This window comes from Eucalyptus grandis, chromosome 5 (genome assembly GCF_016545825.1).
Source record: "Eucalyptus grandis isolate ANBG69807.140 chromosome 5, ASM1654582v1, whole genome shotgun sequence".
NCBI lineage: Eukaryota > Viridiplantae > Streptophyta > Magnoliopsida > Myrtales > Myrtaceae > Eucalyptus > Eucalyptus grandis.
In genome coordinates this window covers 45976220-46047772 of record NC_052616.1, presented here as the reverse complement: position 1 = coordinate 46047772, position 71553 = coordinate 45976220, and the positions used below count along the sequence as shown (strand labels likewise).

The 71553-nt window shown below is 39.3% G+C and overlaps 4 protein-coding genes and 1 long non-coding RNA gene across 6 annotated transcripts in view; all 5 read right to left on the bottom strand.

Moving 5' to 3' along the window:
* The window catches only part of LOC104445245, a 976-nt gene extending 231 nt beyond the window's left edge, over window positions 1-745 (bottom strand). The window contains exons 1-2 of the long non-coding RNA XR_725896.3: window positions 376-745; window positions 1-184 (exon numbers count right to left, since the gene is read on the bottom strand). The exon at window positions 1-184 is cut by the window's left edge and continues 231 nt beyond it. This is a non-coding gene — a long non-coding RNA (uncharacterized LOC104445245). The remainder of the gene's footprint in view (window positions 185-375) is intronic.
* Window positions 746-3594: 2849 nt separating this feature from the next.
* On the bottom strand, window positions 3595-5351 carry LOC104445244. Of its 2 annotated transcripts, none has more exons than XM_010059067.3 (3): window positions 5038-5286; window positions 4247-4405; window positions 3595-3945 (listed from the first exon to the last, which is right to left on the bottom strand). In XM_010059067.3, the coding sequence occupies exons 1-3, from the start codon at window positions 5047-5049 to the stop codon at window positions 3811-3813; spliced, it is 306 nt and encodes a 101-aa protein (XP_010057369.2). In that variant the 5' UTR covers window positions 5050-5286; the 3' UTR covers window positions 3595-3810. The 2 variants fall into 2 exon arrangements, with proteins under 2 accessions (XP_010057369.2, XP_010057368.2); XM_010059066.3 differs by having other exon boundaries at window positions 3596-3954; window positions 5038-5351.
* A 7359-nt stretch (window positions 5352-12710) lies between these two features.
* LOC104445242 (protein E6) lies at window positions 12711-14286 on the bottom strand. The gene is made up of 2 exons (XM_010059065.3): window positions 13578-14286; window positions 12711-13274 (listed from the first exon to the last, which is right to left on the bottom strand). Exons 1-2 carry the CDS (start codon window positions 14192-14194, stop codon window positions 12983-12985), a joined length of 909 nt encoding a protein of 302 aa, XP_010057367.2. The 5' UTR covers window positions 14195-14286; the 3' UTR covers window positions 12711-12982.
* Window positions 14287-19518: 5232 nt separating this feature from the next.
* LOC104445241 lies at window positions 19519-24677 on the bottom strand. Its single transcript, XM_010059064.3, has 9 exons — window positions 24401-24677; window positions 23311-23438; window positions 23032-23079; window positions 22770-22883; window positions 21013-21081; window positions 20856-20912; window positions 20566-20721; window positions 20078-20158; window positions 19519-19971 (listed from the first exon to the last, which is right to left on the bottom strand). Exons 1-9 carry the CDS (start codon window positions 24582-24584, stop codon window positions 19909-19911), a joined length of 900 nt encoding a protein of 299 aa, XP_010057366.2. The 5' UTR covers window positions 24585-24677; the 3' UTR covers window positions 19519-19908.
* A 2517-nt stretch (window positions 24678-27194) lies between these two features.
* On the bottom strand, window positions 27195-31252 carry LOC104445240 (triose phosphate/phosphate translocator, chloroplastic). The gene is made up of 12 exons (XM_039311823.1): window positions 30920-31252; window positions 30756-30830; window positions 30455-30520; window positions 30261-30339; window positions 29173-29293; window positions 28954-29049; window positions 28546-28658; window positions 28350-28427; window positions 28133-28249; window positions 27880-27979; window positions 27667-27767; window positions 27195-27452 (listed from the first exon to the last, which is right to left on the bottom strand). Exons 1-12 carry the CDS (start codon window positions 31189-31191, stop codon window positions 27435-27437), a joined length of 1236 nt encoding a protein of 411 aa, XP_039167757.1. The 5' UTR covers window positions 31192-31252; the 3' UTR covers window positions 27195-27434.
* Between the last annotated feature and the right edge of the window lie 40301 nt (window positions 31253-71553).

The window sequence follows — 71553 nt, the reverse complement described above, 5'->3', positions numbered from 1 at the left end:
GACTTATTTATAAGCTATATATAATCCCTCCAAGATCAATCAAAATGAGGTTATCTACAAATTGGTTACATCAGCAGAGGCCAAGCCCCATCTTCCCGCTTGCCGTCGAAGCAACTCTGCTCCAACGTCCGTTCTCTCCATCCTCCTCCTGATCGGATCCTACCAGCCAACAAAACCCAGGAAGCTGCAGCCACAAGAAAGGAAACAAAAGAGGAAAGAAAATTCCATCAAGAAAGGTAGAGAATTTCCAGGACATTACAGAAACCGAACCGAACCCGTTTCTCCATTTCCCCCCCTCTAATTCAAGCTGGAAAATTCAAGAGAATGGGACGAGCCAAGATCAGGATCGGGAGGCGGGGGAACGGAAGAGCGAACCTGAGGGACCGGATGGCCAGCTGATGGGAGAGGATGTGGAAGAAGAAGTTGGCCCCGTGGAGGAACACCACGATCCCCGTGCACCCCAGCACGAACAGCTCCACCATCATCTCTTCTTCTCCCTTCCTTCCTTCCTTCCTTCTTCTTGTCGGAGGAGCAGACAGAAAGGCAAAGAAAGCAGGAAGAATCTCCGAAAGTTCAAGACCAAATTCTACAGTCCTGCGGTCTCTTTGTAACGATTACTGGCCTTTTTGGCTTCGGCGGTGGGCGCGAAATTACCTCCGTGGGCTCGTGCGGCGCGATTCGTGCTCGGTGACGTCAGCGGCGAGGCATGGGTGAGAGGGTAAATTCGCCGCCACCTGCAAGTCCCACCGCCCCTCGGCTGTTGCAAGTGGCTCATGGGAAACGAGGATGTTTATTGGGCGAGGTTTGGGTGGTGAGAAGGAGATCGATAAACTTTTGCATCACAAAATTAATAATAATAATAATAATAATAAAATAATAATTTGATTAATAACTATTTGATTAATTATGGAATATTTATGTTTTTTTTAGGGAAGAATTACAATATGTGAGTCTAATTTCCATATGTTATGAGTGAGATCGATTTGGTCAATACCATTGAAAAATCTCAAATCAATATGTCGGTAATAAATTTATTCAATACTAAATTTTTGACCAAAAAAAGTAAAAGAACTGATATATATAATTATTTTTATCTTTTACCAAAATTCTAAACTGACATATATGTGATAAATTTATTATTTGTTAATTTCTATAAAATTTGATCAATACTACAAAAATTAAAAATTGATATATATATATATATATATATAAATAAAATATAAATATATGTGACAAACAGAAAATAAAACTCTAAACTGGTATTAAACTCAACAAGTTAATGGTAAAATTTCATAAAAACTAATGGAGGGTAGAATTGTAAGAAGTTTACTGATTTGAGGTTTTAAAATTAATTCGATCTAAATTTGTCATAAATATACAAATTTAAGATTTTTGTGGTGTTAACCATTTCTTAAAAGAGTGTGAAAATTCTCGAAAATACTCGTTTATAGTCTCCTGTTGGACTTTCTATAAATTTAGGTAATTGTTTTCTCTCACATTTGATGGCGGTGAATTCATGTGTCACGAAAAGAAAGACACTTTTGAAATGACGATGACAGCATCATTCAATATTAACATGCATGGTATGCATCCTCTATTGTCATCTTCATGAGAGTTTCCGCATGAGTTATGGAATGTCCGGCTCGAGTCATGATCACTCCATTCCGCCAAAATCCAAAAGAATCCAAGGCCGACGATGCCGTCACCATAACCGTACCAAAATACTACTGCCAATAAAAGCAAAAAAATAAAAAAAATCTCTTTCCATGAGTAGCTTGGGAGGTTGAAGTTGAAAGGTGGGTTCTGGTCATGTGAAGAAATGACGTTAAGATGCGCACCTCCCACCCACCTTCCATTCTTTTTTTCTATATTTCCTGCGCCGACGGACCAACCGCCACGGCCTCCGGGCCCTCCTCCTCCTCTTCCTCTTCTGTTCTTTTGGACATGTCAAAGGTCGAATTTGATCGGTCGCTTACGTTTGATCTTTCTTTTAATAGTTTCTGCAGATTGATTCTCTTTCTCATCCCGGCATGATTTCGTTAATCTTTTCCCCTCCCCTTTTTGGGTATTTGTCACTTGTGTTTGGCTGCTTCTTGTGAGTTCTATTACCCACGAGGATTCCCCATCGTGCGCACTCTTCTTGGTTCTTTCTTGATGCAACTTGTGGTGTCCATGCTTATGGCGACGCATCTGCTCGTGCACGATGCTATGTGATTAGGCTCGGTCGCTAAGGGGCGTTTGAAGTTTGCAAAGAAACGAGGATCTAGGGTTTCGCTTCCGTTTTTGTGTTGGAAATATATCCCCGTAGCTTGACTATGAAATTATCGGGCACTGAACGTTTGTGTAGTTTCCCCTGCTTCCGCCAGACAATTTTTTTTTTTAGTGGAATCTGGTGTCCGGTTTTATGAACCTATGTCCAGCCCTGGACTGATTCGGCTCCTGGTTCCAAGGTTGGAACTGCCAGATTTATCCAACAACCGGTTTAACCTATCTAGTTTCTAAGTTAACCTGGTACTAAATTGGTTTTGAAGCCTCTTTTAGAGAAAGGAATTGAACCGGAGTTTTGAATATGAACAAAAAACAAATAGCTAATTGACCATAAATTGTTTTTCTAGGAATTGGTGTAACTTTTATATTTTATATTATAAGAAAATTGTTTTTTTATCCAAATCATAAAATGGCACAAATTAGACTCAAAATCAACCGATTTGATTTGGAACGAGAGGTTACATAGTTAGTTTCCAATTCTACTGGTTCACTTTGAAATCGATTACTCCTTGTTCATTGATGATTTCTAAAGACTAAATTTTATAACACTTACATCAATTGTTTGATGAACTTATCTTAATTTTCACTTGGACAAATCTTGGAAAAAAAAAAAACTATTGGGGAAAATTATCCAAAAAGTCATAAACATATTATATAGTAACCAATCTATTCATAATTGTTAAATTTGACAAATGTAATCATAAACCTTTTAAAAATTTATCAATGTAATCATTCTAACTAATATTAATCGAAAATCACTAACATTCTTTGCTTTGGTCATCCTATTGGCATGACTATGAAGGATGTTCGGTGTTAATGTGGATGATTTTTATAATATCTTATAATAATTTAAATTCTTTTTATCAATTTCTTGTCTTTTCATTTCTTTTTTCACTATTCATCTCTTGAAAGGGCTATGGCCCTCGCCCTTGTTTGTGGTAAGATCTAATCGGTGAGGGTCGTTAGTCCTTTCGAGAAGTGAATAGTGAAGAAAAAAAGAAAGAAAAAGAGAAAGAAATAGAAAAATTCATAAAAGATATATAAAATTTAAAAAATTGCAAAAATCGTCATTGTTAGCATTGGGCGTGCTATATGGGATGACTAGCAGCCGCTTTAGTGATATTCTAATTAATTTCGGCTAAAAGGCTTATTTAGATAAATTGTCAAAATATTTATGACTAAATTAATTAAATTTAAAAGTTTAGAATTGAATTAGCCGTCGTACGATATGTTTAGAACTTTTTAGATAATTATCCCGAAAAATTGTAATGTCGTCCAAGTGTTAAAGCAGAAATTCTCTGACCAGGCCTGGGCCATCGCAAGAACAGCAACGAAAAAGGCATATTTCTTTTGTGCATACCATCTGCGATGGATCCAATCGCGTTCAAATGTAGTTTGACAACATCACGAACACACGAAACAATCATTTTGGTTTGCTCTTACTTGGGCTCATTCTTACAAGGATGCTAAGTAGCAATGGAACGCAGATTCCTTGGGCTGCATCAGCTTGGCGCCCTTCAGTTTTCTCTGAGTGAGATCCCCTTACAAGTCTCGTATCCGGTTCTTCATGCCGAATCGAACTCGAGCTGGGAAGTATAAGCGCCCGCTGTTGCCAGGTCTGATCCCGATCAGGCGACCGAGCGACACGCTGCTGTCTTGGAAGAAGGACGCCGACGACTGATCGGTCTCGCAAGAGAAAGAGGCAACATTCCACTCGTTATACACAGAGCAGGCAGAATGCTAATTTTAAGAAGCATGTGCTAGGTTTGAGCCAAATGTACCGAGCGACAGAAAGGTCTGAAAACATTGAAATCGTCATTCAAGGTTTGGCAATTTCAGTTGGTGATTGAATGAATGGTTAGAAAAATTATCAGACCATAACTGAAGTGAGGAAGTCTTTGGTTTAATGCACCAGTTAGAAAGCATGTTCTTAAATAGCAAGAGAAAGGGCCTATAATATTTTTGAAGGTAGAATTACCTCTGTGTCTAGGCCAGAGGATGAAATTGAGGACAAGCGGGTCGAGGGCGCGCGAAAAGACTGGGGATCGATGGTTGCAGATTGTAAGCTCTCAAACAGTCTGAGTCTCAAGTTCATGATCTCGAGCCCGAGCGGCCATCCAATTCGCTCCTCTAAGTCCTTGTACAATAGAGATAAACTTCAGTCTCTTTCAAATATTCATATAAAGTACACTGATCTCACAACAACCACAGAATTCCAACTCCATAAAATTTGCAGAGGAACAGAAGGCAAGAAGGATCAGTTAAATTCACATGAAACATTACTAAGAAGAATGACAGTCCGAGCATCAAGTGTACTGGTTGGAGAAACTGATTTGACTATGACAAATTGAAGTCGAAAGTCGAAAAATGGTTCCTATTCAACAGCATTGCTATCACGTGAGGGGTATCAAGTCTATGCATGTCTTGAAAATTGCAGTTCAAGGACTGATGAAACTGTTCCAAACTTCTTGAACTGCTGAACTAAGCGGAGGACTGTCTGATATACTTCGATCAGAAGAGGAATTGCCAGATCAAGAAGCATCATGATACCAACTCTCTCTCCCTCTCTCTCATATCCAGAAAAGATCACTCTCTGAACTGATAGCATCTCCAGAAAGATAGATGAAACATGGGCATATCAATGGTCGAAAGAAGATTCATAAATATAGATCATGAACAGTGCTAGTTACAGTCCTACCGAACCAGCAGAATTTGGCTAGAATAAAGAACAAAACGAAGCGGAAATCGCATAACTGCTAAGCCCGTTACCTCTCTATCCATCTGGCGTGGAGAGCCTCGTGCAGGGAGAAGTCAGCGATAAAACCGATCACAGATAAATCGAAACGCATTCAAAGATTGGCTTCTTCTGGATGGGCCGTCCGACGACTCAGCGCAAGTCTTCCCCCCTCCAAGAAAATTCTATCTTAAGCATTGGTATTTAGTGCATTATGGCCCCACTGATCTTGGTTTTCAGCCTTCAAGTCACAGTTGGTGCATCTCCCTCACTCCACTTCCCCAATGGACATTTGAAAGTTACAGTAATCCTACCCTAAAACAACAGACTAACCGCCCCACCCTTTTTACAGCCCAATTGCCAACTATTTACTGTTGGGAAATCTCGCTAATTTCATGATTAAAGTCGATGGACTGTCTCCGAACATTCGTCCAATTGACAGAAATGTAGATCTTACAAGAGACGTTTGATTCATCTTTCGATGGAATAAGCAATACGGGGTTTCGATGACCTCGTGATCCCGACCCTCGTGCGTTCTCAAACGAATTTCACCTACCCTTTGAGCCATTGATGGAGAGAGTACGCCAAAAAAAAGTAATGTTTCTAAGCTACTCCTGGCGTCTAGGTTGAGAGAAATAGAAGGAAAGTAGAGAAAGAGAAGCGCTGTGAATGTCACCTGTCAGTTCTTGATGGGCGAGACTGAACGTTCAGTCTTTGGTGCATTTGATGTCCTCGACTTATCAATCCTTGTTGATTGAAGACAAAATTGAATGCAAGCATTGATGGATGACCACCAACGTGCGTTAGACGTAACGTAACATCTCTAGAGAACTCCGCAGCCGACAGCCCGATTTCAGGAAAAAAGAAAGAAGCAAATGAATAAATAATTAAAAGGGTATTGTGAGAGAGTCTCTAGGCATTGAAATTTTCGGCGAGGAAATTACTGCAAGTAGTGCCAATTGGCTGATTCCAAAATTACTCAATTAAGAAATGGACATATGACAACTTCATGGTATCTTTAGCATTCATGTAGATTGGCCCCTTGAAAATTATTGTGTCATTGTATTAGTGGTTGGCCTCTCCTACCATAGCTCTCAAGCTAGACCATCATATCAAAGAGGACCATAACTTCATTAGTTTTGCTATGAAGGCATCTTGTAAGATTCCACAGTAGTTTTCAAGTATCTGGAAACTTCTTAACCATTGATTTCTATATGTCCAAGTTGCAAAGTCCGTCTGACCAAAAAAAATAAAAATAAAATGCAAAGGTCGAAGTTGCTTATCATAGTTTTACTGAACTCACCTAAGTCTACCTCTTCAGTCTGATCAAAGGCACCATCCATGCATATTTTTTTGGTTAGAAATGGTCTCTTTTCATTACTTCAAGTGAAATCTATAATACAAATACTTGGGCCTCCAAACAAATAAGGTCCCAAAGAACTAAAGGAAAATAGTCAAATTAAAATGGAGATTCTTCATTGTGTGGGCTTTAGCAATCCAATCTGCCACTTGATTTGCTTTTCTTTCGCAGTGGGTTATTTGAAGTTACTTAAATGGCCCATCATTTTTTTGCATTTGGTCACAAGAGGGGCCAACTGTCCTGAGCACAGGTCGTGATTTTTAAGTGCGCTTATTATTTTAAACAATCTAACTCCAAAGTGAAAGAGAGTTCAGATCTAGCTTTAAAAAAAAAAATGAAAGGCTTCTAGACTAGCAAGGGTGTCAAACATGCATAACTGAACTTGCTCGGACTTCCTTCGTGAAACCACCCACTACTCTCCTAGCTTAGAATTTGCAAAACCCGGCGAAGCTTCCCACGGTTTGTCCATCAATAAAAGACCCATCAACGTTGATCTTCGGCCAACCCCTTCTCTGTGGATTCCAGATTCGGGTAAGAGTTCCTGGTGCTGCTTACGATGGATAATACTTTTCCAATAATAAAAAGGGGACATGAGCTAGGAATGGAGTCCTCCTAAAGTTCTTGTAGAGAATATATTCTCGATTCACATCGGGTACTTTTTCGGCATTGGTAATTAGTAGAAAGAAAAAGTAAATCAGGAATAAGTGAAATGAGATTGTTGTCGAATTAATTTGTACTGAGGTGCACACGTTGGGAGCGGTATTAGAAAAGTACCATGTCGGGGCTTTCATGTGGAGCCGAGCCGTTGACATGTCTTACTCGACCTATAATTCATCAGCTTAGGTTTTTCGAGTGAGGCAGATTCGATTGGATATCTTGGGTGAGCTCGCCCCCTGAGTTCGCTCCTGCTGATCCCCGGGAAGAACTTTTCAACAATTTGAACGGATCTTGTGTGGTGATGAGATGAGAGCTACCCAATGGGCTCTGGTTCTACTTCTTGCTCCATTGGGCTTCAAATAAAAGAACTCACCCGTGGATGGGCTTGGGTAGGCCCAAATAGAAAGACGCTTACCAAGGTTTAACGAACTTGGAGCAGCCCAATCATTGTTCTGAGCCCATCCAGACAATGGATGGATGCAAGACTCAACTTATTTATGCTCATGTGATTCTAGGATTATTTTTTTTTTTTTAATTCCGTTTCTTCGTAGAAGCACCCGATTTGGAGTTTCAAATTTGAGTAATTAGTTTCAAAATGGGGAGGTTCAAGATAAAGAACCTATAAAGTACCATGTTAAAGTCGGTTCTCTAATTTTGGATTCGATCCGAGAATCGAATTGATTTCATTAAGAACCTATTTAAGAAAAACATATAGTGTAAATAATTTGTGGTCAAGTGGTTAAGGCATCGATAGATTTCCTAATTTCCTCGGTTTGAAACCCATGTCCAACATATTTATCCTCTCTCTCTCTCTTTCTCTCAAAGCAAAGAAAAAAAGAAGCTAAAAACCGGTTCAACCCAAGAATCGGCCTTGAAAATCGTTTCAAAACCAATTCATGGTTTAAAATCGGGAATTGAATGGGTCAAGACCGGTTCCCCAAATTTAACCTAGTAATCTACCTGGTTCTTGCGGGAACCGGCCTATAACTAATTGCGTAAGGCCAATTTGGTTTAGATCTTGGATTGAACTAGCCTGATTTCTTTTTTCTTTTTTGTCAAAAAATAGGTCCGATTGCTTTCCCCTAGTTTAGACATGCTCATTGAACATGGACTGCAAATTACGTTTCCTTTAAACCATAACGATGGATATATCAAGTATTCTTTTGCTAAATCTATCCTTTCCCATTTGGCCCATTATCCAAAAGGGCAAAAGAAACCTTATCCGTTCATGTATGAGCCCGTTGGTGCCACTATCATGGTTGGACTGGTGACCACATTGCTCTTTTCCGGTGAAGAATATGTATATTTTAGCACTTGTGTAAATTAGGCTTGCACGTGCAAGTGACTAGTGACTCAATTAACAGTCAAATTCATATATACAAGACAACATCGCACATTTTTTTTTTATGAGTTCTTCATGCATACAAATAACTCCTTACCACATTCAAGGGAAAAAAAAATCACGCTCTCATCAATCATCTATCAATTCATCTCTTGCCTATGCATCGTCCGAATATAGAAGATTCATCTCTAAGTGCGGTTTTACTTTGTGGTAGCTAATGGCAATTTGGTATGAGCCCAAGAATATATTCTCTATGGGAAAAGTGTTAAAAAAGTGCTAAGTGAAAAGATTTAGGCCAAAATTAATCAGAAAGAACTGAATTTGCATTAAGTGAAAAGATTTATGACTAAATTGGCATAAAAAAAATGTTTAAGATTAAATTGACATAAATACTAAAGGTTTATAACTTTTTTTTAACACTTTCCCCTATCCTTTATAAATTAGGATAAATTCATTAAATTGGGCACATGCACATACACCCACCATCATCCACAACACGAACAGAGATCGGAACCTGGATCTTGGGCAATCCGAATATTGAGGACCATTTGAGCAGACCACCGAGGAGGGTCCAACCAATTTATTATAGTTGATCAACTTGTGATGCCTCTGCATTATGAAATTCGCCACACTGATGTTATCAGAAAACGTGGTAGGTGGGTGAGGGTGATTATGTCTTCCAGAGGATTTACCTTTTCTCTTTTTCAATTCATAGTAGCCATTCCTCTTCCCAACAGCATGATTGCCGATTCAATCATAACTCCCCCGCTTTATATAATAATATCAGTGCCTTTTGTAAAGTTGGGTTCCATGAGCCCACGAAGGGATTGGCAAGTTAAAGCTGCAATCGAAATTTCACAGCTGTTAGCTATCATGGTACTTGCCTAATTCTCATGTTACCTTAGTTTTGGTGGTCAAATTGATTGGCTACCTCTGCCCCAAGGCAAGGGCAAAGAGCTGAATCAAGCACATCCACAATTGTTTTGCGGTGACTGTCCCATGTGGGAAGTCGCCCTCGTGCTAAGATGCATGAAGCGTCGGGTTTGCGTCAAATTTGTTCCTATTCGATCGAATCTCTTAAGATCAAGTTCGCGGGGAAATAGCTGGCGCCAATCCTCTGGTGTCGGAATGAATGGCGTGCTATCTATCGTGCAAAAGTCGATTTGACGGCGGTGGGATTACGCTTTCAATTCTTCCCCGAACAGTAAGCAACGAGAGGGAACCGCAAGCAGCTCCTCGTTGCAAGCATTTTAGACCCATGCTTGACCAAGACACTAGCCAAAACCCTTGAAAACGCCTCCACTTTCTGAGTCAAAAAGCTTCGCAGACCCTGAAAAGCCTCTAGATTGACAAGCCACATTTGACTCCAATTGTGGCTCCAAACAAGTCATGTGTCCGTCAATCAAGGAGATCAATACGCGGTGGGCAGGCGGCTTTCTTTTTCTTTTTTATAGCCATTCAAAGTCTTTCAGCGGCGATTTTTAAATTCATTTTGGTTATATTGTCAGGACCTTTGCTGTTCACCGTTTGGCTTCCACTAATGCAATTAAAGATACAAGGGACCTTATTACTTTACGACCTCGGAACCCAGATGATAGTTAGGTTCAACCTTCTCGATCAGCCTCTTAAAAAGTGCACGATCCTCGAAGGACACAATTGAGACAGGCAAGCTAGATGTACCTAAACTAGACATTGGAGATATCTAACCATTTGCCATGGCTTAGGTGACCAAGGACGGAGGGAGTGGTTGAGGTGAGGACCTTGGAATCTTTGCCTCCAATGGTCATATTTATTATTGTTGCTACCTATGATAACAACTAGGGTGTGACTAATGGGGAATAGCGAATTGATTAGACCAACCCTATTGGAAAGGCAAGGACGATAGACTTGAATCTACTGAAATCTGACTCTCTATATCAGTTAGGTTGGGTTGGTTATATATTGTACTTCGGAATAGAAAGGATCGTGAGTGCTTGGAATCCAATGAACGTGAAATAGAATGAGAGTGATGTTATGCGAAATTTTGAGAGCATTAGAAGATAATTTTTGTTATAAAGTTCAATCTAAAAGTTTAAATTTAAGACAACATATAAACCCATAACAACATGTGAAATTTGATGAGGGGCTCATGCACGCGGTAAACTTTGATGGTTCTTGTTAAAAATTCAAATCCGTGGACGAGTGTTGTGGGAAACTTTGACAGTTCTAGTAGGGAAATATGGTAGAGAGATATGGTGATGGGGTTTTGAGAGATGGCAGTGGGTGCAAAATTGATGTGGACATTACTGGTGAAGAGGCAATAGTGGCACAAGATGTCAAAGAGGAGAGTTCTGCAGCACTTATATTATATGGCGTACTGGCAATTTGGCAAGGGATGACATGCTGGAAGTGGATATGGAAGATTGGGTATTAGCTGGAGTTGACAAAGACCAACCCTTTTGTCCTGTTGAGGTGGGCATGCCCTGGTAAAGACTAATCAATGAGCTTCATTGAGAGCTTGTAGGTCACAGGGTGCAATGTGGCATTCAAGTTTTTATGAAATTGTGAAACTGAGGCGTGTTTGATCACTTCATTACCATAGTAATGATGCCAATTGTCTTAAAATGCCATTCAAAGACTTGGTGGTTAAGCAATGTGTGAGACCTAGAACATCATTTCAGTTTTTCGGTTCAATGTGGGGTGCGGAGGAAATAGATTGATTCGTAATTATTAGTGAAACGGCCACTAATACATTCGGGGAACCTGATAACTATATTGGAAATAACGTGATCTTAGGTTAACTTGTTCTTATACCTATATTAGAAGGGTTACACCTCGTGAGAGAACCTGGGAAATTTCCGGGTTGGCCCGCTAGAAACTGGTTCGCAAATGGGACATTACAAATGTCACTTCGATTCACATTGTTCTCTCAAATGCTTCACGAGGAATGTCTTGTCTTGTTTCTGGACATTTTTGGACTGGAATGAGGCAGGCTTAGAGTGGACCACTTTGGAGGGTCCAAGTGAACCCAAAAGCAAAATAAAAAATCGAGAGAGAGAGAGAGAGAGAGAGAGAGAGAGAGAGAGAGAGCCAAAGTAGATTTGTCATGATTAAGAATAATATCTTTCATAGTATATGACATAAATAAAATGGATTTTGCAAACCTTATTTCATTCTGCTATTTAATTGGCCAACCGCTACAGCTTTGATTCGAAAACAAGCAACGAATCATCATAATACATGCGTTTGTATTTATAGAAAATATTTCCATATATGAGTAGCCTTTAAGTCATATGTCCATATATGCAGGACAATTTGAATAATAGGCCTTTTCAAAACAAAAATTTATGCAAGCAAATTGGAAAGGAAAACTCTTTCAATGAAAGAAAAATACAATTTTTCGCACAAGACATTGTGTAAATATACTAGGCGTGACATGAAAGAAAAATTTTATGTAAGGAATTTCTCAAATCTGAGATAGTCACCAACCGTCGATTTTATTTTGATAAATTTGGATCCTCAGTCGGAACTCTTTATTTAAGAGGATTCGGTACGGTTCTTCCGGGAACTATTATGGAAGTTTGGTACGTTGTTAGATCAGCAATAAATAGGATCTTAGCGATTAATAGAAAGTACTTTTTTAACATTTGTGCATTGCAACATTTTGTACAGAAACTCCCAGGTTTTCGAACTTCAGTGGTCCGATGCTGACAAGTGATTTGCAGGCTATAGTGGGTGCTCTTTCGGTAGTTCACGGGTGGGGGCATTATCATCTCCGACATTTCTACCCCATCTTCCTTAATCATGGATTCGTACAAAAGCATCTAAAGTTTTACAAAGACTGTTCACGGGGACACCACTAACTGAGACGGAGCAGCGTGCACGCCTTTGCATGTCGATGTAATGAGATCCTTTAATGCGTATAAGATACTTAGATTTTGCATTAGACATTGGATGAGTGCTTGCCAAAATGCAAGATGAACTAATTTGAGTGCATTGGTAGGCAATGGATATTTGGCTAGGAAGCTCAGTGAGTGTTTGATGCGTCATGTTACCTTCTAAGTCGAACTGAATGGATCTTAATTCATCAATAATCATGCAAAAGTGGTATTTCAATAATATTATTACTATGAAAATATTTCCGTGAATACTTGTCGGTGGCGATCGGTCACCTAATGAGCTAATTCTTAAGATGGGAACTCCATTACCGGTTTCATTGGTCTTTATTAGGATTTTTCAAGATTGAGTACTTAAAAATAGGGGTGCACTGAGCTTGTTTAACCGGTTCAATCGAGGACCCAATTGGATGCATAATCTTTCCTTCACGATTTTGTTGGACCCTACCGAAAAGAAAAAAGAATGCATAACCCTTTTTCCATATACATTTTTTATTAGTATTAAACCCTCAGCTTCGATCCAAATACATTTCCACACCACCAAACTTTTTCATCTTTTTAAACACGCAGTCCCAGGGAATACTGCGAAAATAAGGCCACAAATTAAAGTAAAGCTAAAGTGTATAGTTTAATTTTACGTCTCTCCTCCCACCACAAAACGCCATAATTCAAACATATCGTGAATAATTAAACCACTTCAATTTCATCCTTTCAGAATGCATCAAAGTAATAAGTCTATCTCTCTCTCATGGCACAAATTCATCGTCTTGGCTCTCCTGGAACTCCTCCTCGTTCTGGTATCCTCCCATGGAGTTGTCGTTGACGTTGTTGTACTGTTGCTCGTAGAGGTTGACGTTGTTGTTGTTGTTGTTGCGGTTTTGGTTGGTATTGACATAGTACCCCTGCGTCGAGTACTCGGGCTTCGACCTCTGATACCTGTTTTGGTAATACTTCTCCTCGTTGTCCACGTTGTAGTAGTACTTCCCGTTCTCCATAAACCTCGTGTCGCTCATCCCTTCTTGCTGCGCGGCGCCGTACCTGACGGTGAACCCAAGATGAATCCATTATGTATTTTCTTGAAGTAGTTTGAAAATTAAAACGTATATGTACATGATGAGCCAAAATACAGAAGCAGATTGTTTTCTCACTATGCTACCCTTAACACATTCTGTTCAAATTGATGCGTCAAACAATTAGGTATCCTAGAACTTTATGCTCTATCCGCTTCGAGCGTATCATTAAATTCTTCCTAAATGGTGTCAAGCTTTAGTGATGCTTTGAAATAGGTACAATGAGGTACCATGTTTAGTTTAATACTACTAGCTCGACCATAATGCTTACCTATTGCCGCCGGTAAAGTAGTTGTTGCGGTCGTTTGTGGTACGGGAGCCGGTGGTGGCGGTGGTGGTGTAGCTGCTATCCTGAAGCCGAGTGTTGCCACCAAAGTTTTGCTCCTCCGGCACGTAAGTGTCGCGGGCTTGCTCCCTCTGGTCCGCGACATAAGCATCCTTGTTGTAGTAGTTGTTGCTCCTCTTGTCGTAGCTCCTGTCATTGTAATAGTTGTTGCTGTTCTCGAAATTGCCATTCGGGTAGCTGTAGAACGAGTCGGCCGGCATCGTCGTTTTGGACGGGCGGTTGCCGGTGGAGGTGGGGGTGGCAGTGGCGGGAGTGTTTTTGACCATCTCTTCCTCATGACCGTAGAGGCCATACCCGTTCTTGGTCTGCGGAAGGAAGGTCGGCTGTTGCTCTTGGTTCTCTTGCTTCTTCAAGGTTTCTGCGGTGGTGAGAGACACTTCCTTGGTGGGGATGACTCGGGCGTTCTCTTTGTCGTCGTTGTCGTTGGCATTGGTGAACTTGCTGAAGGCTTGGCGCTCCTTGACGTCTCTTGCTTCAACACTGATGGAGACAGAGAGAAAGGCAAGGATCAAGAGCGCAACGACGTGTTTTGGAGTGGCCATTTGGGATTATCAGAGAGAGAGAGAGAGAGGAGAAGGAGATGGGGTTTTGGGAATAGTAGTGTTGAGGACTATGGTAGTGAGGAACATTTGCTCTCTTGCTTTGTTTATATATGGCCCTCGCCTGTCTCTCTCTCTCAATTTTTCCACCATTTGGCCGGGAGCCCTTTTCTTTTTGCTCCACTTTTTATTACAATTTAATTAGAGTTCAGTATTTAATGTTACTTTTTTTCAGAGATTTCGCGGCACTTGTGGTGATTCTGTCCTTGGGAGAGGTAGTCAGGTGACTTGAAGCTCACACTATCCATTTCCTCCATCAAAATCCCTCTCCCCACTCTCTTTTTCCTTCCTCCCCGTACTACTTTATCAAAAAGCTAAAGGGCAGATGAAGTCTAGGCATGAGCGCAAGGATTTGTGATAGAAAACGCAAGTATAACGAAAATTTCACACAAGCAATCTTCAAAAGACAAAAAAAATTATTTAATTAGAATACTGTGTACAAAATAAATGTCCCAGCGATTATGCTTCACTTAGGTTTTTCTCATATTATGTGCGCGGTGATATTGAAATTGGATTAAAGTGAGGATATCATTATGAAGTTAAGAAATGGAAAAGGGCAAATTGGGGATGACAATATAAGTATATATTTATATATAAATCAATAAAAATAATAATAATAAAGCCAAAAAGGGAAGGTGAGGATGGGCGGGTAATTATGCGTGAATTGAGGAGTGGGTGGGGCATGCCACATAATGGCCATTTAGTGCACGCAGCATGTGCCCCTCCTCTACTCTTTGTCCAGTGCGTACTCTTTGGGTAGCCACTATGCTCTCTCCCAGATCATCCCCCATTCACCTAACCCTTTTTCCCGCTAATTACTCGGTGCGTATGGAACGAGAGCAGCCCCATCACTTGTGGAAATTTGATCGGGTGCTCGAAGATACGCGCAATTAAATTTGCGTATAGCCGGGTGGCAAATTTCGCATTTGGATGCCAAAGTCTACTACTTGTACCAACTTCGAATGACAGGCCCGCCACCTTGCCGGCGAAATTTCGTCTCTAATGCAAGGACATGTTCGGTTGAGTCGAAATGTCCAGATATCCCGTATTATCTTGGAGGAGCAAAATGGTCCATGACAGCTAAAATAATGCACTATTCTTGTGGGGGACCCTAGGGTTATTTTGCTCTTGCTGTGAGGTACTCTTTAGGGTCAGATCATCTAGAGTGAGGTTGGTGAGCCAAAGCTCCCTAAACTTTTTGGAGGTTCTTGTATAAAAGTTGGATTAGGAGAATAATGTATATGGGGATGAGTCCATATTTATCTCCTTGAGATCTTCCCCAACTCTCTTGTCAAATCATGTTTTAGAAACCTTTTGACGGTCATTTTGTCTTTTGGTCCAAAGTTAAGTATGCTATAGTTTTTAATTATAGTTGAGTTCCAATTACACAGTCTCTCTTGAATTATAACTCCTTAGAGAATTCCGTTTTGGTTATGAAACTTTAGTTGATTTTATGATAAAATCATTGGGTTTTGATTTTGACAATCCCCCAATACACTAAATTTCTATTTGGATTTTGTTCATGAGTGCCCTAGAGTCACTTTTTAAGCAACCATTAAGGCAACTCTTAAGTTTTAGTTACATAAATTGCTTCATGATATGCACAATCAATATCTTAAAAAATGAATAATTCCCAGTGCCTCGGGACACTTGCTAGAAATCAAAATTCGCGTGACTTGATTGTGCAGTTGACTAAAGTTCGATGACCAATAACAAACTTTACCTTAATTCTTAGGGATAAACCTAAAACCAAAGCCAATTGGCACCATTAACCTCTGGAGTAAACATGTCATTAATTAATATCCGGTACATTGACTGTGTATATCATTTTTTTACACTAGTCATTCTGTGATGGTCGATATGGTTGTCTTAAGAGATAAATAAACTATCCAATTTGATTGTAATGAATTCAACTTTTGTAAAAACCCGATTGCACAGCTTGCGTATATCATGTAAAAATACATACGTCATAACCTTCATTAGTGGATCATCTAACAACAATGTGCTTATGACTGACGGTCTTCAGACTCAATTAGTAGAAATTAAACCTACTTCTGAGGAAAGGGAATAGCCAACTAACGCACGTAGGGCTTTGAATTCCAATTTTTAGGGCGTTGATTAAACGCTGGAAATCGGACCCTCCAAAATTCAAAGAGGTTAGGTAAAAGGTTACAGTTTGAGTTTGGCCATTTTTACTTTCTAATTTAATGCACGTCTGCTCGAGGAATCAAGGAATAAAAATGGTATTTAGATTATGTTCAATATAAAATGAAATTCATCTTGACCCATTTAGAATTTTCACCGATTAATTAAATGTGATTAGAGATTATTAAACGGTCCATAGTGCTCTCTCTATGTATATATGTATATATACGTACTTGTAAACTTAGTTTTCGGGGTAGGACACTGTGACTTCATATCAGAACTAGGTTTTGCCCAAGTTCCTTTCACACACACATCTTGGTTCATCAAATTATGCATTGTCATTTATTTGATTTGCATGCAAAGAGGAGTTTATAGTGTCTCGCATCGCCTATCTACAAAATTCATATGCTTTTCATGTACACATGATATTCTTTCATCTATTGGCTTAAGCTTATTTTGTTTTACACTAATAAATGGGTTTTGCTTTATCAATCCACGAACATGGTGGCCAAAAGAGAAATTCAATTATGCATCCAACAAAAAAGCTCAAAAGAAGAGTTGAAAATCGATCGACAGGGAAGGAGCAACCCCACGCCCACGAGAGCTTGCTGTCCAAAAAAGTGGAACAATGGCACTTGCTCCTTGGCTTTGGCATTCAATTTGGAAGATGAAAATGGGAGTTCACCTAATGTCCAGTCCACATCGAGGGTAGCTTTAGTCGTTAGTAATATCGATTGAAAAAAAACATATAAGTTAATTTTATCTCCAATGGTCCATGCACATAGGGCACCATATAGTATACCCTACGAAGCACAAAGCTTGCCCAAAATATAGTGGTACTTCATAAAATTAAGACAATAATAATCATAAAAAGAAGAGAGCAGGGAAGGAGCAGTTGGATTTCAGATGGCGCGAGGTCTTTTTTGTCAACTCCTGCGTTGGACGGTTGGACCAAAAAGCCTGTCCCTTCTTTGACCCCTCCCCCTCGATTGTTTTCTTCCTTGTTCTTTTCGAGCTCTCTTTCTCGGGTTCGGTGGAGTTTATTGCGCGATTAGCGGAAGAGAGACTTTTACCTTTTAACAAATGTAGGGTTGGAAAATTTCAGAAAGCGCCGCTCCACACGGCAAGATTTCAAAATGCACCCGGCCGTGGTGCTTAAGATGTGGCACGTGAAATGTATATAGGAGTGATTGATTCCCGGTCCAATTCAATGGAATCCATCATTTATTTTTTCTCACCACATTTTTCCCATTACTTTTCTTCTTACTATTTTGGAACCATACCAAGATAGTGTGAGGTTCACATTTTACCAACTTTTTTTGAAGAAATAAAAAGATAAAAAATATATTTAATCGGTCTAGTTCTTCTTTAGAATCGAGAATCGGACTGCCTTAATATTAGTTTCAATTTTAGGAAACAGAAACGGAATTGACATTTCTAGAACCGACCAAATTAGATTGGTTAAGACTGTTCCCGATTTGGTTTTGCACACCTTTAAATGCATATACTCGTCAGCCTGTAAAGATTTGAGCTATTGATGGGATGGGGGGAGAATTAGAACAAGTCGCCAATTTTAGGGTTTTTGACGAGCGCAGCTTTGATAGTTTTTTTTTTTTGGGGTGAAATCAGCGCCATTTTGGGGGGCATTTTGGAGACTTTCCTTATACTTGGGCTTTGTTTTTATGTGGGTCCTGAGATTTTAACTAGTAAAGTGAAAGTTAAAAAAAAGGGGAAAAAGGGTCAAACTGAGAAATTAGAAAAAGGAAAAGCATCCAAAGTCTCTATGCGCGTTCTCCTCTTTTCCTTGTAGTTGCTTTCTCGAGCAAAATTTCTTTCCTTCAACCTAATCTCTGTCATATAATGGAGGACTTCGTGCATTCGAGATTTTCCGTGAACATAATGCGAAATTGAAGGGGATGATAGTCTCTTAGTGACCCTCATAAAAATGCTTTCGTCCTCCTTACGCTTTGCTTATGCGTGAGTTTATTCGACCTTTCCTTAATGGCCTTATATAACTAAAAGCGTCGACATGCTTTGTAGGGTATGCTTGGAGTCGCTACCGATTGATTCGAGCATTGATTCGACTTTGCCCCGAAGTAACCGGACAACCAAAATGCCGGTTTTATACAAGAAGTTGCCATTTCTCTAACATGATCTAGCTCCAAGATTGTGAACAAAAAGATGAAGAACAGAAAAATCCAAACGATGTTTTGGAAAAGGAGCGCCTTACCCTCGACGCCACTGCTTGAAATTCCAATGTCGTTGACCATCATTGGACGGTGAAATCGATTTCCTAAACACTTGCTTATCAAGGATGTCAGGAGTCCCCCGACAACGGTGTCTTGTCGATTTGGAAGTGCTTGGCATGTTTTAAGTTTAATTCAATTTTATCCAAGTGAAAACTGAGCGTTGTCGGCTAGCCCTGATCGTTAGTCCGATGCTACGACTTGTGTACTTGATGAATCAGTCTAGGAAACAAGGGATTCGATGTTCTAAGAGGTTGTTTCCCAAATTGGAAAATGAAGAACAGCAGGTTCCATCATCTGCTGCTGGGTTTTGCATGATTCGTAAGGATATAGAAGCCATTCTAAATCGATCTCTTTAGTACCAGGATTGATCTACGGAGGTTTCCTTAGTAAAGTATAACATACAACCTCGAACAATGTTAGAAGTAGATATCTCATAGTAGAGGTTGCCACAGAGACTAGACCTGTGCAAGCACAGGTCCAGCAGTCAGTCTCGACATCGAACCTAAGAGCCTTGTCTAAGTCTGCCCACGACCGAAAAGTCGAGTGCTTCTTCACCCAATTGATTTCGACTAAAACCTCGAGCAACATCTTCACGCAATTGATCGGGCCATCCAATGGAATCTATAAAGGCAGCCACTTGGATGGACCCTCATCAACTCGTGCAAGTGTTTACCGGTGCCCAGCACATCCCGACAGGCTCGAAAACATTATCTGAGGGCCCGCTCAAACATTGATCCAGCCCATGAGAAGACACGTTGACATGTCAATCAAGAGGAAGAACCGTATTAACCAATATAATCCCGGACCCGTTTTACACATCAATCTTGAACTTGTTTTTTTCGTCGTTACTTCTGAATGGAAGGGATTGGAAAGTGAAAAACTAACCAAATAATTGATTTGTGGGATCACTAACGATTCAACTCATTACAAATTAGGTCAAAGGTAAAGGTTATAAAGGAAAAAAAGTCCAAAAGAAACGGCAGAAAATGTTATAATGGGTTTTCCCTACAAGCCAACAAGATATTTGACCAACACAAAGTGCCTTTCTCAATCAAAAAAGGTTCAAAAAGGGTGTGTACCTTTTTATGCTTGCATTGTCAAGAAGCTGCTGTAGAATGTATGTATCGAAGCAGATTGAAAATGAGTATCAGTGCTATGTACAGGTCCGATGCAGCTGTCCAATATTGTACCACCGATATCAACAATTAAGAGCAAGGCAGGAACCATCCTCTTCATACGGAACAGAAATAGAGGAAGCTTCCTCTACAGCAGTGATGAGAACCATGCCCAAATGCCCATTATAGGGAATATAACGATAGCAGATGCCTGAAATGTAGCAAGTATTGTGAAAGACATGTTGTGAAGGCTAAGTGAGCTACTGATTTTGCAGAGTTACGGAACAGAATGAACTAAGATATAGGTAGAATGATACCACAAAGAACACCACTTCATTATTCGCAAGAGGTGCCATGACCTCATTTCTTTCCATCTCTCTCTTGACAAAGCCTTGCAGCTGCAAATGAAATCAAATTGCTAAATTTTCTTTCATAAATAAAGAAGTCAAGAAAAAATGTGTATTTCATGGCTCGCTGATAAAAATTCACTAGCTTCCTGGCTCTGAACATACATATAATACTCAATAATGCACAAAATACAAGACATTTACCAATTTTTATACATGACCACAGATTTAAGTTGACACTGGTTTACTGTTATAGTTGCAGTAAGTCAAATTTTAAGCACATATCTCCATTTATATAAAAAATGTTCCCACACAATTAGAAAAAAAAAGGGTCTCCAGTACAGAGTTATGCAATGAGCTAAAACTCTGCTAGGGTATACTATACATGTCCTTATCTTTACTAAGACATATTTACACATGGTGCTTGTTTGTTAATTTAGAAAGGTTTGTGCACAAACCTCATGATGATACTTCTTCACAGCCGAGAAGGCACTCTTGCAGAGATGCAGAGCCCTGGAGAGATGGGAAGTTGATGTAGGTTCTATGACAAATGAATATTGATGTAACATCCTACGCACCATCTGAAGATGATTGCTAGTGATGTTGTCAATAAACTGTAAGCCACACAAATGAAGTACATCTCATCAGAAAACACATGCTTTGTGAATTACAAGCTTAAAAGATGGGACCAGATCATATTCAGAGCTTCGATGGCATGTGAAGTAGTACTAAATATAACTGCAATTACCTTCAAGAATGTGCATCTTGTTGGATATTTTCTCTTTCGAGCATTTAGAGTCCTCACCTGATCAGCAAAGGAAAGTGCATATTAAGCCCGGAGGAAGAAATGGTGTAGCTGAAGCAATTCAAGTTAATCACAAAAGAGGCGGCATATCATGATATACTTCTGTAATCTGGAGAGCCTGCTCAAGGTGCTGAAATTGAATCCACTGCTCTGAAACGATGTCAGCCAGCTGTCAGCAAAGTGAATGAAAGATTAATAAAGCAAGTGTGTGAAAACACGCACAATCCTAGCGTGAAAATAAGTTTTTAATGAACTTCTGGGACTCTAGATAAGCTCGAAAATCATATCCACCATCGATTACAACTCTATGCATGATTTTTGAGGAAAAATTAGCAAGAGAATCTGCAGGATTAGCAAGATAACGTGGACTCTTGAAAATTTTAGAGTATACATGGTGCACGAGACTTCGGTTTAAGAGAAATTTAGGTTCTTATGTCATAAAAGAAACACCACCAAGAAAATTACATAGAATTGGCAACTAATATTGTGAGATAAAGAACAAATATAAATAGGCCAAGGAAATAGAACAACAATGCACACAAGTATCCACTGTAGAGAAATTAAAAGCATTGGTAAGGCCCCGCACAATTCTTTGCTTTTCCTTAATTTTTTTTCTTTGTAGAAAGGCTTACAATTAATGGCATATGTTGTAACATTCATGTAGGATAATTATTGACAAGAAAGACAGCTTGTACTTGCCATCGCAAACCAACATTATGGTAACATAGTAGGAAGAATCCATGACTGGGATGGCTCATTTATTCCTCTGTGATGTCAGATATATAGGAAAAAATTATTGAACCAGTGGATTTGGTAAAACTGTACAACACCACTAAGCAAGTGAAAGACTGCTGGAGGCTTTGCTATTTGTACAGCAGATGGAATGAAGTTCATCCCTCTTCTATTTCTTATATATATGTTTCTTTTAAAACAGTTACAAGAGCTTACTGAACCATCTGGGTAAAATCGCCTTAGACATGAGGACATACCGTAAAACAGCCAAAGTTCAAACAAAGAAATGAAAAACGTGAAAGCAGCACTGCATGAAAACTTGTATAGTTTGTCAGTAAAGAGTCTGACTTCAAAAAGCTTGTTGTACACTTATATGAAGATCTTTGTTGTTTCAACACCACCTGTAATCTGTTCCATCAAAGCCTACTACTTCCTTTCATGGCCAAAAAAAAAGCTTCAACTCTCTCTGTCTGATATAAAACATAGGACAACCATTTTCCAAGCTGAAAAAATCCACTGCTGACAGAAACCCTTCCTGAAAGCCCTTGTTAACAAGAGCCAATGTGAAACCTTGAAAAGAACCTTGAATGCACCAAAACATAGTCTCTGCTATCAATTAACTGACTACCGTTATGGTTTTTATATAATACTCAAAATCCAGTCTCAGGCATGATGTAGCTGCTCTTGTAAAACCTCTTATTACATGCACAAAAAGGAAAGTATATATTCTCAGGCATGATGTTGCTGCTCTAGGCTAGAGTCAGTGTTTTGCATGTAAGAACTATGTATTCATGTGTTCTATAGGAGTTAACTCTGGTGTCTACTTAGCTCACTTTTGGGGTTCCTCTGATCATGCGAAACTGGAATACAACAGAGGACATGTAAATAATGAAGATTAGAGCATTGTCACCCATGATACCCGAAAATAAAGGAATTCAACTCTCATAAGCCAATTTAATGATAACATGATCTGTCATTTATGCATATCTAACACAAACAACTTAGAGATGATTGAAGAAAGGTCGTGACATACAAGTGTTCGAATGTATAGCTACAACAGTTCCCCTCCTTCAGCATCCTTGACCTTTATAAGTAACATATTATCCTACAAGTAGAGATTTTCACCTTTTCAACTTTTGAAGCAGTAACTTCCAGTCTAGCCTCAGCTTCCTTTGCTTTAGATTCCAAGACATAAAGATCAAAGTTGTTCTTTCTTGAGGCAGCCCACAGATCTCGTACCTAAGCATCCAAAAGCTATTCTTTAATAAAAGTCAAACTTTCAGATTCGCTCAGCAAAAAATATTATTTTGGAAACCCAAAATAAGGAAAAACAGATAAAGTGATATCAAATGAGATAACTTTAAGCAAAACCAAACAGAGACGGAACCTCTTCCTCTAGAGCTCTAAGCCTTTTATCCACATTTGACAGGTCATCCTGTAAAATTTAGAAAGAAGAACAGTCATTGAAAAGCTTCTATTCAAGAAAGCATCCCACATGGATTTGATGCTAATCAAATTCAACTAAACAAAGTAATGGTTCTACATTGTTATATGGGTCGAGATAAAGCATTTATATAAGGAAACAAGGAAATGAATAAAATTAACTGTATGGACAAAAAAATTGCACAGTTATGACTCATGTAGACCCTTAACTTCTGTTACTTACATTGGCATTGTATAGAGTCGACTGCAAGGAAATGATCTTATGTGACACTTCTTCTACTAGCTTCTCATGCTGTTCAAGAAGAAGGCTTTTAGCAGCCAGGTGTTGGGTCCTCTCTTCAAGGATGGATTCTACAATGTTCCATCAGTGACTCTCATCTAAGGTCATTCTCCAACAAACAGATGTAGTGGCAGATAAATTTCTAGAAAAAATAACCATGAGTTTAAGATTTTTTTCTCAACTGCTATGCAGGCAAACAGCCAGGACATCAACAGAGTAATACATTAGATTTCAATCATGACTGTCAATGGCATTCACATCAGTGGTTCCTTCCACCAGAAAAAAAGTTCAAAAATCTTGAAGAAGCCTAAAAGAAAAACTATGATGGAAACCAAAACTGGTTCGACACCACGAAGTCCCCAAAAGAACAGTAAAGACATCTGATGGTGTATAAAATGAGCACACATGCAGCTTCGGGCCAAACAAATGTAGCAATTCAAAGGCTATTTCACACAAAATTTCGCCAATGATATAAGCCACCAAGAATCACTATTTGAATGAGAAACACTATAGACCATAGATAAGCGAGTTTTCGTTGAATACCAATTGCAAAGAAACAAACCAGTCATGATTATAAAACCCAGTGAGATTATAAACAAGACCTTGCCACCCCCTTCCACGATCCCCCAAGCTGTATGAGAAGCCTCTCGCCAATCACTAACTACCCTTCTACCAATACCAGGTAAAGTAACCAATCTGAATTCCACATCATGCTCAGCAGATTTACAATATCGCCAGTCAACCATCCTCTTCCCTCATCACTCCTATAATTTCAGGCCCTACAAAGATAGTAAACTGAAGCACACCAAACCGACTCGAGTCCCAAAACAGAGACTTAGTACCATTCTCGAACGCTCAGCTTCCCTCCACTACCTTCCAGACGTAATCAGTAGCCCCGACCCACATGAATTCACAAGCTCATTCACGGTACGGACGTCCTCACGAACTATTTCCGGGCGAATCATTCGTTCCCTCGAACATGGGCTCGCCTGAAACTCGACGAGTTTTCAGATGACGGGAGGGGGAAGCTTACCGAGGCGGGCGACCTCGAGCTTCAAATCGCGCAATTCGCAGGCCAAGCCGTGGCGGGCTTGTCCAGCCGGGCACGTCGTCGACTGGGGGAGCTCGGCGGCGGCGCCCGGGAGACGGAGGAGGAGTGGGAGGATGGCCGGAAGCAGCAGCAGGCGGAGGAGAAGGAGGAGGAGGTTCGCCGCCATCTCCGCCGGTTCCTCGCCTCGAGGACTCGAAAACGACGGCGAGATCGGGGGAAGACTCTTGTTCTCGACTGCGACAGGGAAATGGAAACTTCGTGAAAGAAATTAAATGAAATAGTATGAAATTTGTCATTACGTGTCCTCAATTTAATTTTTGGTTAATTTGGTCCTTATATAGTTTAATTTAACCAATTCGATTATATTATTTTTTTTTATCGATTCTACTCTATTCCTATTCAAACTTTTACTATCAAACTTTTATCCTATCTTCTTCTTGTAGGAGTGAAAATTGAAATCTATACTCAAAACTAAATCATTTTTATTCATATATTGAGAATGCGAGAATTCGAATCACACCTTCCATTTAAAATTTTGGAAGGGTTACTATCGGTGGCTAGTGGTTGATTCTATTTATTTGACTTGTCAAACGTAGGGTTAACATGAGTAAAAATTAATCAAGTTGAAATTGATTTATTTAAATGCAATATAAATTTAATAACACGTATTCGACCTAATGCCTCCAACTCATATTGTTAAGACAACTCCATATTTGACCTGATGTAGAAAAATTTATATCCAAATTAAAGTGAGAGAGCAAGATTGAGTAAACACGAAAGAAAGTGAAGAGAAAATCATAAAAGTGGTTAAATTGTAAATTCATTTAACATCTATATTTGACCTTATGTAGAAAAATTTATACCCAAATTAAAGTGAAAGTGCAAGATTGACTAAAGGTGAAAGAAAGTGAAGAGAAAATCATAAATGTTGATTTTATTTAAGTAAATTGTAAACTCATTTAACATCTATACTATATTAGGCTTTATGATTCAAACCCATTACTGGATAAACTAATCTATCCAACAACTTAGCTACTAAAGGGACATGGCAAGGGCCCTCGCATGGTGACGGCACCATCGCTCACTGCCACCGAAGTCTCCGGGAGGGCGGTCGGCCCTCGCTCGACAACGGCACTAGATGACGGCGACGAGCAAGGGTCGGCTAGCGCTCGTGAACCTTAGCTCGATGGTGGCCAGTGGCTGCACCACCGTCGCTGGAGTGTGCTTGTCCTCTTTGTTAACCTCAGCTCTTGCCGAGATACTCTTGCGCACTCTCTTCCGACAAAATTTGATATCTCATTTTTTTATTCTAATCAGATTATGGTTATACTGATAATCAAAGCGTTGTACCCAAGGGAAGAAGCCCGAAGTGTGCTCGATAGCTAATACCATCTTGTTCAAGATAAATAATACCATCTTATTCTTCAAACTTTCTCTATTATATCAGATTTTTCGGAAAAGTGTTAAAAAAGTCCCAAACTTTTTTTTTGTATTTATGCCAATTTAATTATAAATTTTTTTTTGCCAATTCTTTCATTTCCGGTTAATTTCGGCCGAATTTCTCTGACTAGGCGTCGGGTGGCTTATGTGAATAATTTTTAATAATATTTAATATTTTTTGAAAATTTCTTCATCTTTTTTCTTTTTCCTTCTCCTCCTCCTTCTTCCAACGCATTGCCGGATCTCGGTGACCGGCCTAGAGGTGACGGTCGGCTAGGCTCAAGCCCTCGCCATTGGCCGCGAGGGTGCTCTCGTGCCAATCTAGTGAGGCTCGCCCTCATAAGATTTAGCGAGGGTGTGGCTGGCAAAGCCTTAGGCCCTCACTAGTGGCGCAAGGGCAAGCCTCGCCACCCACTATGAGGCCAGCTTGAGGTAGCCCAAGCCGCCTAGCACGAGGCCATCCTCGCCAACCGTCACCTTTGGTCGGTGGCTGAGGTCTTGCAATTGGCTATAGGAAGGAGGAGGAAAATGAAAAAAAATTTAAAAAGAAAATTTAAAAATTTAAAAAAATTAAAAATATATTATTAAATTTTGTTTATATCAGCACCAATCATGCCACATTAGCTGCCGGCGCCTACTCAATAAAATCGGACCAAAATTAGCTAGAAAATATTGAATTTGCACAAAGTAAAAATGTTTAAGACTAAATTGGTATAAATACAAAAGGTTTAGAACATTTTTAACACTTTTCCCAGATTTTTCTAATCCATGTGTACAATTTTCTCTACTAATTGTGAACTTTACTACATGATAGCCATTTCAGCACATTCTAATAATGCGACGTTTCATGGTGTGAATACATGAAAATAGCTTAGGTACTTAGTTTGAAACAATCGAAAAGTTGGGATACTAATGACTATTACCTTAGATCCCATTTTGATATTCAACCTAAAACGACGACCCTGCCTTCTACTGGCTATCCTCTCTCACGAGCATCATCATACCATCTCTTTCAATCTCAACATCTCCGTCATGCTAGTTTGTGCTAACTTCTTGTTCTGTTTTGTGGGCAACAACGTACCTTACTCTGTCCGAGGCAAAGAGGCGCGGACAGGGAGAAGAACTTGGGGCCACAGCGTGGAGCGACACCACCGGGAGAGCCACTCCGCCACGCCCCGGCCCGCCCCGGCCCCGAGCCATCCTCATGACTGCATCAAACCTAACTCATTCGGTCTGAAGTCCCTAGTTATTCTTTGTACTGCAGTGTCTCTTCTCAGTTCGCCTGACTGACTAGAATCCACTGGACAAACATGTCGACAGGTTTTGGGACGAGACAGACGTCAGTTTTTGTCACTCGCATAATCTCAAGAAGAGAGCAGATGATACATTATTCTGGGTACCAAGGGATGATTGTACAACGGCACTAGTTCAATGCTTCCGAATTCAAGAAAATTATCAGGAAAAAAAATAACTTAATTGTCTTATTCGGATTTTTTTTTTCCTTTTTTATCTTCTGAGGGAAAGTACACAAGCCTACAACAAGGTCTGTCGGTCCGCTTCCTTGTCTCCCTTCTTCTCAAGTCGATTTCAGTTGCTGCAATCAAATTCCAAGTGCATACAGAAGTTAGTAACACTGGCTTGAGCCTCAATTCATGCCATAAAAGATTACTCATACGCAACCCAAGCTTTCTCCAGACTCAAAAACACTCGTTTGCTAACCAGACAAGACCAAAAAGTTAAGAGACGATGAAATTGGTCTATTATTGGTGCATATAATGTCGAATGTCATGCCAGTGGTCGAGACTCACCCGTTTCTCTTCTTCCATCTTTGCCTTGATGAAGGAGTACATTGCAACTCCAGCAATTGCAATTACAGTGCCAATACCAGTTTGAGTTGAGATCTTGTTACCTGTAAGGAAAGCACTTAATCAGTATCCCAATGTTGCTAGGATTTCTAATCGAATGGTAAAGAGAGAAAAGGAAGCAAAAACTAATTAAACAGAACTTAGATGCATACTCACCAAAAGCTAAGATTGAGAAGCCGATCACAAAGACACGTTTGAGGACATTTCCAACTGCGTGTGTTAGAGGTGCAACTCGTTCCAAGGTATTGGTGGCCAACTAAGAAAAATAAAATGAAAATGTTTGTCATTTATTAGTACCATTTGACTTGATACAAAGTAACTTGCAAATTTGTTATTTTGTCCACAAAAGTCAGTTGACAAAAGATATTCTCGAGTCATAGAAGTCAGATAGACATTAGAGGAATAGTACCTGATTATAGAGGTGGTAAAACATTCCCACCCAAAAGAGATCAGTAACAAACTTGGTCGTACCCACTTTTGCAAGTGCATCATTGAAGCCATACTTCATCAGTTGAGGTCCTTCAATCTTCACATAACAAAACACTAGTATGAATTTTGAGGCTTCGACTTTAAGTTATCACTCATAATTACACCAATCAGGATAAAATAACACAAGCATTACTCACAATAATAGCCGGTGGAATGCAGACAAAGAGGGCGATGATGGAAATGTAGGCATAGATATTTGTACTATCCATATCAGTCTGCAGAGAAGATAGCAAATATACACCAAAGATACTTTTGAGTTAGACATTAAAAAAAAAAAAAATTGACAACTTCAAATATAAAAAGAAGAATGATAATGGTATAACTGAACCTCACCATGGCTTTCTTGGAGTATATGCTTCTGTAAGTGAATGAAATGTTGGAAATCATAGCACTAATAAATCCAGTCCAATTGAAAGAGAGTTCAGTCAATGATGCCATGGACACACCTGGATGATAAATCAAGCCCCGGCATTTACAAGTTACAATTCCAAATACTCACAAAATCCACCATGCGGCTGACTCCAACACATCTAAATACATAAACCAGCCTAACTACCTACGTGAGTGCACGCATGCCTGTCTGTGTTAAGTAAGCTACATGACATGAATAGCAGTCATCAAGGAGCTAAATCCATGTAAGTGGAGACCTCCCAGACTAGAGATTTGAAGTCGAATGATGTGACTCAAACATGGTTGTCTGCCATTGATTCCAAAACAACAGTCAGAGAAGGAAGAACTGACCAATGACGACGGGAGCCAGAGATAGCCACAAGGTAAAGGGGATCGGTTGTCCAAGTATAAATTGAGAAGCAGCAGCATTGAAGAATGGCTCAAGAGCTGAAAACAATATGGCAGGAATTCAGGAAGTAGAATATTATAAAACTAACAGGAAGAAGATGTAGAAAAGAGGGCATAATCTTTATCTTTTAATACCTATCAGAAAAATGAATGCAATTTTACCTTTAATGGTATGCGTGAAGGAAACGGCAACAGCCGCAAAGGAAACATTGCTGGTAACGTGACCAAGTGCATGGCAAACAGCAACAGGGATAAGCAGCTTCAGGAGGTTTGCATCAATCGGCTGCACATAGAACCGACAGCTTTTATAGTTTGGAAAAAAGATAATGTTGCAGAAATTAATGATGGCAGGGGTGAAACAAAGATATAGATTCAATACAACCTTGAACCTAATTGACTGTAGCAGATAACAGCAAGAGTTAATATGACATTTTGCACAGAATGGAATTGCACTTTCGAGATTCAACTATCATGTAATCAACCATGCTAAAATGACACAGGGCAACAAAAATAGAAAGAAACATCACCATCATGCAACTTTGGCTCAACCAAAACAGTGAAAAAAGATAATAACAGTACATGGAGATTTAACCTCTTCAATTTTAAGCTTGAAGCCCTTCGAACACCAATCACCACACGATGCTAATGACAGACAAGAAAGAAGGAACCGGCCAAAATAGCTGGAGACCGCTAAAAAAATGGAAGCTCAAGGCGTGTATCTACTTCGATTTCCATAAGGTAAAGGCAGGTCATATTTTATACATCCCTTCAAGTAAAATCTTGGTGCGCACACATCAACCAATAGTGCAGGAACACTTATCCCAAATACACTTGTACCATCACCCCATTCAGCACAAGATTAATGCAAGACCATTTGCTAACTAAAAGGAAAGATTGCCATTCGATTTCCTTTTAAGAATGAACTGGGCCTAATCAAATCATCATTGGACGGACGATTATGAACTAAAAATGCCAACTTCAAGTCCTTAAGCCACTCGGGAAAAAGAGAAGAAGAAGAAGGCAGTCGTCTGTCTCTGTCAGTTCTGGGATGACTACGCAGAATTTATGAATCTTTACACTCCAATTTCACAGCACAACGCAGGAAAACAAAAATTAAACTGTTTCCAGTGTTTCATGTTGCAATCAAGCTCTGAAAGCTTTGGACTTTATGCTTAGATTCATCATTATAAGGCCGAAAGAAGAAGGGTAGATGAATGAATGAACGAATATAATTCTGGGTCTGGACTTACAGCTCGCTTCGGGAGGCCCACGGCCCAGCTCACCAAACAGTACACCACCCCCACAGCCAAATGCACGACCGACACAAAGCTGCACAGTCCAACAGACACACAACAAAACAAAACCAAACCAAACCGTCGTCACCCATCATCCTCAATCCACACAGATCGCGACCATATCTCATCATCGAAAACTTTGGACTTACTAAGGATAGGGGAAGTAGTTGTATATCTTCTTGTTCAGGATGTTGAATATCACGTTCAAGAAGTACCTGCAAACCGACCAGAACAGCAGCAACGGTCAGGGGCATTCCGGTAAATTCACGACGGCCCATCCGACCGGGCAGGGTTTGAACGACCAGTGGACGGTTTCGACAGTTGGCCGCACGAGCACCCGATGCTCTCGGGCGGCGCGCTAACGTGCGCCGTTCGCACCGGGGCCCAGCTTAGCGACGGCTCGCGGGAATCTAATTCTCTTGCGTAAAGAAGAAGAAGAAGGACGCTTACCACATGAAGAAGAAGAAGCCGGTGACGAGCGCCGGGTACTTCTCGAAGAAACCGACCGGCGCGATCTTCGCCTCGCTGCAATGAGCAAAAGGGAAGAAGAATGTCAGCTGGGGAACTCGGGCGCTGGCCCTGAGCTTAAAATGAAACGGAGGGACGGACCTCACCCGGCGGAATCGCCCCCCTCGGCCGGCGACGAGGAGGCGGCGGCGGGGCACGGCCGGAGGAGGGTCTCCCTCCTCGCCGCGCCGCGCGGGCCCTCGAGCAGCAACAGCGCCGGCCGGAGCTGCCTCCCCAGATCAGGTTCCCGCCCTCCCCGCCGACGACCGGCTTCGCGGGGGCGGCGACGCAGCAGGGCCCTCCCGCGGGAGCCGCCGGAGGCGGGGACGGTGGGGAGGGCGGCGGCGGCGGCGGCGCGCGACAGCACTCGCGACTCCATGGTTGCCGGAGGAGGAAGGAGGAGGGAAGAGAGAGAAAGAAGAGAGAGAAAGTGCAGTATCAGTGGCTAGCGTGAGACCTCATATCGCCTGTAGATAGAAATTTATCCTGCGCCGGCGGCGCTATCATGCGCCCCTTGCTCCCCACGATCCCCTGCTTCGCGCCCCACGGCAGCGAGTCGCTATCCGCGAATCGTGTCGCGACTCGTGACGTCAGTGGGCGTGGCCTGATGCGGATGGACGGTGGAGATGGAGGGGCGCACGGTGAATGCGGTGGGGAGGAGCGGCGGGTGGCGCTGGAGGTTTGTGGTGGAGGATTGGTGGTGGGGCCCGGCTTATCTCGAAGCGAATGGATTGAGAGGAGAGGGCTTGTCTGGTCCAATCGTTGTTGCCCCGTGAAATCCCTTATCGGCTATTTCTCTTTTATCTCTCTCTCTCCCCTCTCCTCCTAAGATTTCTTGGGGATTTTTCATTTTGAGGTTGGCAATACATGTCCCACTCTTCTCAAGGGAAATAAATCATTTTTTTTTATATTACATTGAGATGCACGTATAAATTACACTATAACTTCTTATATCAAAGATTTGATGTGGTGCAATATGATGAAAATATCATTGTGGGTCCGTAATTACATCATTTTAAGTTGTTTTAGTAAATGTTGGTTTTCATTGGATATGTTTAATATGCTCATACTTGATTCTATTTTGATGATCTCGCTAAAGGAAAAGTATTAGAGTTTTGTTGCTCTTTTTGATTGGTGAATGGCTCTCAATATGTATTTGGTTCGGTGTTTGGTGAAATTCCTGATGAAAAATCTCGTGAGTAATTTTGCTTTTCACGGCAACTTCATGCTTTGGTCCGGCGAAAAGATGGTGAGGGGGGTGGGTTGAAGTGAATGTGATCCTTGGAAAGCCTTTATGAATCTGTTGGGCAGGAGAGATTAGGGATGAAGGCGAGCATCGTGGTTGTGGTGATCCTTACACATAATGAGATGGAGATTTAAGTACAAAGTTCTTCCCATGAGTGAAGATCTTGATTAAGGGAGAACATGCTTGACATTGGAGCTCACATGCACGAAAAGATTATTGAGATACGTGGAAGTTGTGTTGAATATAATCGGATGAAGATGCAGCACAAAGAAATAATAGTAAAGCAATCTTTCATTTGTCTCTCCATATTGCGAAGCGAAAGTAACACATCTTTACAGCTAAATTAGAACTAATTCTTCCTAACGGTAATTTATGAAAATGTAAGGATAAAATTCATCTATAATTTTCTCGAAATCTTTTCATAGATAGCAAATATAAATGTGGATATATATCACTATAGCTTCTTCCGTCGCGCTTGATGGCCTTTTCATAGAGCAACAAATTCGGTCCATGCCCCGTCGCTCTCATGGATAAATTTTCACTTGTGGACAATATTCAATTATATTTCATTTTCAGATTGATCAAATCATTTCACTTTCGACGGTTGTGCATAAAAGGAGGTCGAAAGATATTAAAAGTTGAGGTGGGTGGAATGCAAGAATAAATTGCACTCTTCCTTGGGGCAGAGACATAACAATTTACTCCTCAATTATTGATGTATGGAGATCATATAGAAGAAAGCTTGTGAAAGTGAACGCGGTCAAAGACTTAATCTTTGCCTCTCATGGTTTTCTGGTAAAATTACACAAACCTTTTTTTTTTTTTTTTTTTGCTAGTAAATGGAAAATAATATTAGCTTGAGATGCGCGTGTAAATTATATTATAACTTCTTATATCAGAGATATGATGTGGTGCAGTACGATTAAAATATCATTGTGGGTCCGTAATTACATTATTTTAAGTTATTTTAATAAAAGTAGATTCTTACTAGATATGTTTAATATGCTCGGACTTAATTCTATTTTGATGGTCTTGCTAAAGGAAAAGTATTAGACTTCCGTTGCTTCTTTTAATAAGTGATATCAAAATCGATGATTGATTGGTGAATGGCTCTCATTATGTATTTTGTTGGAAGATCTTAGAATTGATTCTATATTCTGTTAATACAGTAAATAGGAAATCTCCGATAGATGTATATTGTCGTATATTTCCTTTCCTAGTTTACTTTTCAGCTATACATTATAAATGTACAATGTACTAGCATACAGAGATATCATGGTATCGAGCTCAGTTTCGTCCTAGCTTCATAACGCTTCGAATTGCCGTTGCTTCTTTCTAATTTGTAACTGAGGATTTCTTCCTGCAGAACAGATTAGCAAAGCAATCAGGAATTCATTCTCAATATCATGACAAAAGACAAGAATGTTATGGATCTCTCAGCAGAAGATTCATCAACTCAGGATCAAACTATTTCAGCTTCTGATCCTGATGGATCGACTGGAGAAGGGCAAGTGACCAATGTCTCTGCCCCTGCCCCTGCTCCATGCAGATTCCCTAGAATCCTTACTGGCCTCCAGCCCCATGGCATCAATGGGGCCAGTATCCATATGGAACCAACCCGACTGGTCAGTCGGGTCAGTCGAATGCGAGTCACAGACCCGAATTCATACCGGGTCAAGGGATGGAACCCTACCCGGTTTCACACGGACCGCCGTATCTTTTTCCGTTCAACGGAGGGCGGCCGGAGCTCGGAGATCCACTCTACACATCGCCGGCAGACGGGCCGGAGTTGCGCCTAATCACCCAACCTCTTACTGGGACGGCGAACTACCACTCTTGGGCCCGTGATTTCCGACGAGCACTCGTTACTAAGTCTAAAGAAGAATTTATCGAAGGAAAAATTCCTTACCCAATGGAAGAACGACTGCAGAGACATTGGAGGCGATGCAATCAGTTGGTACGCACCTGGATCGGCAATTGCTTGGCACCGGACGTCGCTGCTGGACTTCCTCCAATAGAAGATCCGAAGCAATATTGGGATAACCTGCAAGAGATGTATGGAAAGTCAGATAGGGCGAGAATTTTCTCGTTAACACAAGCCCTAACCGAGCTAAAACAAGGGAATCTTTCGGTGACCACTTGTTTCAACTAGCTGTCGGGCTTGTGGAACGAAATCGAAGCGGCCGAAGACAAATTGGAGGGGCCGGAGGCCACTCTCCGACAGTATCACGCGATTAAGGAAAAGGAGAAAGCCACGAGATTTTTGCTTACCTTGAACGACTCCTACGCCGTGTTCCGATCGCAAGTTCTTACGATGGATCCCCAACCACCGCTCGGCCGGATCTTCCAGTTGGCCGTGCAGGAAGAAAATCAGAGGACTGCTGCGATGGACCACGCTCGCGTCGGAGAAGGGACAGGCTTCGCTCCCTTCCCTTCTGGATTCGTCTCGACGGAAACCCTAGCCGGGACCGGAGGAGAATCGAGAGGAAAAGGGGGAGGTTTCGCGGCCGTGGCTTCGCGAAATGATCAGAAGGTTTTTAGGTCTTCTGGAATGGACGGCTGGGATCGCGGCGTGAGATTTGACGGTCGAGGGAGATCTTCCGGATCGAACGGCTGGGATTCTAGGGCGCCATCGGATGGCTGGGATTCTCGCGCTCCATTGGACGGTTGGGATTCTCGCGCGCCATCGGACGGCTGGGATCATCGCGTGCAATTGGACGCTCGGCATTTTGCCACGTCAGCACCAGTATATAAATCTTCGTCCGTTGCACGAAATGCACCGATACCAGGGAAGGTCAGTATGCAAAATTCAAAATTTAAAAATAAATATTGCGAATATTGCAAACGTCCACACCACACTATAGATACATGTTGGAAATTACATGGGAGACCCAACAATAAAAAGGAGTCTTCAGCATACCAAGTCTCTACACAAAAGAGTGGTGGAACATCCCAGCAGAGTATAACTCAAGAACAATATGAAAATATTGTGCAAGCTTTGAGTCAACTCAAGACCGGTGACACTAGTGCAGGATTCTCAGGTACTTTTCTCCATGAAAGGAATTCATTATCTGTTGATGCATGGATTATCGATTCGGGCGCTAATGACCACATAGTTTGTAATGAATCCCTATTTTCCAAAATCCATCAAAATCTACAGTCTCCGGTTACGGTACGTCTTCCAAATGGGAACATTACACATGTTACTAAAATCGGTACCGTACATCTTGGTCAGAACTTTGTTCTTAAAAATGTCCTATACATTCCAGATTTTGAGTTCAATCTTCTTTTTGTTGCAAAAGTATGTATGGACAATTCCTGTAAAGTCATATTCAATTCCAAAAATTGTGTCTTTCAGGACCCTTCGACTGGCAAAGTGATGGGCTTGGGTAATGAGGCACAAGGACTCTATTTTTGGACCAATTCTCCAAAAGATTTAGAATTATTGAATAAAGGCATTTATTGTAACACGATCAGTTATAATAAAAATCTTCTTTTGCATCAACGATTGGGCCACAGTGCTAAATTTCCTCATCCAAAGTGCTCCATTTGTCCTTTAGCTAAACAAACTCGAGCATCTTTTCCAGTTAGTACATCTCGAGCCAAAAATCCTTTTTCTTTGCTGCACATGGACATCTGGGGACCTTATCATACTCCTCATCGTGATGGGTCTCGTTATTTTCTTACAATCGTTGATGACTATAGTCGTGCCACTTGGTTATATCTTATGCAGTCAAAGAACCAAACATTTACTCATTTATCAAACTTTCTTTCCTTAATTAGGAATCAATTTGATAAATTTGTACATCGGATTCGTACAGATAATGGACGAGAATTTTTTTCTTCTGATTGCACAACTTTGCCATCTACTCATGGAATTCTCCATGAAAGTTCTTGTACCTATACTCCACAGCAAAATGGAGTTGTTGAGAGAAAACATAGACATCTCTTAGAGGTAGCTCGTGCACTCAAATATCAAGCCTCCATCCCTGAAGAATTTTGGGGAGATTGTGTGGTCACAAATGCCTATCGATTAATCGCATGCCAAGTCGAATTCTTCATGGTAAATCTCCTTTTGAGATGCTTTACAAGCAACAGCCAGATAATAGCCATCTAAGAGTTTTTGGTTGTTTATGTTATACAACAAATGTGGGTCCTCGAGATAAGATGAGTCCCCGTGCAACACGATGTGTCTTTATGGGATACCCTTATCTTCAAAAGGGTTATCGTGTCATGGAATTTTCTACAGGGCATTTCTTTACCAGCAGAGATATTATTTTCCATGAAGAAACTTTTCCTTTCAAAGGCAAGCTATTTTCATCACAAGCCACTTTATCATAAGACAATCGGTTTCTCCTATCTGATGAAGACTTGTCATTAGCACCGGGTTTTCTTCTGATGCCTCAACCCTCAATGGTACCAGCACCCTCAATGGTACCAGCACCAGTGGAATTTTCCCATCCAAAGACGGAATTACAAGCTCCATCTGAGGCAGTTCCTCTCTCAGAGGACACAACAGAAGTGGCTGCTGACTTATCTGTGGCTCCTGCACATTTGGTTGACCAACCTTGTCGTTCTGAAAGACGAGGTCATCCCCCTACGTGGACGAAAGATTATATTTGTTCTACTGCCAGATCTTCAGGTACACATTATCCTGTTTCCTCATATGTTTCCTTCAAACGATTATCGGCGAATCATATGTCTTTGTATTAGTCGAATTTCCAAAGAGCATGAGCCATCTTCATTCAATGAGGCAACAAAAGACCCCAAGTGGCGACATGCCATGGAGTTCAAACTTACTGCCCTCATGGAGAATCATACTTGGGATGTTGTTCCCTTGCCACCGGATCGAAAACCGATCGGATGTAAATGGGTTTACAAGATCAAGTTCAAATCATATGGTTCTATAGAATGCTACAAGGCTCGGTTGGTAGCCAAAGGCTTTACACAAAGAGAAGGTTTTGATTACCATGAGACGTTTTCTCCAGTCGCGAAGGAAGTTACCATCCGGTCCTTTTTATCCATTGCAGCAATACGCAATTGACCCTTACATCAGATGGATGTAAACAATGCTTTTCTTCATGGTGATTTGGATGAAGAAATCTACATGGACCTTCCTCAAGGATTACGCAGACAGGGGGAGTATCGGGTATGTCATCTTCGCAAATCCTTGTATGGATTAAAAACAGGCATCTAGACAATGGTATGCCAAGTTTCTTTGCTGCATTAACCTCTGCAGGTTTCCAACATTCTAAGCATGATTATGCTTTATTTACACAAAATGTGGGAAAATCATCAATTTATTTGTTGATATATGTTGATGACATTTTGATTATGGGAAACAATGATTCTCATGTTGCAATATTCAAGAAATATTTACATTCCACTTTTCACATCAAGGATTTGGGACCTCCCAAATATTTTCTTGGCATTGAAATTGCCGGGTCGACAAAGGAATTTCTCTCGGTCGGAAAAATTTGTCTTGGAAATCATTTACGCCGGGGTTATCGGGTTGCAAGCGGCGGTAATTCCTATTGAACAGAATGCCAAGTTGACAACACATGAGTATGATCTCAATTCATCTTCATCAAATAATGATTCATTGCTTAGGGATCCATCAGGATATCAGCGACTTGTTGGAAAGTTGATATATCTTACCATGACGAGACCTGATATATGTTATGCGGTACAAATACTCAGTCAATTCATGCATATGCCAAAAGAGTCACATATGAATGCAGCTTTAAAAGTTGTAAGATACTTGAAGGGATGCCCAGGGCTCGGTATATTTTTATCTCGCGAGTGTGATATGGAGATGACAGCATTTTGTGACACTGATTACGCAACTTGCCCGATGACTAGGCGATCTATCACTTGGTTTTTGTATTAAATTAGGAAAATCATTGATTTCATGGAAGACAAAGAAGCAATCTTGTATCATTGTCATCGGGCGAGTCGAATATCGAGCCATGGCGAAAACAACTTGTGAAATAGTGCTGGATACGAGGACTTCTATCGAGATTTGGGAATACAAGTCGGTGGACCAAGTAAGTTGTTACGTGATAATGATGCTGCACTTAAGTTAGCAGCAAATCCAGTTTTTCATGAAAGAACGAAACAAATAGAGGTTGACTGTCACTTCACTCGAGACAAGATCAAAGAGGGAGTTCTCATAACAAAAGGCATTGGAACAGTGGATCAACCTGCAGATATTTTCACTAAGTCACTATGCCAAAGACAACACAAGTTTCTATTGAGCAAGCTAGGTGTCCTCGACATATATAGACCACCAGCTTGAGGGGGAGTGTTGGAAGATCATAGAATTGATTCTAATTGTAATTGATATTCTGTTAATACAGTAAATAGGAAATCTCCGATAGATGTATATTGTCGTATATTTCCTTTCCTAGTTTACTTTTCAGCTATACATTATAAATGTACAATGTACTAGCATACAGAGATATACAAGAAAACACTTCTTACCAAAATTCTGTCATATTTGGTTTGGTGTTTGGTGAAATTCTCGATGGAAAAATCTTGTGAGTAATATTGTTTTTCACAATGACTTCATGCTTCGATCCAGTGAAAAAAATCGGGGGCTGAAGCAAGTGTTATGTCATAACAATGCAGTCCCAGGACAGCCTTTATTGTTTGGTTTGGTAGGAGAGATTGGGGATGAAGGTGAGCATCGAGGCTGTGGCGATCCTCACAAATAATGAGATGAAGACTCAAGTGCAGAGTTCTTCCCATGAGTTAAGATCTTGATTAAGGGAGGAGCATGCTTGACGTTGGAGCTAACATGCACAAAAAGATTATTGAGATACGTGGGAGTTGTGTTAAATATAAATGGACAAAGATGCAACACGAAGAAATAACAATAAAGCAATCTTTCACTTGTCTCTCCATATTTTGAAGTGAATCCATCACCCTTTCAATTCCATACTTTTACCTTTCGACCACAAAAAAAAAAAAAAAAGAAAAAAAAGAAAATCCATACTTTTATCCTAAACTTCCATTTAACCCCATGCGAGGTAAGCATTAAGTGAATAAATTAGTAACACATCTTTACAGCTAAATTAGAACTTATTTGTCCCAACGGTAATTTATGAAAATGTAAGGATAAAATTCATCGATAATTGTCACGAAATCTTTTCATAGATAGCAAATATAAATGTGGATATATGTCACTGTAGCTTCTTCCATCTCGCTTGATGGGCGTCTCATAGAGCAACAATTTCGGTCCATACCCCCCATCGCTCTCATGGATAAATTTTCACTTGTGGACAATATTCAATTATATTACATTTTCAGATTGATCAAATCATTTCACTTTAGACGGTTGTGCATAAAAAGAGGTCGAAAGATATTAAAAGTTGTGGTTCGTGGAATGCAAGAACAAATTGCACTCTTCCTTTTGACATAGTAATTTTTTTTTTCTTGGGTCAGAGACATAACAATTTACTCCTCAATTATTGACGTATGGAGATCATATAGAAGAAAGTTTGTGAAAGTGAACACGACCAAATACTTAATCTTTGCCTCTCATGGTTTTTAGGGAAAATTACACAAACCCCTCCTCGACTTTTGGGTAGTGTACGTTTGCCCTGAATTTTTCAACTTTTACATAATACGCATCGATCAAATCTTTTTTTTTTTTTTGTTAGCATGTCCAATATACAAAGACTTTTTTTGGACAATAATATACAAAGACTTTGAAAGGGCGAAAAACATTTTTTCATCTCTTTTTTTTTTGAAAGAAATATAGAATAGTACTATTGTCGATATAGACTACCGGAGGAAACTAAATTAAGTAAAGTATTAATAATGAAAATAGTCGATAATAATAGTAAACAATACCAATTTGTTAAGATTTGATAAGTATAGCCACTTTAATATAACTAAGCAAGATGTTTTAAGAAAAGTAATAAACACATTTTTTTTTAAAAGAAGAAGAATGCCTCAATAACAAAAAAGTGAAATGACGAAAAATGATTATATATTATGCATATTTAAAGGGTCAATTGAAGTAAAAAAAAATTGATCAACAAAAATATTTGAAAAAGTTTAAAAGGAGATGATGTCCTTAGCTAATGAAAGAAAATGATTAAGTGATAAGGTGATGCCTTAAATACTTCTCGTCGATCGATCATACGTTCCATTAGCATTTAAAAATAAGAATGAGTATCCAATTATCCTTATTTGACCTTTTTTTGTTACTGAGGCATTTCTCCGTTTTACTTAATAGCGTTTCTTTTTCTTAAAATATCTTAGTAGTTCTATTAATTTTTTCATATATTCTCTTAAATTTTTATATTAAATACAGTATCTATATCTTTCTCCATTTTCTTTTTTCTTTCATTTTCACAAAAATCAAGGGTAAAAGATATTTTTACAAAAAGAAAAAGAAAAAGAGAGAGATAAAAATTTACATTTACATGTGCATTGCATATGTTAACGGAAAATATAACACTATTAACGGCTCTAACAAAATGAAAGTTCAAGAAATAATGCGCAATAGTTCAAACCTTGAGGACAAACATATACTACTCCAATGTTTGGGAAGTTTTGTGTAATCTGCCACTTTTATTTAAACTACTTAGTAGACCAAGTTCCTCGCAATAGTTCACCTTCGTGAAAATAAAGTTTAAAAATGCGGAGAAAATGAGAAATTGTCCACCACAATCTCTGCGTCTAAGATATTAAGTGAGGAGAGGAGTTAATTTAATTGCCTGAAGATCTATGTTAGCCATCATAAGACACTAAAAATGTTTAGACCACAAGTCACTGATGACGAGTACAGAAGAACCGCTGCGGCCATCGCCAACGAGTGTCGTGCAATCGGAAACCAAATTATCAAGAATATCATCAACTTTATGGATATTGAAGGAATTTAGTTTGATGAAATGCACAAGAGATGCTGGAACACTTCCAACAGTTTTACTGATTCAAACCGATGATCCAACAAGTCCCGGGCTCATTTATACACAGGAACATACGGTAACAACATGCAATTCAAATCATTATAATTGTCAGGCAATTACAAGCCAGTTGCTCGGGCATCCCTAGATTCTCTCGACCTTATTGTTGGTTAGCTACCCTGTCTAGAGCCATCCTTGTGCCTAGAACACGTTCTTGGTCACGAGCCTACTCACCACGACAAGGCCAGGGTCATGGCCAAGGCTGGGCTCACGAGCTGGGCCAAGGCTGGGCTCACGAGTTGGGCCAAGTCATAAGCACAAGTAGCGCGTGTGACCTGGTCATGAGCACCAAACCAATGCCCGCCATGCCATTTGTTGTGGCTAACCATGTAACCTAAATGTGTGAATAGGTTTACTTATAATATCACGAAAATCCCAAATTGATAGACCTATAATAAATTTACCTAAAATTAATTTCTTAAACACTAAAAATGTCAAACTTATATATTTGTAATAATTTTTCCCCTGTTAGTTTCCGTTAAATTGGATTAACACCATCAAAAACTCTAAACTAATACATGTGACAAACGGAGGATAAAAACCCCAAATGACGTCACGTGTTATTCAATTTATCAATTTGATAGTAAAATTTGACGGAAATTAATGGATGGTAATATTGACCCTAAAAACTTGATATATATATATATATATATATATATATATATATATATTGTAACGAATAAGAATAGTTATGGGAGAAAGAAGTGCATCCGGAGAGGGACATACCTAAACATTTGTAGAACAAGATTTACTTCTGTAAAGTGCACTTTATTCCACGGCAATTTGTTTCTTAGTCATTTTCAAAAGTAGATTTCTTGTAACTAGGGTTGCTATTTGGATTCTTTGTTGTCTGGTTGCAGGGTAACTTCATCAAACAACAAGGAACATGCGCTCTTATGTTGGAGCCACCTTGCCTGCTTGGCAATTTAAGTGGGTTGATATGATTGTATTCTTTATTTTAATATGCCAATGCCTGCATGCTTAACATTTCCAAAGTTCCCCATTGTATTTTGTCTTCCCCAAGAGGAAGGAATTTGCTCTTGATGTTTTAATTCTAGAGTTCTTGAGGTCCAGATTGAACTAAAATGAAGTCTTTGAAAGACTTGTTTAGGTCTGTTTTTTCAGTCAATTTTGAAAGTAGGTTTCCAGTAATTTCTCAAGAATGTATTTTTCTTTTGTTAGTTAGCTCTTATTCTTTTGGAATTTTTTTTTGTATTATTATTAGTAGATTTATCTCATCAGTTTTAGAACTTGATCATCAAGTTATAATTCCATGGAGCAAAATCCCATCTTAATTCGAAGAACAAGAACTGCGATGTTTGGCTAGAATCGTTAATTAGTTGAAGCACAATAATTCAACATCAAGTCGACTATTTCAAGGACGTGATTTTGTTTATATATTTATATATACAGGCTCAATAATTACTGGACCGTGAAGTTTGCACAAACATTGATGCAAAATATAACGAGGCATGACTAGCTCTTTTTAAACCCCCTTTTCCACTAGTCCTTGTGGGAGCCCACGGATCCCATTGGGAATGATTCTTTCAGAAAGGAAGTCAACGGAGTCGGTTGTGCTGCACTAATTTCCTTTTAGATTATTTCTTTTATTAATTTTTGCTACCATTATGGGAAACATGGTAAGTCAATCGCGGTTGAAAGGAAGAAGTCGATTAAGGTAAGTCAAAGTGCGTTCGCCATGCCTTTTGAGGAATATCCGATAATGACACGAGGTAGACAGTTAAGCATAGGCCCTGATGCCAAAGATTTAGACATTTGGATGCCATTAGGTGGGCTTGTTTCTCGAAAGAAAGTTATATGCATTTACGACGTAAATGATAATTATTATGTTTTGGAAATATATATATTTATTTCTTGGACGAGTTTTTAAGCAAAATATACGTTTTATAACGACACAAACTTTCAATTCTTGAAATAGAAATTTTTTTAATAACGACACAAAATTTTGCCATCCAGACGGTGGCGGATGGTAGGCGGTGGTGACAAGTTATAGTAGTGAGAGCAGTGATGATAAATTTTTTTATTTTTCATTTTTATTCCATAAGTAGAAAAGTAAAAAAAAAAATTAATTTTGACATCTATTTTAAACCTATTTTTGGAATGAAATTTTTTTGAAAATAAAAAAATAAAATTCTGTCACCAAACGTAATTCCATTTCAAACCTCCTTTCGGGAATAGACAAATAGAAAAACAAAAAATAGAATGGTTTTTATGTGCTCCCAACAACTTACCTTAGGGATGGACACCTCTTACTATGCTCAACCATCTAATTAGCCTCAGCCAAATTTGCCTGCCGACACTCCAGGATCCTCCAAGATTCATGAAGAAGCATATTTATTAAGAGACATAAACATGCGGAACACTCAAAGCCCCTTTGATATCCGACTTGCAGAATTTGAACAGAAATATGAAGAACATCTTATTGCAGAAATGCATAGTTTTGATGACTCAGATTACGACTACCATGCTCGTGATAGAAGAAATAGTTAACTATAGCAAGTCATCGTAACAGGTTACTGTAGCAGTAGGCTAGGGAAATCACTATTCATATTGCCTAGAATAATTTTCGGCTGGATTTTCTGGAGCCTCTATTCGTTTTTAGACTAGTGAGCTTGGTCCTTGTGTGTTTATAACCTCTTTATGCCTATAAAAGGCAAGGAGAATGTAATATGTTAGACAGAGTCTCTTGAAGTAAAGTGAATGTTAACACCTAATTTTGGCAATCCTTAGAGGATAAAAAAAAATCGCATTGGAACAAATAAAAGGAAAAATGGGGAAAATAAATCCGATTGATTATGCATGGAAGTTGGAAATTCTGATGAATATTCAGATTTTCATAAATGTGGAAGCAATTAGGAAATCAAGTGAGTAAAGAGCAAGAATCTTTATAAAATGGAAGGAATCGAAGTAAGATCGAGTTGATCGTGAAATCACGCTCCGATTTGTAGCCATAAATTAATGCAACAGAAGATGGAAACTCGAAAATTGCCATGGAAAGCGGTCGTTTGGAATCACTATGAAAGAGAGCCACATTTTTCGAGAGAAAAATTCGTGCTAAAAAAAATTCATGCAGAGAGAAGACGTGAGGGAAGGGAGAGTACAGTGAGAGAGACATGTGAATAGACAGGAGAGATATAGAGAGAAAAAAATAAAAAAAGAAAAAAAAAGAAAAAGAGAAAAAGTAGCGCATGGTTTGTCTTCCTCGCGTGGGCGTCTTTGCGTCCCTTGCCGGCCACCATTAGCGTGCTCTTACACCAGTAGCATCATTGGCGCTCACAGCCGAGCATCCGTCACGCCTTTGCCTCTCATCCTCTCGTTGGCCACCTTTGCTCCAGCACTACCCAACACCAGTAGCCGAGCACTAGCAACGTGCCGCGGACACCACACCAGCAACGCCTCAGCCTCGCCTTTACTTGCGACCCACTAGCGCTAACATCGTAGCAGCCCACTGCCGCGCCACTGCCCATCGCTACACCGAGGCCTTGTTGTCGCACTTGCACCAGCACTCGACGCCTGCTTCGCCACAATCAGTCCTTTGCTTGATCATCCTCAACATCGCCGCCGCATCGTTGCTGACGCCAGCGTCATTGCCCCTCACTTGCTCGTGCCCACCGTCGCACCATTGCACTTGCCGTTGCTGTATCTCACGAGCAGCAGGGGCAGTTCGCTCGTCGCCGCTGATTGCCCAGCTTTGCACCATCTCCTCCCGAGCATTAGCAGCATCACCGCCGCACTGTTGCCGTAGCTTGCGCCCCTACCTGTCGCCGAGTTTAGCCCGTTGCTCGCCATCGTGCCGGAGCCCCTCCCTTAGCCGAAGCTACGTCCACACCTTTGCACAACTAGTAGCCCAGATTATGTTCAATCTTCGCGATGCCACGCCATTGTCCCTACTTCGCCTGATGCCACGCCGGATGCCATACCTCCGTTGATCCCCTCACTAGAGCTCCGATGCCAGCCACCCTCTGCCGACGCCGCCCACCAATGCTGCCGCAAGCCCTCCCTTTTTTAGTTAGTTTATTTTATTTTTTCTTTATCTTTATTTCTCATTTATTCTATTTTTATTTTATTTTATTTTTCTTTCTAAGTTTAGTTATTTAAATTGAAACATTTGATCTCGAGGTTTCATTTTATGAATATTGTAGGCATTATTTGCAGGGTTTTGCCCAAAATTATTGTAATTAATAATTTGATCCGTAAGGCGTCGGATCATTTTTTAATAATATTGATTTTTGGGCATTTTGATAGTATTTTAATTGTTAAATCATTATAATTATTACTTTGATTCGTAAGACTTTGGATAAGATTTTTAATTATTTTGAACCTTTTTTTTTATGTTGTAATGTTTAGGGTTAGAGTAATCAATAATTTAACCCATGAGACAACATGTTATTTTTTTGATTATTTTAATCCTTTATTTGATGAATGTCTTGATTAGTTTAAATATAATGTTTATTTGATAATTGCTTGTCTTGGGAAAACACTAAAAAATAAAAAAAATAAAAAAAATCAAAGTCTTGCATCAAAGCATGTATGTTTAGTAAATTAGGATTGCATTTTTAGGATTACATTTTTTTTTTAGGATTGCACTTTTAGATATATAATTTTTGTAATAAATTAGGATTAATTATTTTTTATATAGACAAACTTTTAAATAATGTTGGCACATCTTGATAATCTTTTTTTTTTTGCTAAAAAATAGTTTTTTAAGATAGGATAGGGTTTAAATCAAATTAATCCCTAAAATAAATTAGAAAATTATTCATTTTAGATAGTTTAATTAGGGTTTTTATTAATTCCGAATTTCAATAAAAAATACAAAAAATTAGGTGCATGTTAATTAATTTGCATAATAGGTTCATTTAATTAGAATTTGTTTATTAGTAAAATTAGGCCATGTAGTTAAAGTGCATATTTTAAATTCAAGATAAAAGAAAATCCAAAAAATTGTTTGCTTTGTGCAATTTGTTTGATTCATTGAGTGTTTAATAATGATTGAGCACCCGTGTGATCACCCTCTTGCATGATAGTAATTTAGGTTAAAATAGATCCAAGGCGCTTGCAAAAAAATATTTTTGAAAATAAAAAGAATGGTACCGAAAAAGCATTAGATAAATCCAGTGTAACCAAGTCCCCGTACCCAAAGTCTCTGGTTCATAGGAGTAAAATAATTCTCCTATTATTTTACTTAGGTATCTAATTGACCTACCATTAATTGATTAGTGACAACTTCTAGATAAAATCCATTTACACGTTAAAACTTGAACCTAAGTCGCGAATTGGTATGGGCTTGAGAGAGCCTGAGCTAAGTCTAGACTTAGCAGTCCATTAGCTTATACCCTAGGTAGTGCACTCGAAATTCAGGTCGCGACAGCTTGACGACTCCATTGGGCAATTGAGTTAAAACTCTTAGTGGACTTAGGCCATTTTTTTTTTAAATGTTTTTGTTTGGCAGCGAGGATACCAGGTACATCCTTAATATTTAAGGTGTTAAATGTTTTTGTAGATGGGGAGGTACAGGGGGAGTAGTCTTTGTTAATCCTTGTCTTGCAAGGAGGTGTTGGGATGAATGATTTATTTTTCCTGATTAGAAGTGTTGTTTGTATTTAAACCGTTGTGCATGTTTTATTGCTTTTAGCACACAACTTGCTGCCGGACCTAGGCTGCGATAGGATTTTTAGGATGGTGTTGAGAAGGATACTTCCTTCAAAGCGAGACTGTTATGTAGAGGTTGACTTTCTTTTCCTCGAAAGTTTTTCATGGTGTCAAATGTGTTTGTACATATCCGCAAGACTGCGTGACTATTGGGCATTCTGTTCAATTGAGCCGGAGTTAGGGGGATCTAACATGTTAAATGCGAGACTGCAGCAGTTGGATCATCCTCTTAGCTCCACTTTGTTAAGCCGTCTAGGTAGAAATCGAGCCTCACATTTCATGCGTGTGTCTATGTGATTGTCATCCCTTCTTGGTGAAGGTAAGTTGTCCAAACTCTTATTTTGCAATTTACTTACTTCGTTGCAATTTTTGTCGGTCCATGACAAAGTTTCGTCGTCAGTCTTGTTATATGTGATGGGGAAAACAGTTGTACAGTTCATTTCCACTTTTGAGGCTTCAGATGATGCCACATGGTCTTGGAAGAAGGGGTTAAGGCATTCGAAACCACATTGAAGCCCCTCGGAAGTCCCATTCTACTGGATTAGGGCGCCATGAAAGAGGTAAAGAAAATTCTAAAGGACAGAGACAAAAAAAATCAAAACTTGTCACTTGAACAAGGGCAAGGGAGGCAAAACTCGTTACTTCCCAACATTCACGAGATATTCCTTGGCCCTCCGAGAATGATGCAAGATAGAGTGGAAGTGATTAACACCCTGGGGTAGCCAAGTGGCAAATTCGACTATCATGTGAAGTATTCGGCACCTCCCAACTTTCATATTAACCCTTGGGATATTGTCCCAAATGGATGGGGTGGTATGGATGATCCGACACCTTCAAAGATAGACAACCTTGATCACGAGCCTGTTTGATGACCTCTTTATAGGCGCCATCAGAAGAAACGGGCCCTAGCCCATGAGAGTGACTCATTTATTGTTTTCACACATTCTCCTGCGTGGGAATTTTTTATTGCTTTTTATGAAATGTTTTCAATTTCTTCTTTTTCACTTTCCGTTTAGGGATTGAGCATTGCATTTACCATTTAATAAATGTAATTCGATTGATGAATATCAATAAAATTACAAGTTTTGTTTTGAGGACATGATGGGGTATTCCAAACCAGCCTGGTGATGGTATCCAAGGAGAATTCCAAGGCCTAGGCTTCATCATGCTTCCTCGTGTCAAAATGTTTCAAAAATGTCTTGTTGCAAAAGAATTCCAAAAATTCCCCCCCAAAAAGAGAAGAATAATACAAAAATCATTTTTGAAGCCATTTCCAAAAGCATGCATTAGGTTAGCCTTGTTTAATTTTCTAACTCATTTACTTCATGTTTCAGAGCATTAATTTCTTGGTCTGATGAGAAAGCATATGAAAAAGGCATATCATGTCGCAATGATAGATCAGTTGGTTCAACTGTTACTTAACAAGTTTGAGAGCACACTTCCAAAGAGTAAATAAAATGAGGGGCAAGAGGACTATCCATATTTGGTGAAAGAGATGACGAATTGGGGGGGTACTAAAAATTCTAATAGTAACATGATTGAGACAAAATCTCGATTCGAGCCAAAATGGATGTGCAATTTGAATTTACTTTGATCTTGCATAGTATCTCATTCATGCACTTTCTCTTGTGCAGGGGCAAAAGCATATTTTCAGTTTTGACTGGTAAGGACAATCCAAGGACATCCATTGTCGAGGCAATCCCTTTGTGGAGCAATCCTTGAATGAATGCTTAAAAACATTTTTTAGTGTGGAAAACTGTTTGTTTTGAAGTTGACAATTTTTCATGCTTAAAGCTGTTGAATTCTTTTAAAAAGGATTTTGCATGATGACTCTTACATGTTTTGTCCACCAATTCCACTAAAGAACATCAAGATGGACTAATTTAATGAATGATGAATGAATTGAGCATACTAAATGAGATGAGTTGGGATGATGAAAGGTGAACCCTATCCTATACACAATCCCCAATTCATACACTTGTGAGATGAGTGTAGGAAGGTTCATATTCGCAAGATGAAGAGTTCTCTCACAAAAGGTATGATAACCGAAATGATGAGGGGCAATTCATTTCTCTATCCCAAACACTACAGGTGATCCATTGCTTAACTTCTTTGAGCCCCATACACTTGTGGAAATTCTTTCAAATTACTCCTGTCAAGAACCACCCTACATCGGGGCAAATTGGAGGTAAAACAACACCATAATGTGGAGAAAATGGAAAGAAATTTTCTTGCTTTCACTTGCATCAATCTTCAAGTCATGCTATTACATTGAATCCATGTGGTAATTTAAGTATCTTAGGATGGCGAAGAGCATTTCTTTCTCTATCCTACACACTTATATCCTTTGTATAGCCCACTTAAACCCAGTTGGTGATCATTCAAGGAGCATGGTCCAAAGCACTGACATAGTCCAAATGTTGAATCATATAATATAAAACTAGGGGCATGAATAAGCAATGTGCTTAGTAAAAGCAAGGTTGATGCCCATAGACATAAGATGAATGAAAATTAGGGCCTCGAAAAGCAGTGTGCCTGGTAAAAGTAAGGCCGATGCCCATGGAAAAGAAGTGAAAAAAAAATGAATGAAAATTGGGGGCAAAAAAAGTAATGTGCCTAGTAAAAGCAAAGCCAATGCCCATAAAAATGTCAAATAGATGACTATCGGTTGCAAAAATTGTATCTCAATGGAGCATTAGTCAAAGAGTTAAGATCAATGGTGCATTTATAATGACAATCCCAGGTGAAAGAGAAGACCGGTGACAATGCCTAGATGATCATTAACTTTGACCATGATACACATCTTTGAGCCTAACAATCTTTCATTTCTCAACCCATGAACCTAGCCTACGTTACATCCATTGCAAAGTCTCTTCTAATTAGGGCACTTGAATTAACATAGATGTTCACATGTCTTAAGCATCGCTCGAAGAAGTGCGGGCAGGATTATCTCTTTCTCATTTTGCAGGGTTCTTGACTTGTAAACCTGGAGATGATTGCGGAGTTGTTCTTTTAATAGCTTTGACTCAAAGAGTCCATTTGTTAAGCCGTTGACCAAGCCCAATTACAGTCCCTGTTAAAGACCCCTAATATTGGTAATGTCATACTGCTTGTAAGAATACTCGGACCCTTGTCAATATAATGAGATGGAATGATTCTCCTAAAATAGCCCTTTTGAATTAGAGTGAGTGAAAGTCCTTTCTAACTGAAAGTCTCTCATTTAGTTTTCTTAGAAAATCCATGTCATGAGTGAAAATTGTCTTGAACGATAATTCTCTTAGTGGAAATTTGGGTGATGCAAAGGTCATTATGCATGAACTCCGATTAAATTGATAAAAAATTTCTATGGATTTTGAAGTGTGCATTCCAGAATAGCCTTAATTGCTTATTTCTTTGGTAAATGCATTTTTGCTCTAAATCATGTCTGATAGGTAATGTTTTCTCAAAGACCCAAGAGCTCTCGACATTCAGGTTCCTTTTAGAATGCCTCATGATATTAGGAGATGAGAAACCATCACGAACATTCAAGGTGCATCCTTGATGTTCCAAAATTTATTTTTACTAGGAGGTGAGAGACCTCCATAGGATATCTAAGTTCCAGAAGACATATTCCCAAAAATCAAAGATATCACCAAGTCCTATACTCTAAATACTTGTCATTGTGTAGGTAATCTCTCTCAAGTGCATCAACAGTTGACTCGTTCAAGCTATCTTTTATATTGACTTGGCGTACTTTCATAGCCTAGAGTCCCTTTCATTGACCCGGCGTGCTTCTGTAGCCAGGTGTCCTTTATATTGACTTGGTATGCTTTCGTAGCCTAGAGTCCATTTCATCGACCCGACGTGCTTTCGTAGCCCGGTGTCCTTTATATTAACCTGGCATGCTTTTGTAGCCTAGAGTCCATTTCATCGACCTGGCGTGCTTCCGTAGCCTAGTGTCCTTTATATTGACCTGGCGTGCTTTCGTAGCCAAGAGTCCATTTCATCGACCCGACGTGTTTTCCTAGCTCGGTGTCCTTTATATTGACCTGGTGTGTTTTTGTAGCCTAGAGTCCATTTCATCGACTCGACGTGCTTCCCTAGCTCGGTGTCCTTTATATTGACTTGGTGTGTTTTTGTAGCCTAGAGTCCATTTCATCGACCCGGCGTGCTTTCGTAGCCCGATGTCCTTTATATTGACTTGACGTGTTTTCGTAGCTTAAAGTCCATTTCATCAACCCGGCATGCTTCCATAGCCCGGTGTCCTTTATATTAACCTGGCGTGCTTTCGTAGCCTAGTGTCCATTTCATCGACCCAGCGTGCTCCTGTAGCCCGATGTCCTTTATATTGACCCAGCATGCATTCGTAGCCCAGAGTCTCTTTCAGCGACCCAGCGTGCTTCCATAGCTTGGTGTCCCTTAATATGATCTAGCATGCTTCTGTAGCCTAGAGTCCCTAATCAAGTTGGCGTGTTTCCATAGCCAGAAGTTCCCCTTCATGGACATGGTGTGCTTCCATAGCCTAGAGTCACCCCATTAATTTGGCTTTACAGGAGACATATCCCTAAGGATCAAAGATGTCACCAGGTAAGTATATCTCTACCCACACATTAAATACTTGTCATTATGCAGATATTCTCTCTCGAAAGCATTGACACTCGACTCGGTTGAGTTGTCCCCCAAAGATTTTTTCTCTAAATTCAATTTGATTAAGGCGATTTAAGAAAGGTTCGGGTCCTGGTCAGATGATCTATGTTGCAATACTAAGCGATCGAAGGAAGGTTCAAGTCATAGTCAAGCAAAACCCTATTTAGGCGATCGTAGAAATGTACGAGTCCTGGAAAGCTGTTTCTTGTTTAAGCGACCGTAGAAAGGTACAGGTCCTAGACATTATATTTGTTGCTCTAACCAACGACCATAGAAAGGTACGGGTCCTGGAAAAGCAACTGTCCATTCAGGTGATTATAGAAAGGTATGGGTCTTGGAAAGCATTTTCTCGTTTAGGCGATCGTAGAAAGGTACGGGTCCTAGACAATTTTTATGGCTCTAACAGGCGACCATAGAAAGGTATGGGTCCTGGAAAAGCCGTCTCCCCATTCAAGCGACCGTAGAGGGGTACGGGTCTTGGAAAGTGAGTCCCCGTTTACGTGACCGAAGAAAGGTTCGAATCCTAGACAATCAAAAACTGCCATACTGAGCGATCGTAGAAAGGTACGGGTTTTAGGAAAGCAGTCCTCTTACAAAACCCTATTACTATTCTAGGTGACCATCGAAAGGTATGGATCCTAAACATGTAACACCAATTATCTTGAGATGCTCTACCCTATTTGAAAGTAAGACAATCTAGGTATGTTCCCTTTATCATTTGCATTAACATCTCCATGCATCATATAAATTACATTTTAAAATAGGATTTGTTTTTCCAAAAAAGAAAAAAAAAATAAAAGGTCATTTAGTGCATGTGCGTGATCAAAATTTAGGTGTCAACTTGTCTTTGAATGCAACCTCTACGAGCTCACCTTCAAAGAGGGGTAGCTGTTGACACATAATTTTGGCAATCCTTAGAGGATAAAAAAAAAAAAATCACATCGAAACAAATAAAAAGAAAAATGGGAAAAATCAATCGATTGATTATGCATGGAAGTTGGAAGTTCGATGAATATTTAGATTTTGATAAATGTGGAAGCAATTAGGAAATCAGGTGAGTAAAGAGCAAGAATTTTTATAAAATGGAAGGAATCAAAGCAAGATGAGCTGATCGTGAAATCACACTTCGATTTGTAGCCATGAATTAATGAAACAGAAGATAGAAACTCGAAAGTTGCCATGGAAAGCAACTTTTGGAATCACTATAAAAGAAAGCCACATTTTTGTGACCGAGGGAGTGAATTCGAGAGAACAAAAAACATTTTTGAGAGAAAAATTCGTGCAAAAAAAAAATCGCGTAGAGAGAAAACATGAGGGAAGGGAGAGTACAATGAGAGAGACACGTGAATAGACAGGAGAGATAGAGAGAGAAAAAAAAAAAAGAAAAAAAAAAAAAAAAAAAGAAAAAGCAGTGCACGTTCGTTTTCCTCATAAGGGCGTCTTCACCCCCTTGCCGGCCGGCATTCACGAGCTCCTACGCCGGCAGCGTTTTTTTTGGCACTTGTAGCTGGGCCTTTGTCATGCCTCGCCTCTCATGCTAGTGTTGGTCACTGTTGCTCTAGCACTACTCAACGTCGGCAGCCGAGCACCAGCAACGTGCTGTAGACACCGCACCAGCAACGCCTTAGCCTCACCTCTGCCTGCGACCCACGAGCGTCGACATCGTAGCAGCCCACCCGTGGTAGTGCCCATCATTGCGCCGAGGCCCTGGTTGCCGCGCTTGTACTGAACCCGACACCTGCTTCGCTGCGATTAGTCCTTTGCTTGAGCATCCACAACACTGCCGCCACACTGCTATCGATGCTAGCATCCGATCTCTGCCTGCTACCTAACACCCGACGTCGTGTCATCTCGCTCGCCTCCGCCCAATGTCGCACCACTGCACTTGCTGCTGCTACATCACGTGAGTAGCAGTGGTAGTCCGCTCGTTGTCCTTGATTGTCCAACTCGCATCGTCTCCTCTTGAGCATCATTAGCATCGCTGCTGTAGCTCGCGTCCCTACCCATCATCGAGTTCAGCCCATCGCTCGCCACCGCACTAGAGCCCTTCCCTTAGCCGAAGCTGCGTCTGCACCTTTGCATAACCAGTAGCCCAAATCACGTCCGATCTCCACGGTGCCATGCCACCGTCCCTGCTTCGCCTGACGCCGTGCCGGATGCCACACCTCTGCCGATCCCTTCACCAGAGCTCGACGCCGGCCACCACGTGCCGACGCCGGCCACCAATGCCGCCACAAGCCCTCCCCTTTTAGGTAGTTTATTTTATTTTTTCTTTATCTTTATTTCTCTTTTATTCTATTTTTATTTTATTTTATTTTTCTTTATAAGTTTAGTAATTTAAATTGAAACATTTGATCTCGAGGTTCGTTTTATGAATATCGTAGGCATTATGCGCAGGGTTTTGCCCAAAACTATTGTAATTATTAATTTGGTCAGTAAGATGTCAGATTATTTTTTAATAATATTAGTTTTTGGGCATTTTGATAGTATTTTAATTGTTAAATCATTATAATTATTAATTTGATTCGTAAGATTTCGAATCAGATTTTTAATTATTTTGAACATTTTTATGTCGTGATGTTTAGGGCTAAAGTAATTGTTAATTTAACCCATGAGACAACATGTTATTTTTTATTATTATTTTAATCCTTTATTTGATGAATGTCTTGATTAGTTTAGATATAATGTTTATTTGATAATTTCTTGTCTCGAAGTTCTATGATCCGAGGATAGTTTAATTTTGGTTTTGTATGGGTACTAGTTTCAACAAATTGTACTTGTGGAGTATTTAGAAGTGAAGGAATATCAACCCGAACGTGTGTAGTTCTTTGCCCCCCCTAAATATTAGCTTCTTTCTGTAGACCCCTTAGGTGAGACTTTAGGGAAATGGGATGCAAAAATATCTTCAGCATTTGGAGGAGATCGACTGATGCCATCACTACCAGTTGGTTCAGCAATGTGAGTTTTCTCACGTACTCCCATTGTCTTGGTGCCTTCAGTCTGATAGGTAACTTCTTCTTCTTGAACCTTTTCTCTACCAGCACAGATTTCTTTAGCAATTCCCGTCTCCTCATCATCTGGGACATCAATTTCCCTTATATTATCTCATTCCTTGTTAGTCTCATCCCATTCATTGTTCACATTGGCATCTTCTCCTGAGTAATTATCTTTAGTCTCTTTCACTTCAGTTTCTTCACCATCACTCTCTTCTTCTGGTTCTTTCTCGCTTTCATCCTCTTCTTCCTCCTCAGAGTCAACGAAACCTTGAAGATCACGCAAGGCAATAATAGATATTGTCTCGTCATCATCATCTTCCTCTTCTTCATCCCAGAGAAGAACATGTCTCTTCCTTTTTGGTTTTTTTGAGACGACGCTTTTCCCTTCGCGTTTCTTCTCAGCAGCAGATCCTGGCTTGACTTTGCTAATGGATTCTTTCTTTAGAAGAGTCAGGGTTCTAGAGAGATCCTTCAATCGCATATTTGAAATAATTTTTAATCCAATTTGCATGGGAGTAATGGTTCTGGAGCGAAGCTGGGATGGCAATTGAATTTGAAAATGTCTAAAGAGTCTGGTTATCAATGTAGTGTATGGTAGTTGTCATTTCCTTTCATAATAGTTCTGTACATGTGCAATATCATTGTGAGGGAGTGAGAAGGCAATGCCATTACAGATAGCCCACATCATCTTTACTTCGAATTTGGAAACATTAGTCTTTGAAGCAACCTTGGGTCTGATGCAGTTGGTGAATATTTTGTGCAACAAGATATTGGAAGTAGACATTCGAGAGTAAGTAATACTTCCTCTGGAAATCTTGTCCCTTACTAGAAACTTAGTAACCTGCTCATTAGACACATTAATGGGCAATAATCCACTCTTTTTAACTCCTAGAATGTTAGCTAATAGATTAACATCAACATCAAACACCCTATCACACATATTAAATTGCATATGAGTGGGATCTAACACAGATAGGTTGGAATAAAATACGCTATCAATTCAGGGTAAGCTTCTGACGTTTCTACACAGAACTTCTCCATTTGAAGTTTGGCAAAATTTTCTCTCAAGTTCACCTTGATGGAATCCATAAAATCAAAATCTACAGTTCGAGGTTTGATGACCTCTCTGTTTAGCATTTGATAGAAAACTTTCTTGTGTTCTTTTGAACGAAACAACTTCGTCTTTTCTCCAACAATTTCAGCAGCAACACCAATCTTTGGTTGAAAATTCTTGAAAACCCTCTCATCATCATCTTCCTTTTTGTTTTTGATCTAACCCTCCGTCCCAAAGTGAGGATCAACAGGAAAGTTTGAAAATTCATTTTCCGGAGTTCTAGTCTCTACCAATCCTAACTTTTCCATGGCTCTCAAAAATAGGGTTTCATTTCCATAATCATTTTTTTTCCAGAAAATTACTTATGAAATCTATAGGACTTCCTCCCAACTTCAAAAATTTATAATGTTTAAGAAGTACCTTAGGCCTTCTTACGGAAATGGGAGTTGCTTCCTAAGTGACTTCCTCATCTCGCCGAGTGGCAAGGAGAGCTTTGAGGCAAATCTTCCACAGTGACTTCCTCATCAAAATGCGTCGGACCTTCAGGAACAATTCAAGGCTTGAGGCTAGCTATATGAGAGAATTTCCTTTGATATGTCATCGAAGCAAACTTAGAGGACTTCGACGACATGTTTGTGTGAGAGTGGACAAAAAGTTTGCGAGAGGATTTAAGAGAAGATCAAGATAGACGAGGGTTTGGGAGTTAGGGTTTGAAGATAGTCTGTTATTGGGAAGAAAAATTTGAAGGATTTAAAGAAAACGAAGTACGGCAATTGAACCATCATAAAAGAAATTGCCTTTTTAAAAATAAAAATAAAAATAAAAATAAAAATAAAATATAACTGTCATAATTTTTTGAAATGAATATTGAAAAATTAGTAGAGATATTACATTTTCCAAAAATATAAAAGGCAAGTAATAAATTGAGAATAAAAGTACTTGTTCAATAAAGAAAGAAAATTACATGTCAAAATTTAAAATAAAATTACCTAAGTTTGGAAGGCTTTCAAAAGGATATATTTCCACATGTTGATCTGTTGAGTTTGCTCATTGTTGACACTTAAATTTTTGCCCAAAAATCGTTTCCAAAAAAATGGGAATTTGTTTTTCCACAAAAATATTTTAATTTAAATTCTTGCATATAGATTATTTAATATAGTGTTTTAAATGGAATACGTTTTTACTTTTAAAAAAAGAAAAAGAAAAAAAGAAAAAAATTAAAAATATATCAAAAAGATTAAAAAAAAAAAAAAAAGTTGGGGCCAATGATCTAAATGTGACTAGCCAAGCCCAGGAGGTCAGATTGGAATTCAAATGGCAAATTGGGGTCAAAATGCAATTTCCAAAAGTTGAGGGACCAATTCGTAAAATTTGCAAAATTTGCGCCCAAGCCTGTAAATCATCATCTTGGTCACCAATTAAGTTGAAATTGAATTTGGGCCAAGTCGAATCAATCAAATTGAGCCAAAAAGACCAAATTTGTATTGAATTGGGTATTTTCGGATAAGAAAATGGCTAACTTTGAGGGACTTTCTTGCAAAATTGGGTGGGTAAAATTGCAAAATTTGGTCAAGATCTTAAACTACTATGCATGAGCTTGCTAATTGATAAAAAATTGCAGCCAAATTGATGGATTAAATCACTCAAACCAGTTGACAAATCTCAGTCCACAAGTTGGTCTAATTTCGGAGTTACTGCGTAAGCAACTTGGTGGCCCCACCATATCCTCCTCACTTGCCTAACCAGCCTGATCTTTGCACGTGATAGAAGACCATGATTAATAGTGCAAGTGGACAAGAATTGGCTAGGGATAAGCTACTGAAAGCACGGGAAAGTCGCAGCAAAGTCCAGACACTCAATAGCTGCAAGAGTGGAAATTTGGCTAAGTCAAAAAAGTAGTTGAAGTAGTCCTGTTGATAGGTTTGGTCGGTGGACAAAAGACCGACCAAAAATCCTCTAATTGAAGGGAGAAGATCACGGAAGAAAGGTCTTTCAAGGGATGAGAGAGAGGAGATGAGAGGGAGAGGAGAGAGCTCACGGTCGTCCCCTAAAGAGGCCCTCAGAAGCAACTCCAGAAAGAGAAACCCATAAATTCCAGACTGATTGGGAGAGAGAAAAGTGAGATTTTCACACGCTTGCAGCCAAAATTAGCCAAAACCTTCAACTAGAGAGTGAAATTTCACTCAATGATCTTTCCATCCATAGGTTGCATGTCCAAAATGGAGTTCGGGAAGGTCTCTTAAAGCCCCTCGAAACAGTACCCTCTTGGCGGGCCAAGAAAGTCCGAAAAGTTTTCTTAGTGTTGAGCCCGGTTGGTCATGGGTGAGGGAAGGCGAGTGTTTTTGAGAAAATTGAGAGATAAATGAGGAAAATATTGACTTTCACCCTAAAATAGAATATATATATATTTAAAATATAGGTTGTTTTGGTGTTAAGTTTTCCAAAAAAGAGGTCTTGAAGTCTAATTTTAGAGGTCAACAAAAACATTCGTTGTCAGTTTTTCTTTGCAGATCTTATTTTCTAGTTTGAAGGAACCAACTTCCAAGTGCTTTCGAGAGGACAATTTCCCAGTTTCCTTGGCCAAGCGTCACTTGCAAAAGAAACTAGGAAGCAAGGTAAGCATCCTAGATGTATATATGATCGAGTTTGGGCATGTTTCAACCATGGAAAATAAAGAGGAAGACCAGCCCGGAAATCTGATTTCTGAGGCTGAAATTAAGTGTTTGAAGCCTCTTCAAGAGCTATATATGTTTGACTTGCTACTCCCCTTTGCATGCGTTTTTTATCTTCATGAGCTTGATGAATGTCATGTGGGAGTGCAAATGATGCATAGGTCAACTTGGTTTGGTCTTTAAATTCCCGTGTGAATTATGAGATTGTCTAAAATTTTGGCAAAAAACCAAGCATATCCACATTAATTCATGGCTGGTCAGTGTGAACTTTGCACGTGTGCTTCTTGGAGAGGTCGTTTTGATGTGTTCGGTTGGTCATTCTCTATGATGTTTGTTGCATTTGAAAGCCCATGTTACCTACTTTCACTTGGATTAAGTAATGTTTCCCTTAGATCTTGTATGTAATGAGTGTCGGGGCTTCAATATGGGCATGTAACCTATTTGCTTGACTTGGGGTTCAAACCCAGATTTGCAAAATTAGCTCGAGCCCGCATATTTGAGGATGATTTTAGCTTGGTTCTAGTGTGTTTTAAGCTATGATTTCTATCAAATATTGTTCTTTGCATGTGGTAGTATAACCTTGATATTTTTTAGTTCCACATGAGATTGCTTATGAGTGGATATTAAAGGCTGCAAATATGGCTCGAGGAAGCTATTGGGGCTAGTTTAATGCACACCAAGTGTTCGACAAAATGCCCAAACTAAGCTTCGATATTGAAATGGTCGATTTAATCTTGATTATTGTGATATTCACGTGCTCTGTTACTCCATGTTAGCATAGATCGGGTTAAGGAATTATTATTAATATATATTTTTAAAATAATTAAAAAAAGAGAAAAATCTGAAAATTTCAAAAATATCAAAAAATGTTAGATAGCATCAAATTAGGATAGAAATGACATATATGAAATTTTCCTAATTTTAAAATGTCATTTTCCTAATTTAATGCTATTTTGGTATTTTATAATCATTTTTGTAAATAATCCATTTTGCGTAGATTAAAATTATTTAAAGTAATTTCATGCATATAGAGTAATTTCATGTATATTTAAATTTCCATTTTGCTCATGGGGGTCCTGTCCCGGGGCGTGATAACAAGGCAATGTAATATTATTTGCCCGACTTGGATCGGGTCTTTCTTTTCCGCATTACTTTTAAGTCATTTCAATTTCTTGGATATTTACTTGATTAATTTGAGTGTAAATTTCTCTTCTAAATAATGTTAGGATTAGTCTAGACATTAAGGAAAACAAACCTACAAAAACATTTGCATGGATACTTAGCGTTTTTATAAGGATTATAATTGGTAATCAAAATTGTGTGGCAATTTAGATGAACAACTTTTCAAGTTAGTGGTACTGCAAGGGTGCTAATAGAAACATTAGCGTAAACAAGTCCTCGTTCCTAGAAATCTCTAGTTGCGTAGGAATTGAGACAACACTCCTGTGTCTTGATTGGTTTCTAGCCGACCCCAATAGGCTAGTGGTGACTCCTAGAAATATTTAGGTTGTTAAGAACTAAAAAAACAAAATCCAACGTCGTGCGAGGTATGGGCTTGGGAGAGCCCACGCCTAATTTAGGGCCATTGGTCCACCTCTTAAGGCAAATACCCTTAAACCTTCTTCCTTTTCCCTCGGATGGAAAAAGAGAGGTCGTGACACTCATCCATAGACTTTAGTCGATGCAAGGGCGATATTTAGCTTTACACGGATGGACTCGAATAATCCTTTCTCCAATGGTTTGGTGAAGATATATACTAGTTGATTTTTTGAATCGATGAATTGAACATTGATTTGGCCATTTTGCACATGGTCTCTTATGAAGTGATGGCGAATTTCGATATGCTTTGCACTTGAATGAAGAATATGATTTCTAGTAAGATTGATCACACTTGTGTTGTTACATTTGATTTCGGTGCAGGATCCTTCTATTTCAAAATCCCTTAGTTGTTGCCTAATCTAGAGAATCTGTGAACAACAATTTTCAAGAGCAACATACTCTGTTTCTGCTGTTGAAAGAGCCATAATGTTATGTTTTCTTGAGAACCAAGACACTAACATTTGTCCTAACAGTTGACATGTTCCTGAAGTACTTTTCTTGTCAACTTTACAACCAATCAGATTAGCATCAGAATAACCAAGTAAAGTAAAATCTCCTCATTTTGGATACCATAGATCTAACTTCGGATAAGTCACAATATATTTGATAATACGTTTGACAGCACTAAAATGAGACTTTCTTAGGTCAGCTTGGAATCTAGCACACATGCATACACTGAATAGAATATCAAGTCGAGAGGCAATGAGATAAAGAAAAGCACCAATCATGCTTCTGTATATCTTTTGGTCAACTTTCTTTCCACCTTCATCTTTATCAAGCTTTGAAGAACTTGACATGGGAGTCTTAGTCTTCTTGCAGTTTTCAATCCAAACTTCTTGATAACATCTCTGGCATATTTCTCTTGATAGATGAACGTTCCTTTCTTTGATAGTTTGACTTGCATATCCAGAAAGAAAGTTAATTCTCCCATCATGCTCATTTCGAATTCTTCCTGCATAGACTTTGAGAATTTCTTGCACAAATCCTCGTTAGAAGATCTAAAGATTATATCATCTACATATATTTGAACAAGTAGAAAATCTTTTTCTTTCTTTTTGATAAACAAGGTTGTATCAACCATTCCTTTCTTAAAACCATTACTTATTGAGAACTTACTTAGCCTCTCATACCAAGCTTGAGGTGTCTGTTTTAGACCATACAACACATTTTTAGTCTATAGACAAAGTTTGGTTTTCTGGGATCTTCAAATCCTGTTGGTTGTTCCACATAAACTTTTTTTTGTATAAATCCATTTAGGAAAGTACTCTTGGCATCCATATGGAATAACCGGAAATTATGAAAGCATGTATATGCAAGTAGTAATCTAATGGCTTATAACCTGGCTACAGGTGCATAAGTCTCATAATTGTCTATTCCTTTCTATTGTGTGTATCCTTTGGCCACAAGTCTTACTTTGTTCTTGGTTACTTTTCCCTTTTCATCCATCTTGTTTTTGAACACCCATTTCGTTCCAATCACTGATTGTTGACACTTAAATTTTGGCGACCCTAAAAAAAATAATGTTTTTTTTGTTCATCGGAGCAAATAAAAAGAATATAAGGAGGATCAATTTGATTGATTATGAATGGAAGGTGGGAATTTTGACTAGTCACCCTTGCTTTGGCAAATATTCAAATCTTAGTAAATGTGGAAGCAAATTCTTGATCAAGGATCAAGAGCCAAGAATCAGGTGAATGAGAAAGCAAGAAATTTGATAAAAAGGAAGGAATTAAAGCATTCGAGGAGAGATTAAGTTGTCTGCGAAATCACGCGCCATGAATTAAGGCAACAAGAAAAGAAAGCTTGAAAATTGCCATGGCATGGGTGCTTCGAACCACTATAAAAGGAGGGGAGAGGAGCACAGTAATGGGGAGGCGAAAAAAAAAAAAGAATAAAAGAGAAGTTCTCTCCCGTCCATTCATAGTCAACAAGAAAGGTAGTCTTTCTTTTCTTCTCTCGAGAGAGAGAGAGAGAGAGAGAGAGAGAGAGAGAGAGAGAGTGAAAAAAATATTAAAAAGGGAGGTTGTCTTCTTCAGGGGGGCTACGAGCATCACCGACGCCTGTAACCTACAGTTGCCCATTGCTGCGCCTTCGTCTATCACTGGAGCTCTGAATGCCATCACTGTTGCCATTGTAGCCTTCAGCCAAGCCGACGCCCATGCCATCGCTACTGCTTGTCGACCAGCTCGAAGTCGCAACCTCTCGCCGCCGTGCCTTCGTCCAACCTACTGCTGGTCCTCTTGCCACGGTGTGATGCGACGACCTATTGCCACTCTCGGGTCCACGATAAGCCATGCCGAGCACTCTTAGTTGCGAGCCCTATTGACCTAAGCTCACTGACTCGACACCGACTTGCTTGCTGTCCCGCCAAGTCCACCAGCCCTCCCTCCCGAGTTGTTGTGCCTGAGTTGCCTCTATAAAGCCACGACGAGCTTGACCGGGAGCTGCTGTTGCATTCTTAACGTCCGCAACGGGGCTACAATTGACGCAAGAAAGACTAAACTAAAGAGCAACATGTGGAAGGAAGCAGACAAAAGTTCACTTTTGCTATTTTTAGTATCGATCCGACAAGGCCACACCAAGAATTATTGCTGTCCGAAACCCCAAAGCAGACCGCTATTCCCACTCGTGTCGGAACTGAGTCGGTTCCACAAGCTTTCTTGTAGGATCATTGGTCGCAAACCCGCTGTCACTGAGCTGACCTCGTGCAAATCGTCGTTCACGAATCCTTGGCACCGGTCTTGTTTTGGAAATAAAAATCCTGTCAAGGTAGTTTTCTTAAATCAAGTTTCGTTTCAATATCATTGCCTAAATCGGAATATTTGATGCCAATGTTGATTACATGAATACTTTAGGCATTATTCGATAGGATATTATTGCCTAAAAATCACTATAATTACTAATTTGATTCGTAAGACATCAGATCACTTTTCTTAATTATATTGATTTTTGGCGTTGATGATATTTTAACTTTTAAATTATTATAATTATTAATATGATCAGTAATACTTCGGATCAATTTTTTTTTAATTATTTTGAACTTTTTATATGTTGTGATGTTTAGGATTAGAATAGTTGTTAATTTAATCCATGAGACAATGGATTATTTTTCCTATTATTTTAACCCTTTATTTGTTGAATATCTTGATTGGTCTAGATATAATGCTTATTTGGAGGTTGATTTCTTGGAAAATACCCAAAAAAAAAAAACAAATTGTGTAGGATGGTTCCCTAAATTAGGATTGTGTTTTTTTTTTTTTTAGATTGCACGTTAGAATATATAGGATTTCAAATAGCATTGTCTAGTTTGAATATGATTGCATGTTTAGATAATTTTGGAATAGATTATAATAGGATCTAAATAACATTTTCCTTCATAGATAGGGTCTTAGATAACGTTTGCATATTTTGATAATCTCTTTTTTTTTTTAAAAAAAATAGTTTTCTGAGATAGGATAGGGGTTTAATCAAATTAATCCTAAAATAGATTAGAAAATTATTCATTTTAGATAGTTTAATTAAGTTTTTTTTTATCACGAATTTTAATAAAAAAAAATACAAAAATATTAGGTCCATGTCAAATAATTTGCATGTTAGGTTCATTTAATTAGAAATTGCTTGTCAATAGAGTTAGGTTATGTAGTTAAAGTGCATGTCATATAATAAAGTTCTACTTTCAAGATAGGAGAAAACCCAAAAAAATAAAATAAAATAATAATTGCTTGTGTGTTTAATTGTTTTGATGCAATTTATTTGATAAATTGAGTATTTAATAATGGTTGAGCATTTGTGTGATCACCCCATTGCATGATAGTGATTTAGGCTAAAACCAATCCAATCTGCTTGCAAAGATATTTTTGAAAATAATAAAAGAATGGTATTGAAGGGGCATTAGAGAAATCTAGTGTAATCAAGTCCCTGTATCCAAAGTCTCTGAATCGTATGAGTAAAATAATTCTCCCATTATTTAAATTAGGTGTTTTATCGACTTACCATGAACTGATTAGTGGTGACTGCTAACTAATAATCTTTTGCATGCTAAAAAACTTGAACCTAAGTCATGAATATGGGCTTGGGAGAGCCCGAGCTAAGTTTAGACTTAGTAGTCTATTAGCCAAACCCTAGGTGGTGCACCCGAGGTTAGGTCACAACAGCTTGGCGACTCTGTTAGGGACATTGAGTTAAAACTCTTAGTGGACTTAGGCCAATTTTTTTTTTAAATATTTTTGTTCAGTAGCGAGGATACTAGGTACATCCCTAATATAAAGCGTTAAATGTTTTTGTAGATGGGAGGTATAAGTGGGAGTAGTCTTTGCTAATCCTTATCTTGTAGGGAGGTGTTGGAATGAATGATTTATTTTCCCTTATTAGAAGTGTTGTTTGCATTTAAATTGTTGTGAATGTTTTATTGTTTCTGCACTACACTATCGCACACACAACCATACCGTTAGACTTGGGTTGCGACAGGATTATAGGATGGTGTTGAGAAGGACACTTCCTCGAAAGCAAGACTGTTATGTAGAGGTTGACCTTCTCTCCCTCGAAAGTTTTTCTTGGTGTCGACTGTATTTGTCCTTTTTTGTGAGACTGCGTGATTATATGGCATTCCATTTGACTGAGCTAGAGTTAAGAGGACTTGACACTTTGAACGCAAGACTGCGAGGGTCAGATTATCCTCTTAGCTTTACTTAGTTAAGCCGTCTAGATAGAAATCAAGCCTCACACTTCATGCATATGTTTATGTGATTGTCATGTTTTCCTGGTGAAAGTAAATTGTCTGAACTCTCACTTTGCAATTTACTTTCTTTACTGCAATTTTGTCGGTCGATGACAATAGGATTCGTCGTCAGTCTTGTAATATATGTGATGGGGAAAATCGATGTATAGTTCATTTCGACTCCCAAAAAAGAGCTCAAAATGTGAAAGCTAGGATCGCCCGACTTCTCCCATTGCTAGAAATCAAAATTCACTTTAGTGTTATGCAGGTGTTACCCCACTTTTGGTGTCCACAAACTTTCCACCTTCATATTTGGTGAATACGAGCTAACCTCGACATTAGAGAAATATAGTGTTGCCATAGGAATGCCTCTTGAAAAGGAACTTGTTAGGACGCCTATTGGCATAGATTATATTTATGAATTATCACAGTTTTTGAGAATCAAAGCCAAAACGGTAAGGAAGGTTGTCAAAGCTAACTGTTATGCATGCCCATTTTCATTTCTGGTAGAGTGTTTTGCAAATCAACCAATGATTTCAAAGGCTAGGATTTTATTTTAACACTTTTTGGGTTAATTTTTTTTCTTTATCGAAAAAATGCCATTAATCCTTCAATTTCATGGGTGGTTAGCCAAGTTTGTGAGAGCTTAAATTATGTCAATATTATTTTAACAGAAACATTTTTGTCATTATACCGTTTCAAACAAAATGAAGAAAGGACCATGCGTGTCCTTTATGAACTTTTGCAGATATGGTTTTTCTCCCACATTAAAGGGTTTGAGCACTTGACAAAATAATTTAAGATAGATGATTTTAGGCATCCCATACAAAAATTCGAGGTCCTAGAGCATTTTTCCCCAAATAAACAGTACTCACATTGGATTAATTTTTTGAAAGATCCGAATCTTGAGGCATTCCTATGGCATGCTAAATGGTTCCATGTTGAGGAGGCTCGTTTCTCTCATAAGTATGATCAACCAATCCCATTACTAGGCCTTTTTGGTGCTACTTCTTATTACCCATATATGGTGGCCCCTCAGTACAGAGCTCTTTAATAAGTTCCTCCGCCTCTCAAGACGGAATTGTTCCAAGTTCATTTTACTTGTATGGGCTATGACTACTTTGAAAAAATTCAGATGATCATTGCCGCATGGAATGAATGCTATCTAGAGGAGATTTTGGTGTCCAAGAGATTGAAAGGCAAAGAGGAGATTCACCATGCGTTGGCATTCTACATCCAACAACATCGGATTGCTATTGCTCTGCGTCCAGTAGTCCTTGATGTGACTGAGAAGCCCACTCAACGAGCGCAAATTGAATATCTTAAGTGGAAAGTGGAAATGATTGAAGTTGAGAATAAGAAGCTTCACAAAGTGTTGGGCTCCTGAAAGCATATAAAATGAGATGTTTTGGATTTTGATTCTTAGTTCAATATTTAGGGACCTTGATTTCAATTTTTAGGGACTTTGATTTCAATTCCTAGTTCAATGTTTAGGGAATTTAGTTCAAAATTTCAAATACTAATAAATTTTGAATAAAATGAGGCGATTAGACCATTGTCATGGATCATTTTCTTATTTTGTCCTTGGTTCTTACATTACCCTTTTTATTATTTTAGGTGACAACGGATCCAACGCGTCTGCTCATTATTACACGATCAAGAGCAAAAATGGCTGACCAAACCGAGATGCATGATTGTACTTCCATTATGGAAGATCAACTTAAACAGTTGCTCACCTCTATGCAACTTATGACGGCCCAAATCGAATCCCTTCGAGTGAATTTGATTCCTACACCCGCTCTCCTCGAGTTAGTAATCCCGAAGTAGGCAAACATGACCCAAATGATTGATGACGACATGCTTGAGCTGGAGGATGACCCACTGCCAGTCACCATTGGAAAGGCCAAGCTTGATAGTGCTCCTAAGACAGAGCAAGATGAACACTTTGCAAAACTCAAGGACAAAGTGAAATAATTGCAGGAGTCACAGAGCTCACTCTCGTTCGACTTGTCGGTTTATGAGAAGGTTAAGATGCCAAACAAGTTCAAAATGCTGGAGTTCGAGAAATACGATGGTACTTCTTGCCAAAAAGCTCATTTGCAGATGTACTATGTACGCATGGCCCAACATGTCAAAAATAAGCCCTTCATGATCCAATTATTTCGTGTGAGTTTGACTGGACCTGCACTAAACTTGTATTTCATGAAGAATGTAAACCTCCTCAACACCTGGAATGAAGTGGCCGATGCATTTCTCAAGTAGTATAAGTTTAATATGGACATCGCACCTTCCCGAGAAGATCTTGAGAGAATGGAGAAGAAGAGGAGCGAGTCATTTAAGTAGTATGTCATGAGTTGGCGAAATTTGGGTGCTTAAATCACTCCTGAGCTTACTGACAAAAAGTTGATGAAGTTGTTTGTTAAGACTCTCCCGTTTGAGTTCCGTAACCGGATGGCCAGCACATACGCCGAGAACTTCAACCAACTTATTTCTGTGGGGGAACAAATTGAAATGGGAATAAGAGAAGATGGTTTACAGAGCCATTTAACAAAAAATTTTCTACCAAGGAGAAAGAGGCTGCTGTAGATGTGAATGTGGCTTACAACCAAGAAAATACCAATCGCACCCCAACTATCTAGATGAATGGAAGGCAACAACAAACTGCTGGCCGTCAATCATTTGTCCAGTCAAATAATAGAATGCAGTTCTCTCCTCTCCCTGGATCTCCATCCTAAGTATTGGCAATCTTCTAGAAGAAAGGTTTGCTCACTAGCGAGTCGAAGCATCCTAATCGCGAGCACACTCGTGGTTACGACTCGATAAAGAAGTGTGACTACTACAGTGGTGAATTGGGACATTCAACTGATGAATATTTCACCCTCAAACACCGGATCCAAAATCTCTTGGACACAAAGGCCTTTTCATTTCAAACTGCTCGGCCAAATGTCCAAAAAAATCCATTACCAGAGCATGAAAGTAGGGTGAATGCTATTCTGGAGTATAATGTTGGTCGAATCAAGAACCTAAAGGTGCATGTGGTGGATGCCTACAATGGACTGGTGAGAGTTGGATATTATCCAGATCATGAGGATATTCCCCTATCATTGATGAAAGAAAGAGTTGCCAAAATGATAGATGATGGCATCATCGTGTATGCTGACCATAACTGCATAGTTTCTACTATTTCCCATATCATTATCGATTGGGAGGAGGAGCAGGTTGTACTCGATACTGATAAGGATGAAATGAATCCTTTGCTCATGGATATGCCTCCACTAGAAGATGCAGAGTTGTCTATTGAGATCCTTGCACCCGACGAATGAAAAGTGATTGAGATACCTCAACCCTATGAGTATGTCGACAATAAGGAAGTACCTTGGTCCTATGACCTAGATGTTGACCTAGTTACAAGGTTTGGTCGGACTTATGCTTAAGCTAACGCCCCACCTACAAAGCTTGTCACTAATGAAAAGGCTAAAGAATTTTTGGCTATGATCAAAGCGAGTGAGTATAATGTGGTCAACCGATTGTGAAAGATGCCCGCTCAAATCTCTTTGCTCGAACTCTTGCTAACATCCCTTGTGCATCAAAATTCTTTGATGAAGGTGCTAAGTGAAGTTCGTGTACCAGAAATGATCGAGGCAGACAAGTTAGAGGAATTCGTGGGATCAATTCTTCTCAAAGACTTGATTGCTTTCTTTGATGAGGAATTCCCTATTGAAGGTAGGGGCATAACAAGGCACTCTACATATCTGTCAAACACAAGTCTTCTCATGTGTCCCGGGTGCTCATTGATAATGGGTCTGTTTTGAATATATGTCCGTTGGTCACTCTTCACTGTCTCAAGATAAACCCGTCCAAGATACATCCTACGAAGACCTCCGCTTGAGCTTTTGATGGGACAAAGAAGGAAGTGATTGGGGAAATCCATCTTGATGTGCAAATAGGGCCATTCATTTTCAACATCCCCTTTCAAGTGATGGACATCCTACCGCATTTAATTTTCTACTAGGTCGTCCATGGATACATACTGCTGGAGTGGTGCCTTCAAGCCTACATCAAAGTGTGAAGTTCATGATCAAAAGGAAAAAGGAAGCTAGTCACTGTCTATGGCGAAGAAGACCACCAAATTTATCATGAGACGACTATCCCCTATGTAGAGCTAGATTTTGAGTTTGAATCAAGTTACCACTTATTTGATTTGGTGTCCATCATACATGCTTCTCGAGGTTCATTGCCACCCACTCCTGAGGTTTCAGATGATGCCGTTATGGTGGCAATGGTGATTGTTGGAAATGGTTTTGTTCCTGGCCATGGTCTTGGAAGAAGGGGTCAAGGCATTTGAAACCCTATTGAAGCTCCTTTGAAGGTCCTATTTTGTTGGATTAGGGTACCATGGAAGAGGTGGAGAAAATTTTGGAGGTCAAAGACAAGAAAGGCAAAACTTGCCACCTGAGCAAGGGCAAGGGAGGCAAAACTCACTACCTCCAAACATTTGCGAAATGTTTCTTGGCCCTCCTAGAATGATGCAAGATGGAGTAGAAGAGATGGACACCCTAGGACAGCCAAGCAGCAAATTCGACTATTATGTGAAGTATTCGGCTCCTCCCAGCTTTTACATTGACTCTTGCGACATAGTCCTAGATGGATGGGGTGGCATGGATGATTCGGTACCTCTAAAGACAGAGAACTCTGATGATGCATTGGAAGGAATCACAAGTTTGTTTGATGACCTCCTCAGAGGGGCCATTGATGAAGGACCTCCAGAAGAGATGGGCCCTAGCCCATAAGAGTAACTTATTTATTGCTTTTGCACATTCCCCTACATGGGAATCTTTTTTTCTTTTTAGGAAATTTTTTTGATTTCTTCTTTTTCACTTTCCTTTTAGGGCTTGAATATTGCATTTTCCATTCAATAAATGTAATTGATTGATGAATTACAATAAAATTACAAGTTTTATTTTGAGGGCATGATGAGGCACACCAAACTAGCCTGGTGATGATATCCAACCGATAAAAAGAAAAAATCCAAGGAGAATTTTGAGGCCTGGGCTTCATCATGTATTCTTGTGTCAAGATGTTTTAAAAAAATGCTTTTGGAAAAGAATTTCAAAAAAAGAAGAAGAAAAAATTGGTTTAGCTTGTTTGTCTTTTTGATTCATTTACTTCCTGTTTCAAGAACAGTCTTGTGGCATGCAAGGGCATGGGAATGGTCCAATCCAATGTAGTAAGTGCTAATAATGATGATCTCGAAGACTCAATCGAAGATTGAGGTGTGGCGTAGCTGGGAACAACATGAAAAAGCCAAGGCTCCTACATTCGAACAAATTGTCACTATTGATTTTGGTGACATAGAAGAAGCCAAGGAAGTGAAAATTGGGACAAATCTCTCCAAAGATGAGGCCGAGCACCTAATTTAGTTACTGAAAGAATATCAAGATGTCTTTGGCTAGGCCTATGCTGACATGCCTGGTTTAGGCCTGTCAATTGTGGAGCATTGCTTGCCTATTAATTCGGACATGCCACCTAAGAAATAAAGGCTGCGGAGAACTAAACCCGAGCTCTTGAAGAAGATAGAATAAGAAGTAATGAAGCTTTTGAAGGTGGGATTCATTGAAGTCTCACAATACCCATAATGGGTGGCCATCATTTTATCGGTGATGAAGAAAGACAGTCGAGTCCGGTTTGTGTTGATTATCGGGATTTGAACAAGGCTAGCCCGAAGGATGATTTCCCATTACCACATATAGATGTCCTTGTGGATAGTACTGCTGGATTTGAACTGTTCTCATTCATGGATGGTTTTTCTAGGTACAATCAAATAAAGATGAAGAAGGAAGACAAGGAGAAAATTGCATTTATCACCCTGTAGGGAACCTTTCATTATAAGGTCATGCCCTTTGGACTCAAGAATGCAGGGGCAACTTACTAGCGAGCCATGGTAGCTCTATTTCATGATATGATGCATTAGGAGATTGGGGTCTATGTTGATGATATGATTGCAAAGACCCGACTTGGAAGAAGCCACATCGAAACCCTGAAGAAGTTGTTCGATCAACTCCGTAAGTTCAAGCTTCATCTAAATTCCGTTAAATGCGTGTTTGGAACAACATCCAATAAACTACTTGGATTCATTGTGAGCAGTAAAGGGATCGAGATCGACCCATCTAAAGCTAAGGCCATATGCAAGTTGCAACCTACGTCAATGGTGAAAGAAGTCCAGAGCCTTTTGGGGAGATTGAATTACATTGCTCGATTCATTTCCCAACTTTCTAAAACTGTCAAGCCGTTCTTCAAGCTCTTAAAGAAGGATGCGTGAGTCAATTGGGATGAGGAGTGCCGAGAAGCAATCGACAAGTTGAAGCAGTACTTGATGAATCCACCAGTTCTTGTCTCGCCATTGCTAGGGCATCCTTTGATTCTCTACCTCACCATTCATAGTGAATCATTGGGCACAATGTTGGCTAAGGAAAATCCTGTTGATAAAAAAATAGAGCCATTTATTACCTGTTCACTATATCAGAATGGAAATATTCTGATGCTAAAAAGACTTGTGTTGCATTAATGTGGGTATTGCATAGATTGTGACAGTACACACTACATTACTAGATGTTTCTCGTGTCTGAGAACAATCCTATCAAGTACTTACTTGATCGACCAACTTTGGTGGGTAAGTTGGCTAAATGGCAAATTTTAATCTCAGAATTTGATGTGCAATTCATGCCATAAAAGTTAGTTAAGGGTTAAGTGATCACTGATATATTGGCCAAGAATCTAAGAGTCTCAAATAATGATGACCGTTCCCTAGTATGTAAGTGAAGATTCATGGACAATGTTCTTTGATGGAGCTATAAACCTATATGGTTCTGGTATTGGGGCAGTTTTGATATTCCCAGACGGACAACACCGTCTAATAGCTGCAAAATTGATATTCCCATGCATTAACAATGTAGCTGAGTATGAAGCTTGCATCATTGGACTTCAAAGCTACAATTGAGATGGGTGTGGCTAAGTTAAAAGTGTTCGGAGATTCTACATTGATCATACTTCAGATTGTAAGTGAATGGAAGACTAAAGACGCCAAATTGCTCCCGTATCACAAGTATTTAGAAGATTTGGTAAAGAAGTTTGAGGAAATTTCATTTGAATACTTACCAAGGTCTCATAATCAATTTGCGGA

What these genes read in the sequence shown, in the direction of transcription:
- LOC104445244 (XM_010059066.3), bottom strand. An exon ending in CCTCTGGCCTAGACACAGAG is followed by an intron (nt 3,955 to 4,246) that starts GTAATTCTACCT and finishes TTCTCTTGCGAG; the next exon opens with ACCGATCAGTCGTCGGCGTC.
- LOC104445242 (XM_010059065.3), bottom strand. Translation starts at nt 14,194, where the DNA reads ATGGCCACTCCAAAACACGTCGTTGCGCTCTTGATCCTTGCCTTTCTC. An exon ending in TACTTTACCGGCGGCAATAG is followed by an intron (nt 13,275 to 13,577) that starts GTAAGCATTATG and finishes GTTCACCGTCAG; the next exon opens with GTACGGCGCCGCGCAGCAAG.
- LOC104445241 (XM_010059064.3), bottom strand. Translation starts at nt 24,584, where the DNA reads ATGGCGGCGAACCTCCTCCTCCTTCTCCTCCGCCTGCTGCTGCTTCCG. An exon ending in CGACTCTATACAATGCCAAT is followed by an intron (nt 23,080 to 23,310) that starts GTAAGTAACAGA and finishes TAAATTTTACAG; the next exon opens with GATGACCTGTCAAATGTGGA. An exon ending in AGGCTCTCCAGATTACAGAA is followed by an intron (nt 20,913 to 21,012) that starts GTATATCATGAT and finishes TTTGCTGATCAG; the next exon opens with GTGAGGACTCTAAATGCTCG.
- LOC104445240 (XM_039311823.1), bottom strand. Translation starts at nt 31,191, where the DNA reads ATGGAGTCGCGAGTGCTGTCGCGCGCCGCCGCCGCCGCCGCCCTCCCC. An exon ending in GAGGGGGGCGATTCCGCCGG is followed by an intron (nt 30,831 to 30,919) that starts GTGAGGTCCGTC and finishes TGCTCATTGCAG; the next exon opens with CGAGGCGAAGATCGCGCCGG. An exon ending in GGCTTCTTCTTCTTCATGTG is followed by an intron (nt 30,521 to 30,755) that starts GTAAGCGTCCTT and finishes GTCGGTTTGCAG; the next exon opens with GTACTTCTTGAACGTGATAT.